This window comes from Anabrus simplex, chromosome 5 (assembly GCF_040414725.1).
Source record: "Anabrus simplex isolate iqAnaSimp1 chromosome 5, ASM4041472v1, whole genome shotgun sequence".
NCBI classification, from domain to species: domain Eukaryota; kingdom Metazoa; phylum Arthropoda; class Insecta; order Orthoptera; family Tettigoniidae; genus Anabrus; species Anabrus simplex.
Window position 1 is genome coordinate 346,382,296 of NC_090269.1, and position 72,089 is coordinate 346,454,384.

The window sequence follows — 72,089 nt, forward strand, 5'->3', positions numbered from 1 at the left end:
CCGCGTGCCTTTCGGGGTCCCTACGGGAGCAGCTGTGCTCACTAGGCTACTAGATAAGGTCTTCTCCGACATCAAATTCGAGTACTTATATCACTATTTAGATGATGTCGTCGTATTTTCAGAGACTTTTGAAGAACATCTAGATCATTTGCGAGAAGTTCTCGATCGCCTTCGTAAGGCTGGGTTAACTGTTAAGTTGTCCAAGGTTGCCTTTGCTAAGCCCTCTATGTCATTCCTAGGGCATATTGTGTCACCCGATGGTGTAGCAGTCGATCATTCTAGAACACAGGCCATCCGTGATTTTAAACCTCCCAAGGACATTAAAGGTATCGCCAGGTTCATTGGTATGGTGAATTTCTTCAGGAAGTTTATTCCTAACTTTGCTAATAGAGCGGCGCCCTTAAACCTTCTTCGTAGGAAAGGCATCAAATTCGAGTGGGGACCTTCTCAACAAGCCGCTTTTGAAGACCTTAAATTAGCACTTTGTAATGCCCCTGTACTTGCTATGCCTGATTTCTCGAAGAAATTCATCGTCCAAACCGACGCGTCGTCGTCAGCAGTAGCTGCAGTCCTTCTTCAAGAGACTGAACTAGGGAGGCGACCTATCGCCTATGCCTCTAGGACCTTGTCGGCTCAAGAAGCCAAGTATTCCATCTATGAGCTCGAAGGTTTGGCAGTCTTATTCGCCTTAGAAAAGTTCCGTCTCTATCTGGAACACGTCAAATTCGACCTGGAGACAGATAATCAAGCATTAAGCTGGGTCTTAGGTAGGCCGCGTCGTACTGGTCGTATAGCCCGCTGGGCTATTCGTATTTCCGCCTTCCAGTTTGATGTTAGACATATCAGAGGTACCGAAAATGTTGTTGCTGATGGACTCAGCCGTATGTTTCATAACGACGTCGAGACCCACGAACCGGTCGACAGTTCATCACCTCCCGAGTCCATACTATCTGGTGTTAATGCCATCTTAACAGATGCTCCCATGCTTTTTAGGGATATTGAGAAATACCAACGTGAAGATCCGACGCTGGCTCCGATAATGGAAACCCTTTCTTCTGGGGAACATGTTGTCCCTTATGTTCTGAGGAATGGTGTTCTATGTTGCCCATCGAGGCATGATAGGATGATGAAAGTTGTCGTTCCAGCTGTTCTTGTACCTATGATCTTCAAGTATTATCATGAGACCCCATTAGGAGGGCATCTGGGTATCTTTAAAACTCGTGAGAAGATTCGTGAAATGTTCATTTGGAAAGGTATGGACGGTGAAATCCGGGAACTTGTAAAAGCTTGTAAATCTTGTTTGCTCAGTAAACCCACCATGTCCACCAAGGTAGGCCTTTTGTCTTCGCATCAAGCGTCGCGCCCCATGGAACGTCTGTATATCGATTATGTAGGACCCTTCCCCCAGTCAAAGGGTAATGCTAACAAGTTCATCTTTGTGTGCGTAGATGGTTTTACCAGATTTTCTTGGTTATTTCCGACTAAGCTGGCTACCGCTCAGTCTACCATTACCTGCTTAAATTCTATTTTTGCTTCTTTTGGTCCGTGTCAATATATTGTATCTGATAATGCTAAGGCTTTTACATCTAATTTATTTCGTAAATTCTGTTTTGACTTATCAATCTCTCATGTAACTACTTCTGCTTATTACCCTCAACCATCTCTGGCTGAACGGGTTAACCGTAATCTCAGGTCCGCACTTATTGCCTATCATCATGAAGATCATTCCAGGTGGGACACGTCCCTGCATTGGATAGCTTTTGCTTTGAATTCGGCGGTTCATGAATCTCACAAATTTACTCCAGCTTCTTTGATGTTCAAGTTTGTTCCCAACTCGCCGCTCTCTAACCTCTGGTCTCTGAATGACATTCTACCCGAGACAATAGATCCGGATAACATTAAAGATCTTTGGAAGAAGGCTAAAGCTAATCTTAAAGTGTCTCATGAAAAGGTTAGGGAAAGGTATGATCGTGGACGGAGACCCACCACTTTGAAGGTAGGTGACCAGGTGATGGTCAAGAATTTTGTTCCCGCGGGCAAGCTTGCCCCCAGATTTCATGGGCCTTGTATAATTCTCGATTTCCTCACACCGGTTACATTGTTAGTAAGCAATCCAGCCACCGAGAGGATATTTAGGGTTCACCTGTCACAGGTGAAACCAGTGTAAATTTTGTGTCAACTTGCTTCATATAATTTGAAAGGAATATGAAGGTTATATTTTTTTTTGAGTTCCACTCTTAAGGCATTCTGCTCCTTCTATTTTATTTTATATGTAAGCATTTCTTGTAAACCTCCCCGATTGTTAAACTGCCTTCCTGTCCTTACCTCGGCCATTACCACGCTCCCGTCTCCTGCGTCAATACACACAGTGGCTTGACTTATGCCATGGATATTTGCACGCCGCTGGCCCCTCAACCTCTCCACAAGCCTGTACCCTCAAAAAAGATGATGGTCCAACACAATTCTGCCGCCAAGCTTTAATGTTTCAGTGCCCCCGCAGCCGCGCGGCGCCGTGCAGCTACTGGAGCAGAGGACGGGCCCCCTCGGCCCCAGCGAGGACGACGTGTGCACGGCGAGCCGGAGCTCTCCTCCCGGCCAAGGCTGATGTGCGGCGCACGACCTGCTACTTGCCCGCAGCCTGTATATGTTCACCGCGGGCGCGGCGTGCTTCAACACCTCTGCTCCCCTCATAGTGCGGGCGAGCGGTATCTCAGGGTACTTGAGGGGTCCGAGCGGCCTCCTTTGGACGCAAGCCGCAACGGCCGGTCTTGCAATCCCACTTCATCACCATCTACTACATGAACAGATACCATAAGTAATGACTACACTTGGGAATTCAACTGCAATATTTGGTGGACTTTGAAATTTTTTTTCTTCACTTTCAAGTATAAAAAGTTATCTTCAGAAATTCAACTTCTACAAATATAAAGACTTTACTTCATCTGCAACAACAAATTTTGAAACCAAATCAACCCCAAATTAACAAAATCTTATAAATTTTTTGGCAATCAATCTTCATACCCACAGCATAACTTGGACCTTGTTTCAAACTGATTTCATGTGTCATACCTGGAGGAACTTTTGGGGGGGGGGGGAGGTCTGTACCGGGCGGTACACCTCGACTCCGCTAATTTAAAATGTGCGCCTGTTGAAACTCCTCTGCTGGAGGAAGTCTGAACTTTATTGACTGTATTAATTTTCTACCGTCTCAGAAGATGTCACCACGTGGAAAATTTTGAGTTTTTGAACTGTGTCATTTTTGATGTGTTTTTGTTTCGCTTGAAGGAAGAAGTGTGAACTTTCTCTTCTAGAGGACACTACTGAAGATCTACAATAGTGCAACCTAGTGCGGAGTCAAAGAACTATTTTTTTGGAGAAAATTTAATTTCAAGAGTTTGTTCTTTGTTAAATTTCTTTTTATCATTGTTTAAGTTGGCAATATTTACCCCTTTCTTCCCCTTGTGTTGAACCTAACCAATCCCGAATTTCTTAAATTAATTTCTATCCAATCAGATGTATCTTCCCCCAACTTTAATCTGTTGCGGGGTCCTATCCAATAAAGAGTTTGTGGGAGGGTGTTTTCTTTCCCCTAACGCCTAGAAACTTCCGCGAGAGTATTTAAACTGCTGATTTTTGGGTCTCTAGGCCACTTCTGTTCCATCTTTCAGTGTGTTAAGTACATAGCAGGGGGCGGGAAGCGCCTCTTTCTTCTCCAGCCGTTCAACACAAGGTAATGGCCGATTAATAACTTCTTTCTTTGCTAGCTCAGCAGTTTAACTTTCGGGGCGGGTTCTAAGCGTTCAGCCATGTAACCGTTTCCTAAAATGTAACTACTCCTTTCATATATTCTCTTTTAAAACGACATATTGGGATAGAGAGTGCTAACCCTCTCGAGCTCCCACTCACATTGTCTTGAGGTGAACTTATTTTCTCAACCTATTTTTCGTTAATGTAAAACAAATTGTTCTTTTCTTAAGTCACCTCTTTAGCATGGGATTAGCCCTTGTATTAACGGCCTAGTGCCAAGTAGGTCTTAATCAAAGTGTATTAGGAGTGCAAGTTCGCCTCCTCTCAAATTGTTATTTTAGAGGTCATTTAATTAACCTGCTTTTCTTTTAATAGACCTCAGTAGATTGGGTATTTTACCCCTGTGTTTATGTCCGTTGAGGACAACTTGAAGGTGGAGTTTGGTGTGGCCTGGGAGAGGCTTAAATTTTGAGAGCGAGTGGCTCTTTTGAAAATTCTGGGTTGTATGCCTCATGGAGGTTTTTCAGTGTAATTTGGAGCAAGGGCTCCTAGGTATGAATGGGGTTTTCTCCCCCTCTGTTAAAACTTGTGTTTGAGGTAAAACTGAGCGGATTGCCCAAGCATTGTGAAGTCAGGGCGCGAAGCCCAAATTCTGTAAATATTGTAACTAACCCCTTTTGAATTGCTACTTTGTACCTGCCATGCTTGTTATTTCTTTGTTTTCGAAAAGAAAATATAACCTTGTTAACTTTTAAATTAATTTTACATTGCACTATAATTTCGTAGCTTGAAACCCATTCACACCCGCACCTTCTTTCACCTCTACCTACCACGGAAAAGTCCGTAACAATTATTATTATTATTATTATTATTATTATTATTATTATTATTATTATTATTATTATTATTATTATTATTACTTCCCCTCCTTTCCGTGAAGCACAGCAGCTTTGCGCTCTGTCACAGCAAATACAGTGATTCCTTCGAACTGAATCACGCGGTTGCAAGTAACAAAGCAACTTCATGGGAAAGGAATGATTTAGATTTACCATACGTTAGATTGAAACAGGCACAGGATAAGTACGGTATAGGTAAAGTGGAATTAAAATATTTAATAATCTACCAACCCAATGAGAGGATATCATCTAAGGTAACCTTTCAAAATATCATTAAAAATGGCTATATAAAACATTTTCCTTCTGACTATCTGAAATTGAATAAAATGTATGCTACTGTCCAGAGGCCAGTGTGAAATTCAGCACGTTCCTTGGTAACACTGGCAGTTGTGATTAGCTCCGCCGTTATTATTATATAGAAAATAGTTCAAAAGTCATGATTAGGTTTTGTTTTACTATTATACTGTACATAATCATTTTGTGTCCCTTTTAATGCCGTTTAGGCGTATATATTATACTGTAATTCAAGTAATGCATCTGACTTTGTTCATTGCAACTGTATTTTGCAATATTATTAGTATTATTAATATTATTGGCTTTACGTCCCACTAACTATATTTTCGGTTTTCGGAGAAGCCGAGGTGCCGGAATTATGCCCCGGAGGATTTCCTTTACGTGCCAGTAAATCTACCGACAACCAGGCGAGTTGGCCGTGCGGTTAGGGGCGCGCAGCTGTGAGCTCGCATCCGGGAGATTGTGGGTTCAAACCCCACTATCGGCAGCCCTGAAAATGGTTTTCCGTGGTTTCCTATTTTCACACCAGGCAAATGCTGGGGCTGTACATTAAGGCCACGGCCGCTTCCTTCCCAGTCGTATCGCTTTCCTGTCCCATCGTCGCCATATCTGTGTCGGTGCGACGTTAAGCAAATAGCAATAGCAAATAGCTGGCAATCAAAAGAGATGAGCGTAAAAAGTGACCCTTATTTTTCGGATTACGCTTGATATCTTTTCAGTGTGGGTGTATGTTTCTAAGTTGCTCCAAAGTCTGTAAACACCATCTTTGAGATTGCGACCAAGATTATTTTGAATAATCCTCCTTTCCTTAATTGCCGGATTTTCCAGTAGGCTATGTGTTCGAAGTTTTAAACGTTGTACTCCATATATTGCTTCAGGTCTAATTACAGTTTGATAATGTCGATTTTTTAATTTCGAGAGATGGACTTTCGTTATATATGTTTTGAGTGAGTCAGAAGTTTGTTTCAAACTACTTGCCACGTGTTAATACGGCGAACTTCTCAGAAGTATTGGATACAAGCCATTCACCAAGGTAGTTGAATCTTTCCACTTTCAATGTTCTACCGTGGGTAGTCAGAAGACGTGGTGGAGCATGTAATATATTAGAAATGAAGTGGATAAAATTTATTGTTATTGTTTATTATATATTACATATTTAATGTAATTTTAAAATAATTTATTAATTATATTATTTTTTTATTTTTTTACAGAACGTTTGAGACTCACGTTAGTCTCAAGGCACTTCCGTGCGTAGATTTACAAGTCGTACATGGAAGATATTTCCGCAGTCGTAGCTCAGGTAGCCCTCGGAGGTACGCAAAAATGGGAAATTATTATTCATTATATCTTTTCAAATTCACTTCATTCATTCATTCATTCATTCATTCATTCCTGTTTCACTCCTTTCTTCCTCTCCTTGTTTGGAGGTTACTCTTATGCCATCTGCATTACCCTTCTTTTATCGTGTTTTGAGGTCTTCTCTTAAATTGCTAGCCTAGAATTTCGTATTCCATAATGTTTTCTTAATGCTGACTTAAAATTCGTATATTTGCTCCTTTGATTTGTGACCATCACACTTCTTTGCTCTTTATATTTTTAAACCCTAATAAGAATAATGTGAATCCTTTTCAGTGCAGCTAGTTTTAGGTTGTCTTCCCCACATTCATATTTCCATTACTTCAAAATATTCTGGACTTCCCTTTTACTTCATTACAATAATAAGTGTGGAGCAAGATTTGTTTTGCAATTTTATTTACGTCACACTGACAGGGATAAATCGTATGGTGACGACGGGTAGAGCCCCCCGCATCCGCTTCGCAACCGCACTTCCTTCATCCGCATCCACCAATGGTTTATCAGCGGATATTGCAACTTCGAATATTTAGCTATATTACACCCAAGGTATTAATACAATTACACAATAGTCCAGGAATTTTTATTTCTTCCTTCCTTTAGCGACAACTACCGACGTATTGAGCGGTTCTCTTTCGGAATTTTTATTTCTTCCTTCCGCTAATTGCGAGCAGCACACAGTTAGGTTTCGGTCAGATTTACGGCTTTATGGTCTCAAGGCTATTAATATATCACCATTCTCCCATGCCAGTGTCAAGTGTCACCTAATCACAAGGAAGAATTAGAGTTTACTTGAGTGAAAACCAATAAACTTCATTATTTAGGAATTATCAGAAAAAAATATTTCCACGGCCATAAAGTTTGCACCCGCCAAGACAATAAATTCACGGATATCCGCGGATATCCACCCGTGCTCGACTCTAATGATGGGACAGGAAAGGGCTAGGAATGGGAATGAAGCGGCCATGGACTTAAGGTACAGCCCCATCATCTGCCTGGTAGGAATATGGGAAACCACGGAAAAGCAACTTCAGGGATGCCGACAGTGGGATTCGAGCCCGATATCTCCCGAATGGAAGCTCATAGTTCCGCGACCCTAACCGTGCGGTCAACTCGTACGGCAACAAGATTTGTAACAAACTGCTTCATTTTATTCATTTTGAAAGTTTTACATTTTAAAATCTGCCTTTTTCTGAAGTATTTAGTCAGTACAATCATCTTTCTAACTTTAGAGTATATTTTAATGTTCGTGATTGAAAGGCTATGAAAATAGATGATGTAAATTACTTGTGTTGTATTATTCCCTTTCTTGACATTTAAGGCTGTCTTCTGACTTGATTGAATAAAATATTAAGTTTAGGTTTTAATGGAAACTTTTCCTGATCAATCATTCACTCTAGAACCTATGCCATTTGTATTGACTTCCGGTGCTTTTGGCACAATTAATTAATTTTCGCTTTTTCCAGAAAGCGGCTAACCCATGAAATTTACTACGGTAAATTATATTTTTAATTTCTAGTGAAAACGTATGGAGGACTTAGTGGGAAGCTAATGTAATAACAAAAAGTGACCATCTTGTGATTCTTCGATAGTCGTTACTGCTGTCTACTGTACATTCGTACTTCTAGTTGGTGATAGAAGATCGTCACTTTTGGAAAGGTCGTATAAAATACATTTCGTAACTAAAAACCTTACTGTATATTTTATGTGTAATAAACGCAACGCGTGAGGAGTCCTGTTGTGAAAGAAGCCAAATATTTTAATGTGAAATCAACGTATGTTCCCAGTATTATATGTCAATTAAAAACTGAATCAAGGGAAGTGGGCATGTGTAGTGACAGCAATGAAGCTAATAAAGTCGTATTCCTTTTTTTTTTGCTAGGGGCTTTACGTCGCACCGACACAGATAGGTCTTATGGCGACGATGGGATAGGAAAGGCCTAGGAGTTGGAAGGAAGCGGCCGTGGCCTTAATTAAGGTACAGCCCCAGCATTTGCCTGGTGTGAAAATGGGAAACCACGGAAAACCATCTTCAGGGCTGCCGATAGTGGGATTCGAACCTACTATCTCCCGGATGCAAGCCTCACAGCCGCGCGCCTCTACGCGCACGGCCAACTCGCCCGGTGTATTCCTTTTTAAAGGCAAACAAAACTTAATGTAACTTCATATTCTTTCCTTCGGTTTGTAATGTGATATGTCATTCAGGTAATTAATCACTTTACGTTTCAATATAATTTTGAATATAATTAATAAAAATAATATCCCTTATAATATATTACCAGGTGTATGCGTAAGTCTTTTCCGGTTTCGCTATGAGATAGCGCCAGCGAACAGTACGCAACGTATGAATTTGACACATACGTCAGTTTGCTCGTCTGACATTAACCTATCAACAAACACAAGTTGAGTCCGCCAAACACTAGCGTCTGTGTTGTATCGTTCAGTGATCATGTCAACGTTTGTGCCCGAAAAAGAACATTTGGGTCACGCATTGCTTTTCTTATGTAATCAAAAGAAAAAGGCTGTGGAAAGTCATCGTTTGCTGGTAGAAACATATGGCGAACACGCTCCGTCGATAAGAACATGTGAGACATGGTTTCGAAAAATCGAAGATTGTAATTTGTGTCAGGTGGGATCAGAGCGGTATTGTGTATTATGAACTCTTGAAGCCCGACGAAGCCGCTAATGCACAACGTTATCGCCACCAAATGATTAATTTAAATCACGCATTGATCGAAAGACGACCAGATGGGCCAGAAGATATGGCAATGTGATTTTGTTACACGAAAATGCGCTGCCTCACACAGCAAAACCAGTGCAAGGCACCTTGTAATCGCTTGAATGGGATATCCTTATGCATGCGCCGTATTCCCCGACCTGGCGCCATCTATCACCTTTTCACATCAATGGAATAGTGCGCTCGAAGCGTCGCGCTTTTCTTCGTGAACATCCCCTGCTTCGGAGGCCTCAGTTCTAACCGCAGGGGAAATTATCAATCGATGAGTCGAGCCTGTTGGAAGGGCTATTGTATCCATCTACTTAGGGCATCCAATGAGAGCAAGTCTATGTACTTTTTAGTAACCTATACTTCGCATTGACGTTCCTACAGGGCTTCATTGACTACAGATCAATTAAGGTGATTGTGGGTATTTCTAAGGACTTCGTACTTTAATGCTTGTTGTTTAAAGGGTCCTAAGCTTCATATTTCCACGCATCGTTGATGTTATAGATTAATACCTGGATTGTTGTTCTTTGTTATGTTTATTTTGTAGATTAGCCTATTCTTGAAGCTATACACTGTATGAACGAAGTGTTACCATCAAGGATAATATAAATTAACAAGTTAATATTTTGTGAATACTATAGTCTTGTTATAATTGTGTACATCATCATCATCATCATCATCACCATTTTCCATTTTCAATATTTGCATTTCTTTCTTTCTTGATCTGTTTACCGTCCAGGGTTAGTTTTTTCCCTCGGACACAAAGAGAGATCCCACCTCCACCGCCTTCAAGGGCAGTGTCCTCGAGCGTGATAGTATGGGCCGCGGGATAGAAGGACCAGTACCTCGCCCAGGTATTCTCAACTGTTATGTTGAACAAGGGTCTTGTGCGGAATGGAAGGATGGAAGGGATAGACAAGGAAGAGGGAAGGAAGAGGCCGTGGCCTTAATTCAGGTACTATCCCGGCATTTGGGAAACCACGGAAAACCACTTCGCGGATGGCTGAGGTGGGAATCAAACCCCCCTCTACTCAGTTGACCTCCTAAGGCTGTAAGATGTTTCATTTGTAGTGTATTTATTTTAATCCTGCATATATATATACACTGTATTTTTCTAGTTAAATCTAAGAGAGGGTCTAATGGCCTAATGGCCTTAATCCCTTTCCTTCTACGTGTTTAACGAAGCATTAGCACATCACATTTCGTGGGAAAGGGAGCGGCCGTGGTCTTAAGGTACTGTCCCAGTATTTGCCTCGTGTGGAAAAGAGAAATCACGGAAAACCATCTTCACGGATGCCGACTGTGGGATTCGAACCCACTATCACCCAAACGCAAGCTTACAGCTGCCGCCCCTAACCGCATGACCAACTCGCTCGGTGGCCTTAATCTTGCCAGCAAATACAATACATTTCGCTTTATTTTACTATGGCAATGACGGCAGAGATTTCTGTCCTCGCGTTGGCCTGGAAGTGTCATTTTAAGGACAGTATTATTTATGTAGAAACAAGGCATTAATTGCCGTAAAAAAAAATTCCTTCTCATAGTATGTTCGCTAAATCATCTCGTTTCCATAATCCATTGTAGCTACTTTTTAATTTTTGTTTTAATCATAGTAATTTCATCTCCTTGTAAACTGATTCCTTTTTTTTCGGAGCATTTCACATAATTATACGGACTACTTGTTTATCATCACCATAGCTCCTTATTGCAAACAAAATTTCAATGTTTGTAATACTTCAAGTTATCCTCTATGTTTAAGTATGTTCTATAGATTTCAAACTTCGCATTTTAATTTAATTTTCTCCGTTTCTTCTTCTGTAATAATTGTTCTGTGTATTGTTTAAATGTAGATGCTGCATACAAGGGCTCATTGGCCTCAGTGGCAAATTGTAACCAACACATTCATTCAAAGGAACATAAAAGGAAAAAATAGAGTGTGTACGCGAGGATAACTAAGTTCTTATTTCGTTTTCTTTCTTAAGCCATTTACCCTTCAGGGTTGGTTATTCCCCCGGAGTCAGTGAGGGATCCTGCTTCTAACAGCTCAAGGGTAGTGTACTGTAGCGTGATACTTTTGGGTTGGGATCCAACTGAGAAGGAGGACAAGTACCTCGCCCAGGCGGCTTCATCTGCTACGTTGAAAATGGGCCTCGTTTGGGGATGCGACTATTGAAAGGAATAGACAAGGAAGAAGGATGGAAACGGCCGTGGCCTTAAGTTAGGCACCATCTCGGCATTTGCCTGGAGTTGAAGTGGAGAACCACGGAAAGCTACTTCGAGGATGGCTGAAGTGGGAATTGAACCCCCTCAGTAGACCTCTCAAGACTGAGTGGACCCCGTTCCAGTCCTCGTATCGCGTTTCAAATTTCCTGGCCGAGCCGGAAATCGAACCAGTGTCTCCGGGGATTGCAGCAAATCACACTCACTGCTGCACCACAGAGGACTACGTTATTTGATGGTATAAAATCTCTAGTAGGATGTTATGATGTTGCCCACCTGTTGAGTCGTTGAATAAATTACGAATTCCATACATAGCAGTGATAAACTAGCACATTCCTGGGAAAAATTGTATCAAAACGTCTTAATTGACATGAGTAAAAATGTTTTTACCAACCGAGATCTTGACATAATTTTAAAAACATGATTAAAGCACTGTCTGCAAGAGAGAGCACTGCGGCTCTAGTAAGATAAGTATGGTGCAGAGAGCGTCCTTATCTTTAATACGTTTACCTTGGAAGGAAATATTCCAGGACGATGGAATGGAATCACCGGTATTAAAAACAATTATCAAAGAATGCAAAACAATGATGTGTATATAACCGCAAACAATTCATGGAAACCTAATGCGATAAATACATGAAAAACGAAAGCATAAGAAAAGTAGTTTTGAAGTATTTAAAAGAGTCTGAAAAAATATTAGAAGCGTAAATCTGAGATATTGGAATATAAGATTCGTAGAACATTTCTTTAAATAACAACAGTTCCACCTCTGATCAATAATTGATATATTACGAACAAGGGCAATTTGCAAAAGAATAAAAGATCGCTGTCAAAGGTGTACTGAGTGGCTGACAAATTGCAGATCTTCCTTTAGTTTGCAGGGGCACATAACGACTTCAAAGGATGAGTCATCTGGATCCTTGTAAAGAGAAAAGCGTCTGGCAAAGAGCCTAGTCCTCTTGTCTGGTTCGAGCACACCACAATGGTCCATTACTCGTGGCTAATGCATTAATACATCTCTCACTAGTGACAGTCTGTGATGATTTAGTGTTCGTTTGAATGTTTTAAAGGTACCCACAGTTTGGCAACAAGATAAGGTTCCACTACCTGGAGTTAAAACAATACTAGTTTTGAAGTAACATTCTATGAGTACCATATGGATACACTAAAAGTATCTACCACTACCAGCTATTTTATATTTAACTTTTCATGATTATCTACAGTCAAGTTCAAGAAAAATGTTGGTATTAAATTATATTAAATTATAGTAGTTGAGTTCACGTTTATGTTTATTTTTAATACAGAGTACAGTGCAAAAAGTAAATGTACACAGCAGTGTCCATAGCATTTCTGTGGAAAAAAGAGAATGTAAAGCAAAACCAATTTAAAATTCTACTTTCGCTTAAGTGCGGCCAGTATCCAGTATTCGGGAGGTAGTGGGTTCGAACCCCACTGTCGGCAGCCCTGAAGATGGTTTTACGTGGTTTCCCATTTTCACACCAGGCACTGCTTCCTTTCCTGTCCTATCGTCGCCATAAGACCTCTCTGTGCCGGTGCGACGTAAAGCAGCTTGCAAAAAAAAAAAAAAGGAAATTCTACTTTGTCTAATGACCTGTTATTTATACATTTTGACGATCTAAGGTGCAACGCTGTATCATGGGGAAGGAAAACTATCATGAGTCAAACACTGGCAATTTCCATATTTATTTATTCTTTACAGAAGATACTTTCCTCTTTATTTTGTTAAAACTATTTTATTGTCTTCCATACTTATTAATATATATATTTAAATATCACTTACAACGTTGTACTTGATCATGCGGTAGATGATACTGTTTTGTAATTTAAATGAAAATGAAAACCTACAACCTGTTGTCCAGTCATTGACCGGGTCAGGGATGTAATGAATGAAACATATATAGGCTGTTATTACAATGTGGTCGCCACTCCCAAGGTGATTTCTTAATGAGTGACAAATTGTATGAAATGAGAATGGAGAGTGTTGCTGGAATGAAACATGACAGGGAAAACCGAAGTAGCCGGAGAAAAACCTGTCCCGCCTCCGCTTTGTCCAGCACAAATCTCACATGGAGTCACCGGGATTTGAACCACGGTATCCAGAGATGACAGGCCGACGCCCTGCCGTCTGAGCCACGAAGGCTCTTTTGTAACTTTCATATTTGAACATAAGTTTCACCTGTAAGTTATTTAATACTAAACTAACAGGGTGTGGGGTAATAAGCTTACTTTTGACAACATACCATATAAGTTCTGGGAAAAGGAGGTTGGCGTTCGGTTTCCCCATTTAAATTTGTGGTTATCTAATTCTGTCATTGAAATAATACTATAAATTCATTTGATAGAACAAAATATGCTATTTAAATATAAAACATAGTGAGTCTTGTTGCGGTAAAACAGATGAGAATATGAAATTATGACATTGCAACTGAAAGAAACTAGGCATGAATTTGAATTCTTCTTGATCGGACATTTAACAATTTATACAAAATATATCCCTCACTGTTTCACTTGTCTGTACCTTCAACACTGAGTGTAATTACGACGTATTCCTTAAATCTGGTGTTTACTGTAGATGTGTCACGCCTAGTTTGGTGATGTATCCATGTGACTGCTTCTTCTCCATATCATATGACTTCTTTGTAAGTCTGGATGGTATTACTTCACTGCAAGTGGTATCCTTCGATGACTCCATGGTAAGGCTTTGCGTCCGTATCTTCAACTAGGTGACCGACCAACTTTGGCCTCACTCTCTCAATGACCAAATAATAATGGGTCACTGAGTCTTCTCCATCTCGTTCACACAATGGCCAACTGTGGCCTCTCCTTCCAGTGTAATAATGACTGTCCACTTATCCACTTGACTTCTTCACTGTTCAGCTTCCGTTTAACTAATGACTGACGCTACAATATGCAGCCACCTTTTATAGAAGTTGCATGGCACACTTACGTAATCTCCAGAAATAACAATAACCTACCCCCACAACGTGACAGATATTACATGTAATGGTGAAATCCCCTGGGGCCCCCTAAGAAAATCAAAGGAACAGAGCTCAGTGCTAAGTGAGCACGATAACGTAGCCATGACGTGGCGATGACTTGAAAAAAATGTCAGCAATATTGCACAATATAGCAATGTCATATCCAACATCTGATATATAACAATTCTCACTGTACATGTCTTGAGTGTTATTCTACACATACGTATATATGCATACATCTAAGTACAATCCTGCAAGCGACAAGCATTGAAAAATTGAATTGAATAAGAATGATAATTACAATAATAGTAATAATATCACAGATAAAATAATAACAATAATACGGACATAATAATGATAATAATAATAATAATAATAATAATAATACAGATAGAATAATAAAATAATAAAAATACAGATATCATCTTGTAACGGGATTTGAACCGTTACACACCATAGTTGAAAACAATTGATATTTAAAGCAAGAAAATTTGCGTTGTCGAGATTTTTGTTATACAAACAGAACGCTTAAAGCTATTTTCACTAACACAAATAGTGTTTGTTTTCAAAATTAATTGTAGTGTAACATTTAGGAAAAGATTATATGACAGGTTACGTTTAAGAAAGATATTTCCGGAGGGATTTTTTTTTTGAGCTTGTGAGAGTTTTTCATGTACATTTTCAAATAATTTCAGAAGAAACGTTAAGAAAATATTCAAACGATCTGTAGTATTTCTTGTGCATAAACCTACTAGGTCCAAAAATTAATATGAAAATGTGATGAAATTTTTCCTGATATTTAAAAATCATTTAAAAACCTGAAAATTATTTACTGCATGGCGAAGAATGTCTGTTAAGATTCGAAATTTCATTTAAGTAGGACTTGTCGTAGCAGTATCAGAATACGAATCTTAAATTCAAAATTGGCGAAGTCTCCGTTGTGATCGCTTAGAGCAATTTGGAAATATCCGGATTTTATTTCGTGTTTTTAAAATGCAATTTGCTTCATATGGCACCGACACAGATAGGTCTTATGACGACGATGGGATAAGAAAAGAGGCTATGAGTAGGAAAAGCGCGATCATGAGCTTAATTAAGGTGCAGCCTCAGTATTTGCCTGGCGTGAAAATAGGCAACCACGGAAAACTATTTTCAGGGCTGCCGATAGTGGGGTTTCGAACCCACTATAACACGAATGCAAGCTCACGAGAACAAAATAAACCGCTAAGAGCGTTTAGGAATGTAAGTTTGGATACTTTCCTGCGAATATATAATGTTTCTCAAGTTTCGACAATTAGACACTCTGGCACTATGAGATTTGAAATATTTAAACAGGTTCCTCCTCTAAGGTAATGAAAGTTTACTCCGAAAATTGAAATATTTATTCCTCCGAAGATGTTTGACGTATGAAGCAGGGGTTTTACATTACGGTTGCTTTGTGTACTTGATGTAAAATAAATTAAAATATTACACTTCTCATGGGTACGTAGGTTAGTTCCAAAACAAACATACCCATTCGTATGAAGAAGTTTGACGTATGAAGTTGAAATGTATTATGACGACTAATCTTTTGTGCACCAAATGTTAAATAGGAAAGTTTAAAACATTCTATCCATAAGTGGTCTACATAGGGTTTGGCTCCGAAATATAATTTGGCGCACGAACTTGAAATTTGGTCCATGGTGTGGGTTACTGTAGTCACATCCTAGTCCGTGAACCATGGACAACGGCTGGGTGGCCTAGTAAGTGGCCCGGAGAGTCGGGATACCAGTTGGTATGGAATGGGAGTGGGCATCTAGGACATATTCTGAGTCATGACCCTCCTTGTGCTCAGGCGGCTAGGACTATACAATTCACCGGTGGTCCATAACCCGTTAGAGGAGAGATCCTCACTTGGACTATGTGCAAGTAGGGTGGAATCCTGCTTAATGAATTTACCGAGCTCAGAACATTTTAAGCAAGCCTCAGACCTATGGGAGTAACGGAGTCCCACTCCCATTTGACTGGCGAGGGACTCCTTGGAAACAACTTGGCGAACAAAATGGAATTCGATGGGGAGCTATCAATATTAATGGGGTTTAAGGAAGAAAGAAGGTAGAACTGGCTGATTCAGTAAAGAGGATGCATCTGGATGTGCTAGGAGTAACTGATATTAGGGTAAGGGGGGATAACGAGGAAGAGAGAGGAGATTATAAAATGTACTTGACGAGTGTTAGGAAGGGAAGGGCAGAGTCTGGGGTAGGGCTCTTTGTCAGAAATACCATTGCACGCAACATAGTTTCTGTTAGGCACGTAAATGAGCGAATGATGTGGGTAGATTTGTCAGTTGGAGGAATTAGTACTAGAATTGTATACGTGTATTCACCATGTGAGGGTGCAGATGAGGATGAAGTTGACAAGTTTTATGAAGCATTGAGCAACATCGTGGTCAGGGTCAACGGCAAGGATAGAATAGTGCTAATGGGCAACTTCAATGCGAGAATTGGGAATAGAACTGAAGGATACGAAAGGGTGATTGGTAAATGTGGGGAAGATATGGAAGCTAATGGGAATGGGAAGCGTTTGCTGGACTCCTGTGCTAGTATGGGTTTAGCTGTTACGAATACATTCTTCAAGAATTAGGCTATTCACCGCTACATATGGGAGGCTAGGGGTACCAGATCCATAATAGACTATATCTTAACCGACTTCGAATTCAGGAAATCTGTTAGGAATATACGAGTTTTCCGGGGATTTTTCGATGATACAGGCCACTATCTGATCTGTAGTGAACTAGGTATCTCTATGCCTAGTGTAGAGAAAATGAAATCTGTCTGCAAACGAATAAGGGTAGAAAATCTCCAGGACGAGGAAATTAGACAGAAGTACATGGATATGATTAGTGGGAAGTTTCGAACAGTAGACAGTAAGCAGGTTCAGGATATAGAAAGAGAACGGGTGGCACACAGGGATGCTGTAGTAGAAAGAGCAAGGAAATGCCTAGGAACAACTGTGTGTAAAGATGGGAATAGGTGAACATCTTGGTGGAATGATGAAGTGAGAGCAGCTTGTAAACATAAAAAGAAGGCTTATCAGAAATGGGTCCAAACAAGGGCCGAGGCAGACAGGTATTTTTAGGTAGATGAAGGAAACAGAGCGAAACAAATAGTTGTTGAATCCAAACAAAATCATGGGAAGATTTTGGTAACAACCTGGAAAGGCTAGGTCAAGCAGCAGGGAAACCTTTCTGAACAGTAATAAAGAATCTTAGGAAGGGAGGGAAAAAGGAAATGAACAGTGTTTTGAGTAATTCAGGTGAACTCGTAGTAGATCCCAGGGAATCCCTGGAGGGGTGGAGGGAATATTTTGAACATCTTCTCAATGTAAAAGGAAATCATCCTGATGGTGTTGTGAACAGCCAAGGTCATGGAGAGGAGGAAAATAATGTTGGTGAAATTATGCTTGAGGAAGTGGAAAGGATGGTAAATAAACTCCATTGTCATAAGGCAGCAGGAATAGATGAAATTAGACCTGAAATGGTGAAGTATAGTGGGAAGGCAGGGATGAAATGGCTTCATAGAGTAGTAAAATTATCTTGGAGTGTTGGTAAGGTACCTTCAGATTGGGCAAAAGCAGTAATTGCAGCTATCTATAAGCAAGGGAACAGGAAGGATTGCAACAACTATCGAGGTATCTCATTGATTAGTATACTAGGGAAAGTATTCACTGGCATCTTGGAAGGGAGGGTGCAATCAGTCGTTGAGAGGACGTTGGATGAAAACCAGTGTGGTTTCAGACCACAGAGAGACTGTCAGTATCAGATTTTCAGTGTGCGCCAGGTAATTGAAAAATGCTACGAGAGGAATAGGCAGTTGTGTTTATGTTTCGTAGATCTAGAGAAAGCATATGACAGGGTACCGCTATACTGGGGGACTATGGAATTATAATTAGATAACTAAAATAAATCAAAGGCATTTATGTTGACAGTTGGGCTTCAGTGAGAATAGATTGTAGAATGAGTTCTTGATTCAAGTTACTTACAGGGGTTAGACAAGGCTTTAATCTTTCACCTTTGCTGATCGTAGTATACATGGATCATCTGCTGTAAGGTATACAATGGCAGGGAGGGATTCATTTAGGTGGAAATTTAGTAACCAGTCTGGCCTATGCTGACGACTTGGTCTTAATGGCAGTGTAATATCTTGGAACTTGAAAATAGGTGCAATGAGTTTGGTATGAAAATTAGCCTCTCGAAAACTAAATTGATGTCAGTAGGTAAGAAATTCAACAGAATTGAATGTCAGATTGGTGATGAAATGAAATGTCGTATGGCTTTTAGTGCCAGGATATCCCAGGAAGGGTTCGGCTCGCCAGGTGCAGGTCTTTCTATTTGACTCCCGTAGGCGACCTGCGCACCGTGATGAGGATGAAATGATGATGATGAAGACAACATATACACCCAGCCCCCGTGCCATTGGAATTAACCAATTAAGGTTAAAATCTTCGACCCGGCCGGGAATCGAACCCGGGACCCTCTGAACCGATGACCAGTATGCTGACCGTTCAGCCAACGAGTCGGACAGATTGATGATACAAAGAAAGAATAGGTCGATAATTTCAAGTATTTAGGTTGTGTGTTCTCCCGGGATGGTAATGTAGTAAGTGAGATTGAATCAAGGTGTCGTAAAGCGAATGCAGTGAGCTCGCAGTTGCGATCAACAGTATTCTGTAAGAAGGAAGTCAGCTCCCAGACGAAACTATCTTTACGTCGGTCTGTTTTCAGACCGACTTTGTTTTACGGGAGCGACAGCTGGGTGGACTCAGGCTATCTTATTCATAACTTAGAAGTAATAGACATGAAAGTAGCAAGAATGATTGCTGGTACAAGCAGGTGGGAAGAATGGCAGGAGGGTACTCTGAATGAGGAGATAAAGGCTAATTTAGGAATGAACTCGATGGATTAATCTTTACGCTTAAACGGGCTTCGGTGGAGGGTCATATAAGGCGAATGGAGGAGGATAGGTTACCTAGGAGAATAATGGACACTGTTATGGAGGGCAAGAGAAGTAGAGGTAGACCAAGAGGACGATGGTTAGTCTCGGTTTCTTAATGATAAGAGGTATAGAACTAAGTGAGGCCACAACACTAGTTGCAAATCGAGGAGTGTGGCGACGCTTAGTAAATTCACAGAGGCTTGCAGACTGAACGCTGAAAGGCATAACAGTCTATAATGTTAATGCATGTATGTACTTGAAATTTCATGAGAGACTCAGTCTTACATATCCTAAGAAATGAAAGAATTAACGGTCTTTAAACATTCCACCTCTAGTGGATTTACTTTCTTCAGAGCCAGTATTCACTTCCACACAGCATGGCAGGTTTTAACATATTTAGTGTATATAGCATGTGTACCGCACATACCATGACACTCTAATGTCACACGGGAATCCACAAAAACTGCATCACTTACATCATCTGTGAGTTATGTCAGGAGTGACTAAATCATCAGGTATATAACAATGTAATTAATTGTATGCATTTAACCGAGGTATTTTTGGTAAATACATTCTGAAATGAGTATTTGAAATATGTTACTAAGTATAGTAGTCGTTTATGGAACAACAGCTTAAAATATTGATTTGTAACGACAATCTGGTAAAGAATATGATTAATTAAATGATTGATGAAATATTCGATTCACTGAGTAAACTGATGTTGTTGAATGTATAGACGTAGAAGGTTGTATACTATCGTACATCTGATTAATTAATGATTCATCTTGAATTCCATGCAGAGTATTCAATGTCGGGTGAACTCCAATATTAGATGCATTTCGCTCGCAGTCGATGACAGGAAGAAAAGGGAAGGTGACAGCAGGAGAATCACGGTGAGGAATCACTACTCGGCATTCTGTAACTGGAGTATTCAGTGTGGAATAATGAACTTTGCATAGTCAATTCTACACATCGAGTTGACACCTATGACAGTATCAGAGAACTGGAACAGCCAAGGAGAGGTTGACTGATACTGGAAGTCAACTGAAATGTCATCGTTTCTTTACTAATAAAAGATACAGAACTGGAAGCAAACAAAGGACTACCGAGAATGAAATTTGTCGAAAATATTTATGAATAGATAATTTCAAGATCATTTAGATGAAATTATGACGATAACAAATGAAAAAACACATTAAAACTGACTTTTCATAATAAGAATCTATGATACTCATGAGCTGCGAAGATACCTGCTCTAGATTTGGTCGTCAGATATCCGAGTGTGACATGGTCGCAGTCCGCCTCTGTGGTGTAGTGGTTAGTGTGATTAGCTGTCACCCCCGGAGGCCCAGGTTCGGTTCCCGGCTCTGCCACGAAATTTGAAAAGTGGTACGAGGGCTGGAACGGGGTCCACTCAGCCTTGGGAGGTCAGCTGAGTAGAGGTGGTTTTCTGTGGTTTCCCACTTCTCCTCCAGGCAAATGTCGGGATGCTACCTAACTTGAGGCCACGGCCGCTTCCTTCCTGCTCCCTTCTCTATCCCTTCTAATCTTTCCATCTCCCCATAAGGCCCCTGGTCAGCATAGCAAGTGAGGCCGCCTGGGTGAGGTACTGCTCATCCTCCCTAGTTGTATCCCCCGACCCAGAGTCTGAAGCTCCAGGACATTGCCCTGGTGCCGGTAGATATGGGATCCCTCGCTGAGTCCGAGGGAAAAACCGATCCTGTAGGATAAACAGAAGTTGAAAAAAGAAGAAGAAGGAGACGTGGTCACAACGACGACAACCTCAGTCATAGTGCCATTTTTACTACGCTTCTGAAATAAATCTGTCCCTCCCTCTAAACCGTGGTAATATAACGAGACGTGTGTTTACGAGCTAGAATATAGCACGAATCGTGAGCCTCACTATTAATTCATTATGGGTACCTCGAATGGACCCGTAAATGAGCACAGATACGAAAAACACGTACCTAACGACAGGAGGTGCACACACACACAGACCAGGAGCAGGTATTGTATAGGCTTGAAACTGCGCGATGCATGTCAAGCCTCGCAATAGCTCACTTGGCAGGGACGCAGTGGGAATTGTGATAATGGGAGGTGCTCGAAGGTTCAAATCCCACGCAAGTACTTTTTATATTACTTTTATTTATACACCAATAGCATTGGATGTTTTAAGGTTGAATACCTGATTGATTCCAGGGACATATTTATTTTACCCGGTAATGTACCGTATGTATCGTGCCATATGGTATTGAGTGTGCCCTATTGGACCGATACATAAATAATGACGTATAGCCTCCGAAGTTGCCTGGTGCAGTTCTTTCGAGTTGACGCCATATAGGCGACCGGCGCATCTGTGAGGTTTGGGCCCTACCTAATGACGAGGTGGCACACACACCCAGCCGCCGAGCCATCCGAATTAACTAATCAAGGTTAAAATCCCCAACACGACCGAGAATCTAACACGGAACCCGCTCGACCGAAGACCAGCATGCTAACCTTTTAACGGTGGAGCCGGATATTGTGACGATAACATGCAATGACAGGTATAGTACAAAACAAAGCCTATTCACTGCCTCGTGATGTATTCCAGTGACGGGTAGGTAGATATGTTTCTCATCTATGGAGAAACTAGGCAGATACATACCAGGTACAATGCTTGTATCAGAACGCTATCGGGATAGACGCAACCGACAGGCTTGACATTTTGGAGTGTGGAAAGATTCTGCGGGCTTTGCATCCACACATATGGTCTGTTCGAGATCATACAGTAATGACCTGCTCGCAATGAAGAGATTGTATTGTACGCTGTGCGGCATAACCCACACACTAGAACACGAGCCATTGCACAGGAGACGAACATCAGCCGGGCGTCTTATGCGGATAATGCATGCCAACCGGTTTCACCCGTACCATCTGCTCTTACACTAGGAGCTCCGTGGTCACGATATCGAAGTACGGGTGGCGTTCTGCAAAATGACCCTACAGCATGTGGACACATATGCTGATTTTCCAGCGACCATCTTATTTACGGACGACAATGGAAACGTTAATCGCCATAATATGCACGACTGGAGTGTGAATAATCCCCACTGGGTACGACGGGCAGCATTTCAGGTACAGTGGGGTGAGAAGGTATGGTGTGGCATCGTGCGTGATCACCTCATTGGTCCCTATTGCTTTGAAGGTACTCTGACGGGAAAAGACTATCTGCGGTTTCTCCAAGACGACTTACCACTTTTCTTGGAGCATGTGCCACACCTTGACCGCTGCAGGATGTGGTTTGCACATCACGCAACTCCACCGCACGCGGCGATGGTCGTCCAGAACCATCCCCATGCCATGCATCCTGATAAAGGAATAGGAAAGGGAGGACCAGTTCCCTGGCCTGTTAGATCGCCTGGTATTTTTCTGTGGGGCCATGTAAAACAACTGATATATGCACAGGAGCCGAGCGGTCCCGGTCACCTTAGATAGCTCATCACCAAAGCATACCGATCCGTTACACCGGAGATGTTGCAACGTTCCAGACGGTCCTTCTTACAGCATAGTTCGCAGCTTTGTATCGACCATGGAGGTCCTCAGTTCGAACATGTTCTGCGTTAAAAGCGTAGTTAACTGAAATCTCGTCACATATTTCCTACTCTCTTCCATCTCAGCTCCATACCATATGCCACCACACCAATGGTCCTCTTCAGGGCGAAATAAATCATTCTTTGGAAACTATTAAGTATGCAACCTTCCCACATCCCATTCAAATGGCTGTTAAATAAACACTTGCTTTGGTTTCGAACCTTCGAGCACCGTTCATTATCACAACTCCCACCGCACCCCTTTCAAATAAGCTATTGCGAGGCGCAGCGCGCAGTTTCCAGTCTATACAATACCTCTTCCTGAACTGTATGTGTGCCTCCTGTTGTAAGGTATATATTCGTCGTACCTGTGCTAGTTTCACGGGTTGATTCGAGGTATTTCAACTAATTCATGGTGGTGCTCGCGATTTCTGCTGGGTTTTAGCCCGTAACCACACACCTCGATATATTATCACGGCTTAGGGAAAAGGTCCGATGTACTGTATTTCAGAATTTTAGTAAACGTGGTTTCTTGCATAAAACTAAATCACAAGGGTGGGTGAACCTCCCGGTATAGGAACAGTTTCTTCCCTTTAATGTGGTCTTTATTTTCATAACAAATACATTTTGCCTCACACATTGTCTCACGCATGCTCTGTTTATTAGCTTATAGTGTGACGAATATCAATAAAATTTGAAAAACTGTTCATTTGATCTCACTCTTTTGAATGTCAGGAAGTTTGTAGTATATATATGAGGGTTTGGACATGGCAACTATTATTTTTCCTCGTAGTTGTAAGGTGCTACCATATAATGGTCATATGTCCTGCAAAGCACTACTCTTACAGTACACGGACACAGCACGAGATGGAGGTGCTTTGGATTGGTACCACGCACTGGGCGAAGAGACTGGAGTAGTGAGCCAGGCTTCATGCGGAAATGATGTTACAAGGCAAAAAGCAGCGTGCATATCTCAAGCTGGCCGTTCAATGGGGTAGCATTGAGAACTTGTGTAAACTGTGAGGAATAATGCCCTTCTATACTGTTGCCAGGTAGGCAGCAGCATTTCTTCACGGACGTGTAAAAAGCAACTGCTTGCAACGCTTCGGAAGATCTATTAGTGTCCGGACTGATGTGTCACGTGCTATAATTACACAGTGCATGCACGTGATAGAAGATGGATGCTAATTGAATTACAAGCGAAAACAGGCATCCTTCTCCATGACAACGCCAGATCTCTTGCAGGAAAAGACGTACGGTGGCAACTTCAGCATTGAGGGTGGGAAGTACTGGAACAGCCACTATATTCACCGGACCTCTCTCCGTGTGATTTTGGCCTCATTCCAAATGATGAAGAACCATCGGTTTGGAGACAGTTTGGAACACGGGAGTACATTGACAAAGGTGTGAAATATCAGACAGCAAAATTTACACATCATGAGGCGACTGGCAACCGACGTCTCCCATATCGTTGGCAACGTGTTGTGGACATTCTAGGGGACTACTTCGAGGATTTACCATAAATGTTACTATACTCCCTCAGAATAAATATTTTGTACCACAAGGATTTCAACGGTGACTGTTTCCTTACTTTATGTCCCACACCTGGTAAACCACCTCAGCATTATTTATACGTTTCACAGCACCTTACGTTCACCACTCCCACCCGTATATTCCTAGCAGATCCCATATTCGTGCGAAAACAAGCAGCTACCATGACGTATGTCGCAAATCTCGTATTTATCCTATTGATCACTGAGTTATAAAGAGTGACTACTATGTTCTCAGTCACTGTGAATTCAGAATTTTGACGTATTGGTAAACCGTACGTTGTACTAGACTAAGGCCTAATCCTCAACAAAAGCACCTAAATTTGCACCACCCTTATCACTGGCCTTACCAGAGAACCACGCATGCAAGTCCTTCACTGTGATGTGGCCCCAATGAAACATCATCTTTAGCCTACACGTGAAACCCCAGTTTCATGCCAGTTTGGTATTTTGAAGAGAGCATTTTAATAGAGTAGTTCGTTCGTTCGTAATCTGTTTTCCCTCCAGGGTCGGTTTTTCCCTCGGACTCAGGGAGGGATCCCACCTCTACCGCCTCAAGGGCAGTGTCCTGGAGCTTCAGACTCTGGGTCGCGGGATACAACTGGGGAGGATGACCAGTACCTCGCCCAGGCGGCCTCACCTGCTATGCTGAACAGGGGCCTTGTCGGGGGATGGGAAGTTTGGAAGGGATGGACAAGGAAGAGTGAAGGAAGCAGCCGTGGTCTTAAGTTAGGTACCATCCCAGCATTTGCCTGGAGAGAAGTGAGAAACCACGGAAAACCACTTCCAGGATGGCTGAGGAGGGAATCGAACCCCCCTCTACTCAGTTGACCTCCCGAGGCTGAGTGGACTCCGTTCCAGCCCTCGTACCACTTTTCAAATTTCGCGGCAGAGCCGGAAATCGAACCCGGGCCTCTGGGTGTGGCAGCTAATCACACTAACCACTACACCACAGAGGCGGACCTTTAATAGAGTAGTATTTGAAAAATTATGTCAGTGTCTGAATTGGAGATTTCATTACCGAATCTTATTAGGTAAAATGCTTATATAGTATTTGGTGTAAAGATGTTTATCAGTAATAACTACTATATCCGTAATTTATTCAACGTATCAAAAGTTCGGTGCACTTAGTCTACTCTGCTGCGTATTCCCCAGTTTAAGCAACACAATTTAAATTCTTGATTTCGCGTAAGCCTATAACGTGTTTCGAAATGTATGTATATGTATGTTTCATTGACAAACATACTTGGAAATCGGTGTCAAAACGCATTAAGATACGTAATTATATTTGTTGGCCTTGAAGTTATTTCATGTTATGCGTATGGCGACCTACTGAACTCTTGGTAGTGCGTATAATTGACGTTGGATGCTAAAGATCATTGGGTTTCTTTTGGGCTGCACTGTGGTGCTATCTGGCCGCATGCGTGCTACTCCTTGTGTCGTCATTTGTCGAGTTCAGTGTGAAATGACAATAATTTGACAGTCTTTTGTTCTGCTTGGATCGTCGAACGAGAAACGACGGGCGGTATTGCTGGAGGAAATTTTAAGAAAAATTACGTGAAAGAACGGAGAAGAGATGGCGAAGATATTTGAACCTGGATGATTCAAACGCCAGCCGACGTAAAGCAAATAATAATAATAATAATAATAATAATAATAATAATAATAATAATAATAATAATAATAATAATAATAATATAAAATTAACCCCTGTTTCATCCCCGTAGAGGTGCAATTTTCACATGCCCTTTCTAAGCGATCATCTTGCACAAATGCAGCCATTGTGTGAAATGTTGTATTGCTACATAGAGGGTTTTGGGGATGCAGAGGTCAATCAGAAGTTCAGTGGGTTTTACTGTATACGAACGGTGTTCCCAAATATTTTGTGAGTAATCGGTGGGTGGATAGTACACCCCATAACATAAAAATTCACTAGAAACAGATGCACTAAGATTGATTGTTTACGAGTTAAGACTTTATTTATTACGTTAAAAATTGGGAGATTTCGTATTTAGGATTAACTCTAGAGTCGGCATGCCGTTAAGGACATTGCAGTGCCGGTACTTCGTCAACTTGTTGAGTAAGTTTGCCTTCTAACACGTTCAATGCCTGAAGTGTTCCAACGTATACGACAATCAGTGAGACGGCGTGTTCATGCGCGCTCTGAGGTACGTTGCAAATATTCACGACTTGTTATATAAGACTACAGTATACAGTATACCTGCTGATGCAGCAACATGTTGACGGCTACTCGGTATAAGAAGGGGCTGCTTGGCCGAGGCGGTAAAGGCGCGCTCGGTTCGAATCCCCGTCAGGAAGTAGTAAAATTTAAGAAACGAGATTTCCACTTCCGGAGGTGCATATGGCCCTGAGGTTCACTCAGCCTACACCAAAAATGAGTACCAGGTTAATTCCTGGGGACAAAGGCGGCCGGGCGTAGAGCTAACCACTCTACCCCATCATGTGCCGAGGTTAACAACGGTGGAAGCCTTTACCTTCCACTCTTCCAAGGGCTTTCATGGCCTGTACTGAGGTGACTTTGCTTTGCTTTTTTACTCGATATACGATGTGTCAAGTAAGGATACTACCAATACTTAGTGTACAAAGAGTGGAAGTCTGTAGCTCGTAATGGAACGACCGTGGGGCAAATATTGATAGGGGATGTCTCTGTTCTTGGGGTTGTACTAGCCCCCCACCCCAAACCCGATTACTTGTGTTTGGGGATATTCTGTGTAGGTGTAGATATACTTTATATGTTATTATAAATGGAAGAAAGATCTAGCTCACATAGTGACCATGATCATTGAGACGTGAAGTGTATACGGTCTGACGCAGTGGATAGCCGGTTCGAGTCCCATCGGTGGAAAAATTTCACTATCAGAATGTTGGCCGGCAGTGTTGGGAAGGTGGTAGTATACAATTTATAATCACTAGATTGCGTGCCAAAAGGCTGGATTAAATTCCAAATCTCTCCGCAGTGCTCATATGGATTGAGAACCTACGATGCTGTTGATGGTGATTCGTCCGTCGGATGGCGACGTAAAGCCTTGAGAAGACACCTTGGTGCCGGAATCGGGATCGGGTTTCACCCTTTCACTTTCTCGTATCATATACCACGTGATTCATGTCTTCTCATTTACTCGTCTGATGAGGTTGGCGCCAAGTAAGAGCATCCAGTCGTAAAATATCGCTGTGAACTTCATCTCGCTGCATACCCGTAGAGAAATGGGACTATGGTTGGACATACAAACAATGTACTGAAGAAATATCTTAGCGTATCTTTTAGAATTTATTGGAAACATATATCGTATTTTTAAACACAAATTTAAATGACAACATTTCCGTCCCAGTAGCTACATTTTTTGGTTTTCGGAGACTTCGAGGTGCCGGAATTTTGCCTCGCAGGAGTTGCTTTACGTGCTAGTAAATTTACCGAAAATTTAAAAATACTTTCCAAATATTCTAAAACACACGAATTTTCTCAAACGGGATATGGTGACCTTCCTCGTAGCGCAGGACGGAAAATCAACCAACGAGAAATAATAGGCGTGTGCTTTTGTGTAGTCTTATCGGTCATTGCGAGAGTGAGTCCATTGTCTGCGGCGTTTGGCTGACAGAGAGTGTCAACAGGCATGTCACCTTCCACTGAATAAACTGCTCGTTGTGCTAACGACAAGGAAATAAATCAGATACTGTCGCAGTAACGGATGTAGCCGAGTCTATGACCTGCTACACTTCAAATCTGACCTTTTCAATAAGAAAATGTTTCGTACTATCAAAACATTGCATTGATATCAGTAAACATTGATTTGCATTCAGGGCAGTCACCCAGGTGGCACATTCCGCATTTGTTCTTTTCCTAGCTTTTTCTTAAATGATTGCAAAGAATTTGGAAATGTATTGAACATCTCCGTTGGTAATTTATTCCAATCCCTAACTCCCCTACCTATAAACGAATATTTGTCCCTATTTGTTCTCTTTAATTCCAAATTTATCTTCATATTGTCATCTTTCTTACTTTTAAAAACACCATTGAAACTTATTCGTCTACTAATGTCATTCCACGCCATCTCTCCATTAGCAGCTCGGAGCCTACCACTTGGTTAAGCAACTCGTCTACTTTCTCCCAAATCTTCCCAGCCCAAACTTTGCAAAATTTTCGTAACGTTACTCTTTTGTCGGAAATCACCCAGAACAAATCGAATCGAATCAATTAATCCTGGTGAGGGTCCCATACACTGGAAGCATACTCTAGTTGGAGTCTTACCAGAGACATATATGCCCTCTCCTTTAAATCCTTACTACAACCCCTAAATACCCTCATAATCATGTGCAGAGATCTGTACCCTTCATTTACAGTCCCTATACTATGCCATCCATTCATTCATTTTCATGGTCTACTTCAGCCTTAGTCGTGATATCAATTCAATTTCTGATATCATTCTTCTTATCCGTACGCAATAAACTGTGAAATTCTGAATGTGACTTCCTGGATTTACGATACATCCCCAAAACTACTGGAATGATTTGATGCAGATTTGAGAGGTTAATATCGAGTAAATTACCCGTATGTGATAATCGAGCAAAGTTTAAGACTAACATATTCATGCACCGTTCATGATGTGTACAAACACTTCTGCTGAATTTCAGTTGTGTGTTTGCTGAGGCATGAGAGGTACGATCTCTTCAAAATGCTAATGTCTTTGCATGCTGATAAGGAATAGCACTCCCTGGTTCCGTGAGAAAAGCATTGGGAAATAACTTCTCTCATTATTTCCCCACTAGGACTCTTATTACTTGGCATATTATGACAGCGTATAACGGGAGTATAGGAGATTTAACCAAACGTCGGGCTGAAGGCCCAACATATACAAACACACAAATGACCTTCAGCATTCAGTCTGAATGCATTCTAATCACATTAAATTATCCACTTGTTCCAGTTTCCAATTCCCTACCTGGCATTCAATCCTCTTAGTCTTTTTCCAATGTAGCATACAACATTACTTCAGTTTTGTAAATGTACCCAGAAATGTAATAATAATAATAATAATAATAATAATAATAATAATAATAATAATAATACAGCCTCCGTGGCTTAGGCGGCAGCGCGCCGGCCTCTCACTGCTGGATTCCGTGGTACAAATCCCGGTCACTCTGTGAGATTTGTGCTGGACAAAGCGGAGGCGGACAGGTTTTTCACCGGGTACTCCCGGTTTTCCCTGCCATATATCATTCCAGCAACACTCTCCAATATCACTTCATTTCATCTGTCATTCATTAATCATTGCCCCAGAGGAATGCGACAGGCTTCGGTAGCCGGCACAATTCCTATCCTCGCCGCTAGATGGGGCTTCATTCATTCCATTCCTGATCCGGTCGAATGACTGGAAACAGGCTGTGGATTTTCAATAATAATAATAATAATAATAATAATAATAATAATAATAATAATAATAACAGCATTACGTCCCACTAACTACTTTCGGTTTTCGGAGACGCCGAATTGTCAGAATTTAATCCTGCAGGAGTTCTTTTACGTACAATTAAATCTACCGACACGAGGCTGACGTATTTGAGCACCTTCAGATACTACCGAACGGAGACAGGATAGAACCGCCCAAGGTGGGGTAAGAAGGCCAGTGCCTCAACCGTCTGAGACACTCAGCATGGCTCCAGGTATTTCATTGATCATTATGCCATACAAGATGTTCACAGGCATTTTGGGAAGCTTGGTGAATGCACGATAGTTTAGTAGTTTAGTTTAGTAATGTTTTATTTTACCTGGCAAGATTAAGGCCTTCAGGCCTTCTCTTCCATCTAACCAGGAACTGAAATATACATATGTTGCATTGTATTACAATAACTACGTCTAATACAAATTAAATTAATAATAATACAAGAATGGTGAGATTACATTAAGATGAAATGAATTAAGATTAAATTAATAAATTAAGATTAAGTTAAGATTAAATTAAGATTAAATAAATCAGACATAAAAAGGGATAAATTCTTAAAACTAATATCCTACATGTAAAAAAAAAAAAGGCAGTACATAACATTTGATTTTAAAGACAAATCGGATAAAAATTTTAGACTCTCTACCAGGACATCCATAACAATAGAATGGTTGTAAGTAGCAGCATCAAGTTTACAGTTGATCCTTACTGGTGCATAAAATGTCTCCAAAGTGCTTCCTTGAAAGTGTGAATAGCGCTTAACCCCCTGATATTTTCGGGAAGGAGGTTCCACTCACGGCAGGCAATTACTGTGAATGATTTATCATAGATGGCAGTTCTGTGGGTAGGTAAAGCAAGGATGGAATTATTAGTGGATCTGGTGTTAAGACTGTGATAAGAGGATAAGTATTTGAAATATGAAGTAAGGTAAAATGGTTGTGAAGAATGAAGGATTTTATGGAGATGGCATACGGAGGTATTGAGCGAGATTGCAGTGCGATTAGGGTAGCCTAGCTGTGAGCTTGCATTCGGGAGAAAGAGGATTTGAACCCCACTGCACTGTTGGCAGCCGTGAAGATTGTTTCCGTGGTTTCCCATTTTCACACCAGAGAAATGCAGAGGCTGCACGTTAATTGAGGCCACGGAAGGTTCCTTCCCACTCCTAGCCATTTCCTGCCTCATCGTTGCCATATGATCTCTCTGTGTTGATCCGACGTAAAGCAACTTAAAAAAAAATTGGAAGTGATTCGTTTTCGTATCATGCTGACTGCGCCTCTTTACATGCGCCAAATATTAGACTGCTGGCGTACAGCACGGTTGTTCCGCAAATACTTGGGGTCAGACACAATATGTGGATTGGGTCCAGGTTTTCGGTTTATGCTTTTCCTGACACCAAACCAAATGGGGAGAAGAAATGTATTCACCATTACCTGATTTCGTGGTGGTTTGTAGCGTGACTGACGAGGTTGCGTCTGAGAAACTGCACGTTAATGTGGTGGCAGATAGCATTGTGTAAAGTGTGGGTGTTGGTGGAATGTCGGGAACAGTACAAACACCCAGTCCCTGGGCCAAGGGAAATGGCTTGTTTTGAAGATTACAATTACTAAACCCCATTGGGAGTCCAACCCCAGATATAGATCCGGAACGATGATGAATCATTCCCTTTGAGTTAATTCTTGCATAATTGTTGTTGTTGTTGTTGTTGTTGTTTGGGTCACCAATCCATGGAGTGGTTTTGATGCAGCTCTGCATGCCACCCTATCCTGTGCTAATCTTTTCATTTCTACGTAACTACTTCATCATACATCTACTCTAATCTGTTTGCCACATTCATACATTGGTCTAATCCTGCCGTTTTGACCACCTACACTTTCTTCAAAACCTAACTGAATAAATATTGGGTGTCTTAAGATGTATCATACCATTTTATCTCTTCTTCGGTCCGACTCGTTGGCTGAACGATCAGCGTACTGGCTTTCGGTTCAGAGGGTCCCGGGTTCGATTCCCGGCCGGGTCGGGGATTTTAACCTTAATTGGTTAATTCCAATGGCACGGGGGCTGGGTGTATGTGTTGTCTTCATCATTTCATCCTCATCACGACGCGCAGGTCGCCTACGGACGTCAAATAGAAAGATCTGCACCTGGCGAGCCGGACCCGTCCTGGGATATCCCGGCACTAAAAGCCATACGCCATTTCATTCTCTTCTTCTCGTCAAATTTCACTGAATTGTGATTCCCTCACAAATTCGACTCGGTATATCTTTATTCCTGATTCCATCTACCCGTCTCATCTTCAGCATTCTTCTATAACACCACATTTCAAAAACTTATGTTCTCTTTATTATTGAGCTAGTTATCGTCCATATTTCCCTTTTATACTATGTCATGCTCCAGACGAAAGACTTCAAAACATCTCATTTTTCTATCAATGTTCGAAGTGAGCACATTTCTTTGCTTGTCCTAGTCTTATGTCGTCGTTACATCTGTCATCATTACTTATTTTACCATACTGCTCCCTTTAAGACTTCATTTCCTAATCTAATATCTCCCGCATCCTCTGCCTTCAGTCGACTGCACTAAATTTTGTTTTGGATTTAATTAATTTTCATAAAAAATACTCACTATTCCTTGTGTAAGAGTGCTGTAGTTTACAGGTATGTAATAGTGTAATATTTCTATTGAACGTGTGTGTTTGAAAGTCTAAAAATCTTTGAAGTTACATTTAACTCAGTCGACACTGGAATGTATGGCTTCCTTCTTAACAAATATGTTCATATTGTACTCGTTCTCTAAGACTGCAATAAATGAAAGTTTATTAAACACACCTCATAGAATGGGTATACGATACGTAGACCACACAAAGTTTTCATCGACTGCATAGAACATTAATGGGTTCATCCTATCTTAGCATCTAAGTATACTAGTTACTAATTTGAGGATAAATTTAATCTTAATCTGTCGTGAACTGGATCTATGGAAATAAAACTTAAACCCATCGTGAGGTTAAAACTCTACGAGTAAGAAAGAAATTGTTAGTTCACCTTGGCGATAATCTTTACCGCATATTAAATTAAATTATTGAAGGAAGAAGATTATGTAAAATGGATTAGGATAGAGGAATTACATTTAAATAAAGAACTTGAACGAGTGGGACACGGTAAAAATACATATCGCCCGTGCTGCGACTCGGTAAAGCCGGTCTAATTGCGGCTGTGATTCAGATCAAGCGGTGCCATGCATAATTCAAACCTCTCACTCGCTGGTTTTTGTGATTCAGAGACTACTAACGAACAAGAAGGAATAGGAGCCTGGAAACAAAGCACAAGCATACACCGCTAGCACTTCAAAGAAAGATGACGGATGAAAGAAAATCGAAGTGTTCTTACAGAAGTCTTGAGAGTCTGATTTAATTGTATGAATACTGATCTAGGAAAATGTATGCGAGACGTATCCAATAGCCTGTAAATCACTGCAGGAAGGAAGGTAAATAAAATTATACTGCATGATTCAAAATATTGCGCAGAATTTGTAGTAGCCCATAAATGGGTCGATTTATTTTACTCCCCAAAAATGCCTTACATCTCCCCGCCCCCACGCCAGAAAAGTCACTGAGTGTTTAATATACCGATGTGAGCATGAATTGAACATGATGGATAACAGTGCTAATAGCTCTTGTTAGAAACATTCAGTTTCCAATATGTAACTTCTCTGCATGCACAAACTACTATGACTTCATTGTCAGTTCTGAATTATTTAGGAATGAACATATTTTCCTAAAAATAAATAAAATGTCAATTATATCAACGTATTCAAGCACTTTAGGCCTTTTCAGTCCTGAAATCACCAGCGATTCACCCTAGTGAGACAGTGAGCTCGCCAATTGGATTGCCACACCTGCTGGTGGCGAGGGCACAGCGGAGACACCACTACAAGCTTCCTTTTGTAGAACAATGCACTAGGGGATATATCTTGCTTGTAAAAACTCCTGCCTTTGGCTTTCATATGAAAGATATTAGGGTACTGAGATGTTCTCCGCCATTTTAATGTGCGGGCTTGGGAGGAACTAACTAACCTACCTCCAACGGTGGGCGATATCACCGAGTTATGGTCCCGCCTCTCATCACTGCAGGTAACTAGTCAGAAAAAGGACAGGTGCGCATTGGATAGCATATCTGCTATCACTATCGTCATCACTCCGTGGCTTCCTGCGGCATAAGAAACAGCCAGAAAGGTGCAACCAGAACATACGATTTCCAAAGCGCTCCAGGGATTGCTAATCATCTGAAGTATATGGAAGGCGCGGCCTCCCTATTTAAGGCAGGCCGACGAGAGCGAGACGGTTCAATCCGGGCTCAGTTCGTCCAGTATTTCAGTCAGCGAGACAGTGTTGTGAAGCGTGTGTACTGCTGAGGAATACTGAATCAGTGTGCTACAGTCTCGTCGGAGTGCTGTTTGTGAGCTGTCGGCAAAAGTGGAACAGTGCTGCTGAGAGTCTTGGAACAATGAGTGAAGACTGCCGTATTAAGCAAAACCTTCTACCACGTACATACTTGTGAAACTGGTTGCACGCGTGTAAACGTAAGTGTGCGGCCGCAAATATTGTACAGTTGGTGATCTGCCCAAGGGACAGATGCAGGAGTGGGTGTAGTGTAATTGTTTATGCTCGTAAATGGCAGACTGAATAACTGGTGCAACTGGACAGTGGGAATAGAGAGGGAGAGAGCAAGCACAAACTAGTAGGTTGTATGCACGTGTAGTTTGTATTGTAATTAGTGTTAGTCAATAAACCTTATAGTAAACGTGTTACCAGTTGTGTATATATGTACCTACCCGCCAACGCGTTTACAGTATTAAAGCTTTTAGGCTGTAGACCGCCCCTAGTGGACTTTGACTGAACTAAAAAACCGTAGATAACTTTTCTTTGCCAAGAGAGAAAAGCAGCAGAAAAAAGTAAAGAGGGAGTGAGCTGTTTTTGTATATTTGTGTAACGATAATTGTGGTGTAAAATGAAAGTGCAGTTAAAGCGGATTCAGTGTGTTGTGTACTTCACTACATAATTGGTTACCCCGACGTGATTCAGTGACAGAAGTGCGCAATAAACATCGCGAAGTGCATAAGTGTAGTGTAAGCGTGAAGAACAATGGATGAAAACAACACAACGGGTACGCCAACGGCAAACGAATCTCATTACAAGGTAAGCATCAAGATTCCTCCTTTCTGGATAGAAAAACCTGAAATATGGTTCTTTCAAGTGGAAGCTCAGTTTTCTATCTCAAGAATTACCCAAGAGTACACTAAATTTAACTACCTCGTGTCTCAGCTCGAACCTAAATATCTCGAGAACATTTGGGACATTATCAAAAGTTTGGAAGTGAATAAATATTCCGCGGCTAAAGAACTCCTTCTAAATATCTTCAAGTAAAAGCGAATATAAACAAATAAAACGGTGGGTAACAGGCCTAGAATTAGGCGATCTGAAACCTGGTCAGCGTTTAAGGAAAATGCAGTCCTTAGCAGGCGTGAATGTTTCCGAAAAAGTGCTTCGTACCTTGTGGCTTGAGAAATTACCGGACTCTATCAAACATGTTCTAATCGTCTCTGACGAAAACTTGGAAAAAATCGCAATTATGGCCGGCAAAATCATTTAAATGAATCCCTGCAATAAACTTTACAGTGTGGAAAATAGCGGTACTGATGCGCCCGTAAGTAACGACGCTATCACGAAACTCTCTGCACAGATAGCCGCCTAGAGCAACAGATAGCTTCAATGCGCACTTTTAGGCCCCGCAGTCGAAGTTCGAGCCGAAACCGAAGCAAAAAGAAGTACGATCCAGACGGAAAGTACTGTTACTACCACTTCAGATTTGGTAATAAGTGCTTCCCTGACAAATGCAAGCCTCCATGCTCGTGGAAAAATTTGGAAAACACCAAACAGTAGTATAGTTCGCAGTAAGCTCCACTACTGAAAGTAGTAAGGATTGCTGTAAACCCCGCTTATTTGTACGTGACGAAAACACGGGTTTGTTATTCCTAGTGGATAGTGGAGCCGATGTTTCAATAATCCATGTAACTTCCGGTAACAGAAGCTGTGACCCAGATTTTAAAATTATTTGCAGCTAATGGCACAGAAATCCCAGTTTATGGACTTAGAACACTGAATATTGGTTTGGGACTCCGTCGACAATTCCAATGGCCTTTCATAGTAGCTAAAATTGGAAAAGGAATATTAGGTGCTGATTTTCTGAAGAACTTCAACTTACTAATGGACCTAAATAAAAAGCAGTTAATTGATGGCGAGACTAAACTCTCTGTCATGAGTGAAGTAACAGCCATCGCAGATGATAATGTTGTTAGCACAATGTCAAATGCACAAAAATTTGCCGATCTCTTATCCAGTTACCCAGATTTAACAAAACCAAATTTATTACTTACTCAAATCAAACACGACATTCAACACTTCATCCCAACTGAAGGCCAACCAGTATATTGCAAGCCCATGCAGCTGGATCCTCGGAAGCTACACATCGCTAAGCAGGAATTCCACTTCATACAAAACAGTGGAATTATTCGACCACCAAAGTCGCAATAGGCTAGTCCTCTCCAACTGGTCCTCAATAAGGATGGATGTGGCGATTACAGACGACTGAACGCATAAACTATACCAGTCCGATATCCGATTCCTCGTACTGAAGATTTGCAACATATTTTGAGGGGTAAGAAAATATTTAGCAAGCTTGACCCCTTCAAGGCATATTTTCAAATCCCTGTAGCAGAGGAAGACAAACCTAAAACCGCTATTATCACTCCTTTTGGGTTATATGAATTTAATGTGATGCCGTTTGGACTCCGTAATGCACCAAGCAGCTTCCAACGTTTCATTAATGAGGTATTTAGATGCCTAGGCTTTACTTTTTCATACCTTGATGACTGCCTAATTGCCTCAGAATCAGTAGAGGAGCATCGTGAGCATCTTAAGATTTTGTTTGAGAAGCTACATGAAAATGGCCTCCGAATTAATGTCTCCAAGTCTGTACTTGGTGTAGAGCTAGTGGAATTCTTGGGACACTTAATCACCACTGAAGGCTCCAGACCCTTACCAGATAAAGTGAAAGTGGTTGTTGACTACAAACTACCACAGACAGTTCATGACCTTCGTGTATTCTTAGGTACCGGTACCGTTAATTTCTACAGACGTTACCTCAAGGATGCAGCAGAAACGCAGTCTCAAAGGTGCTAAGAAGAAAGATAAGCGACAAATTCACTGGACACCAGAAGCTATCACAAAATTTGAAAAATGTAAGCAGGACTTAGCAAATGCAGCACTGCTTACATTTCCAGACCCAACATACCAGCTGCCCCTGGCAGTAGATTTAAGTGACTTTGCAGTAGGAAGTGTCCTGCAACAGTATGAAGAAAAAGGATGGAAACCTACTGGATTCTTTTAGAAGAAGTTAAGCGATAGACGGAGAGCGTATAGCACCTATGACCGTGAACTGTTAGGAATCTACCTCTCTGTCAAGGAGTTCAAACATTTTCTCCAAGGAAGAGACTTCATAATATATACACCGACCAAAACCACTCACTTTAAATTTAATTAGAAAAATGAGAAGGCATCTCCACGGCAGCTGCGACATCTTCAGTATATCTCCCAGTTTACAACAAACATCTAACACATTAGTGGAAAGGACAATATTGTTGTGGATAACCTCCCACGGATTGAATCTATGACTGTCATCGATTACGACACAGTCGCTGAAAGCCAACGTCAAGACAGTTAACTTAAACAACTTCCAGAGGAACGTCAGTCACTGTGTTCAAGAGCTACCTACTGCCTTCTGGAAAGTTACTCTGGTGTGATACCTCCACAAACAACATAAGGCCATACATTCTAAAAGAATTTCGCAAAAAATTCTTTCTTCAGATCCACAACATGGCGTATCCAGGGAAAAATACTACTGTTAGGTTGATTACTTCCAAATTTATCTGGCCTGGTATCAAGAATGACGTCAGAAATTGGACGCAAGCTAGCATGGGATGTCAAAAAAACAAAATAACAAGACATACCAAATCGCCCGTCAGCCATTTTCAAGAAACTGGTGAGCGGTTCAGCACTGTTCACATAGATATTGTTGGCCCTCTTTCACCTTATGATGGCTATCTCTACTGCCTCACCTGTATAGATAGCTTCACCAACTGGATGGAAGCAATACCATTGCAAAATATAACAGCAGAGACTGTAGCAAAATCATTTTATGATCATTGGGTGACGCGGTTTGGAGTCCCAGCAAATCTAGATACTGACGAAGGCCGATAGTTCGAAAGTCAGCTCTTTAAGAATCTTTCTGAATTGTGTGGTGTGAAGCTTAAACGTACGACACCCTATCATCCGCAGAGCAATAGTAAAGTAGAACGTCTGCATCGAACAATAAAAACTGCTATCAAAGCTCACAACTCTATAAAGTGGACGGACACCCTTCCGAGTGTGTTGCTAGGTCTACGCGCATCACTCCGGGAGGACTCGAACAGTTCAGTTGCACAAATGGTGTATGGTACGCATATTCGGCTTCCAGGTGAATTCTTTGATAACCCTCTATCTCATACCGAACCAGAAACTTTCGTCTCCAAACTTCAGCAGCACATGCAGCAACTCAGGCCTGTGGAAGTTAAGCACAAAACTTCCCGAACTGTGTTCATCCATAAAGACTTGAGTAAATATACTCATGTATTTCTGAGAATTGATAGAGTCAAAAAATCTTTGCAAGCCCCATATGAAGGTCCTTTCCTGGTAACTGCCAAAACTGATAAATATTTCGCGGTTACTATAAAAAATAAATCTGTGAATGTCTCCATTGATCGCCTGAAACCAGCCTACTTCATAGCAGCAGATGATAAAACTTCTAAAGCTCGTCATGAAGAACGACCAGGTGTCTTGCAAGGACTCTTCCCCCCTGATGAATCAACCGCGGATTCCCAGGACAAACCCAGAAAGGAGAAAGTGGTTTCAAAATTACGTAGTGAAAGGACTGTCAGGTTTCCCACTCGCTATTTAGATGATGTTGTATATATTTAATATTCTTGTAATTATGGTATATTTTGTTTATGTTTATATTGTCTTTGTATCGTAACTTGGTTACTGGAGGGGGAGCGGTGTAGGCCGACCCCAGTGGAATTTGAGTGAACTAAAAACCGTAGATAACTTTTCTTTGCCGAGAGAGAAAAGCAGCAGAAGAAAGTAAAAATGGAGTGAGCTCTTTTTGTATACTTGTGTAACGATAATTGTGGTGTAAAATAAAAGTGTAGCTAAAGCGGATTCAGTGTGTTGTGAACTTCACTACAAGGCCATTTTAAGCCCACTGACAAACTGGGCAGAAATGCTGGTAAATTCATGATTCTTATTCTTTATGTGCCATGTCCTCGCAGAACGTTGGTGATCAGTGGCATGATCTGTTGTTTGTTAATAACATTTCTGAACAGAGTACGCCTCGCCGCCTCGAACAACTGGCACAAGATGGCAAGCCATGAAGTCCTACTTCGCCCCGGACCACGTTTCCCGCTAATTTTACCTTTCAGTATCACTTGTAAAAAGTGGTATTTTCAGTTCCGCATAATATGACCAAAATAGACTAGCGTCCTTGGAACCTCCGTGGCTCAGGCGGCAGCGTGCCGGCCTCTCAACAATGGGTTCCGTGGTTCAAATCCCGATCACGCCATGTGAGCTTTGTGCTGGACAATGTAGAGTTGGGACAGGGTTTTTCCGCGTACTCCGGTTTTCCCTGTCATCTATCATTCCATATCATTCCAACAACACTCCCCAATATCATTTCATCTGTCAGTCATTAATCATTGCCCCAGAGGAGTGCGACAGACTTCGGCAGTCGGCACAATTCCTATCCTCGCCGCTAGATGGGGCTTCAATCAATTCCTGACCCGGCCGAATGACTGGAAACAGGCAGTGGATTTTCATTTCATTATAGCCTCCTCCTCCTGATGGTAGTGAGAATTCCTCGTTCCTTGGTCTTACTGTGTGAAACTTCTATGTTGGTCATTTTAGCTCTCAAATGTATCTTCAGCATCCTTCGGTACTTCTAAATTTCAAACGCTTTTAATCTCGTGCACATGGTCTCAATTAGTGTTCATACTTCAACGACGTGTAGTAGGATATTGAAAATGTAGCACGAGAGTAGTCTTGTCCGTAGTGTAATGGAAAGGTCGCGGCTTGTCAAAAGCTTTCTAAGTTTCTGGGAAGAAGTTCTGGCCTGAGCAATTCTGGATAGGATCTCATGATCAAGGTCCCAAAAATCAATGTGACATCCTAGGTGTTTAAAAGTTTCCACTCTCACGATCTGGTCCATTTCAGCTTTGAGACTACCCCGAATGACGTCTTCTTTAGTACTTACCATCCATTTAGTCTTCATTATATTCAGCCTTACGCCTATGGCGTTTCTGGCTTCAATGGAAACATTAATTAGTTCATACAGGTTCTGGACGTTGGTTGCAAGTACGATTAAAGAGGACTAAGGTGTTTGAATAATATAATATTCACATTCGATGATATAAGATGATTCCCTTCGGGGAGCTTTATTTTTGATTCCCATTACTTAGTTCCTGATATTCTAAGGCTTACTGTTCGGAAGTATTTGTAATTCGAGCCTCATAGGCTTCTTAAGTTTCTGGGCATCACCTGGTACTTAAGGAAAAGCTTTGCAGAACTGGTGTGTCCCTTCTCACCCTAGTCTGATTTTTAACGCGCTTCGCGAGTCTGTTTTATGTGAGGAAATTGCAACGAAGTAACAACGTTATAGTTAACGATATTATGATGCTTCAGTCCTGTGAATTTAACGGCATCGGAACATTAGGCCACAGGAGCTTTAGAACAAGATCGTTTTGAATGACATGGAGGTGCATTATTTTAACATGTTGATCAAATTAAATGTCAGCAAATAGTATTATTACATTTAATTCTAGTTTTAAGGATTCTTAAAAATACTGCCATCGTTAGATGTCAGTTACTAGGTTCATGTTCGATCACCGACCCTATTTAAAGCGGATGGTTGCCCAGTTGTATTTCCTCTTAAAACAACAATCAACACCAAAATCAGCGATTTTCTGAAGAACCATGGGTCAGTGAAGGGCAAAAGTATTCAATATGATTCAGATATACCGCAATACAGGATAGGTCAAGGAAGGGTAGCCGTAAGACCTAGGCAGCCTCGTGTAAGAAATGGCGATACATTCGTGTACCAGGGAAATAATATTTTATCTGAGTCGTGGCCCTCCTTGTGCTCAGGTGGCTAGGACTATACAATTCACCGATGGTCCATAACCCGTTAGAGTAGGGATGCTCACTTGGACTATGTGCAAGTACGGTAGCATCCTGCTTCATGAATATACCGAGCTCAGAACACCTTAAGCAAGCCTCTGGCCTATGGGAGTAACGGGGTCCCACTCCCATTTGACAGGCGAGGGACTCCTTGGAAACAACTTGGCGAACGAAATGGAATTCGATGGGGAGCTATCAATATTAATGGGGCTTATGGAAGAAGGAAAGTTGAACTGGCTGAGTCAGCTAAGGGGATGCATCTGGATGTGCTAAGAGTAAGTGATATTCGGGTAAGGGGAGATAACGAGGAAGAGGAAGAACACTTGACGAGTGTTAGATAGGGAAGGGCAGAGTCTGGGGTAGGACTGTTTATCAGGAATACCATTGCACGCAACATAGTTTCTGTTAGGCATGTAAATGAGCGAATGATGTGGGTAGATTTGTCGGTTGGAGGAATTAGGACAAGAATTGTCTCCGTGTATTCACCATGTGAGGGTGCAGATGAGGTTGAAGTTGACAAGTTTTATGAAGCATTGAATGACATCGTGGTCAGGGTCAACAGCAAGGATAGAATAGTGCTAATGGGCAATTTCAATGCGAGAGTTGAGAATAGAACTGAAGGATACGAAAGGGTGATTGTAAATGTGGGGAAGATGTGGAAGCTAATGGGAATGGGAAGCGTTTGCTGGACATCTGGGCTAGTATGGGTTTAGCCCTTACGAATACATTCGTCAAGCATAAGGCTATTCACCGCTACACATGAGAGGCTAGAGGTACTAGATCCATAATAGACTACCATCTTAACTGACTTCGAATTCAGGAAATCTGTTAGGAATGTACGAGTTTTCCGGGGATTTTTCGATGATACAGACTACTATCTGATCTGCAGTGAACTAAGTATCTCTAGGCCTAGGGTAGAGAAAGTGAAATCTGTCTGCAAAGGAATAAGGGTTGAAAATCTCCAGGACGAGGAAATTAGACAGACGTACATGGATATGATTATTGAGAAGTTTCGAACAGCGGACAGTAAGCAGGTTCAGGATATAGAAAGAGAATGGGTGGCATACAGGGATGCTGTAGTAGAAACAGCAAGGAAGTGCCTAGGAACGACTGTGTGTAATGATGGGAAAAGGCGAACATCTTGGTGGAAAGATGAAGCGAGAGCAGCTTGTAAACGTAAAAAGAAGGCTTATCAGAAGTGGCTCCAAACAAGGGCCGAGGCAGACAGGGATCTGTATGTAGATGAAAGAAACAGAGCGAAACAAATATTTGTTGAATCCAAAAAGAAGTCTTGGGAAGATTTTGGTAATAACCTGGAAAGGCTAGGTCAAGCAGCATTGAAACCTTTCTGGACAGTAATAAATAATCTTAGGAAGGGAGGGAAAAAGGAAATGAACAGTGTTTTGAGTAATTCATTTGAACTCATAATAGAACGCAGCGAATCACTGGAGAGGTGGAGGGAATGTTTTGAACATCATCTCAATGTAAAAGGAAATCATCCTGATGGTGTTGCGAACAGCCAAGCTCATGGGGAGGAGGAAAATAATGTTGGTGAAATTACGCTTGAGGAAGTGGAAAGGATGGTAAATAAACTCCATTGTCATAAAGCAGTAGGAGTAGATGGAATTCAACCTGAAATGGTGAAGTATAGTGGGAAGGCAGGGATCAAATGGCTTCGTAGACTAGTACGATTAGCATGGAGTGTTGGTAAGTTACCTTCAGATTGGACAAAAGCAGTAATTGCACCTATCTATAAGCAAGGAAACAGGAAGGATTGCAACAATTATCGAGGTATCTCATTGATTTGTATACCAGGCAAAGTATTCACTGGCATCTTGGAAGGGAGGGTGCGATCAGTCAGACCAGAGAGAGGCTGTCAGGATCAGATTTTCAGTATGCGCCAGGTAATTGAAAAATGCTACGACAGGAATAGGCAGTTGTGTTTATGTTTCGTAGATCTAGAGAAAGCATATGGCAGGGTACTGTGGGAAAATATGTTCGCTATACTGGGGGACTATGGAATTAAAGGTAGAATATTAAAATCAATCAAAGGCATTTATGTTGACAATTGGGCTTCAGTGAGAGTTGATGGTAGAATGAGTTCTTGGTTCAGGGTACTTACAGGGGTTAGACAAGGCTGTAATCTTTCACCTTTGCTGTTCGTAGTTTACATGGATCATCTGCCGAAAGTTATAAAATGGCAGGGAGGGATTCAGTTGTGTGGAAATGTAGTAAGCAGTCTGGCCTATGCTGATGAATTGGTCTTACTGGCAGATTGTGCCGAAAGCCTACGGTCTAATATCTTAGAACTTGAAAATAGGTGCAATGAGAATGGTATGAAAATTAGCCTCTCGAAGACTAAATTGATGTCGGTAGGTATGAAATTCAACAGGAGTGAATGTCAGATTGGGGATACAAAGCTAGAACAGGTCGATAATTTCAAGTATTTAGGTTGTGTGTTCTCCCAGGATGGTAATATAGTAAGTGAGATTGAATTAAGGTGTCGTAAAGCTAATGCAGTGAGCTCGCAGTTGCGATCAGCGGTATTCTGTAAGAAGGAAGCCAGCTCCCAGACAAAACTATCTTTACATCGGTCTGTTTTCAGACCAACTTTGTTTTACGGGAGCGAAAGCTGGGTGGACTCAGGATATCTTATTCATAAGTTCGAAGTAACAGACATGAAAGTAGCAAGAATGATTGCTGGTACAAACAGGTGGGAACAATGGCAGGAGGGCACTCGGAATGAGGAGATAAAGGCTAATTTAGGGTGCTTTAGCGGTGTGCAGAACATCCTCAGTTTGAGATCTGAAAATAACATAACCCTTTATCCATGTTTTCTTCCGTGATCATCTAAAGACTGATTAATATTTGGTCGAAGGCCATGTGTTTACTGTTCGCAGAACAGAAAGAACATGTCTCCGATGGCATAGGGAACAGCAGTGGTCCATGAAATTTAACTCGAGGGAGGTGGTTGCACACTCAATCTCAGATGTTTCATGTTGTTAAAGAACTGTTATCCGACAAAGCCAAAGAAATTACAGAATACTCAGAGTCGAAATTAGAACTGCGGAATGCTAGTTTTAAACGTGACTTTCCAGGATCATGAAGGTAACTAAGAATAAGATTTGTGCAAACTTGAATTCAGTACGTGTCGCAACAGGTGGTGATGAGGTTAACTGCTCAGCGTGTTGGTTTAACATGGCTATTGTGGTGGTATGAGTATTACTCACGAACTTTCAGTGATACTTCTTTGTACGGGATTGAGAAGGAGGGAGTTGCCAACTGAATGGAAATGAAATATGAATTGAATCCATAGTATGATCGATCGATAGGAATTTTCTAAACCTTCATCATCTTAAGCCAACAACTGTGTCACACACACGTTATATAACATTCCTCGATACGAATCTTGTTCCATATTTTGGCTTTGCTGTGTAAACAACAACAGTAATAGTACGTAAAGTGTACGCCTGTTGACTCATGGCGATTCATAGTTTGTGTTCAGAGGTTGCCAATACGAATCTCTAGGATTGCCGAGATCTCCCGATTCAGCACTAGGGAGTCCGGGAATCGCTAACAGATTCGCGAGTAATAGATCTACCAACGCTCGTGGAATTTTGCGCAGCATCTACGAAGGGAAATTTATGTCTTTATCACCAGTGCAATGAATGAAATGAAATGTCGTATGGCTTTTAGTGTCGGGATATCCCAGGACATGTTCGGCTCGCCAGGAGCAGGTCTTTCTATTTGACACCCGTAGGCGACCTGCGCGTCGTGATGTGGATGAAATGATGATGAATACAACGCATACACCCAGCCCCGTGCCATGGGAATTAACCAATTAAGATTAAAATCCCCGACCCGGCTGGAATCGAACCCGGGACCCTCCGAACCGAAGGCCAGTACGCTGACCGTTCAGCCAACGAGTCGGACACCAGTGCAATGGTCTGCATTTTCGAAACAAGAACAACAATTTTCAAATGAAAAATCCCGTACGATCGCAAGAAGGGATCTGTTCGCATCGGAATTGCGAGCGAAGTTTGCCGCCAAAGCCTTTACTTACTTAAACCGCAGTGTACGGTGTTGATTACCCACTCTGTTGTAGTCTTGCGGGCTAGATCTGCAACACTACGTCGTGCCAGGAATTTCAAACTTTGAAACTTTTCTAGAAGTTTGGAGTTATTGGAGAGGAGTGGATTACTATAATTATTTTTTATTTTTATTTTTTGCTAGTTGCTTTACGTCGCACCGACACAGATAGGTCTTATGGCGACGATGGGATAGGAAATGGCTAGGATTGGGAAGGAAGCGGCCGTGGCCTTAACCAAGGTACAGCCCCATTTTTCCTGGTGTGAAAATGGGAAACCACGGAAAACCATGTAAAGGGCTGCCGACAGTGGGGTTAGAACCCACTATCTCCCGAACTAGATACTGGCCGCACTTAAGCGGCTGCAGCTATCGAGCTCGGTGGTGAATTTAGCATGTGCTTTTTTGCTACTGGCTTTACGTCTCACCGACACAGATAGGTCTTACGGCGACGATGGGACAGGAAGGGGCTAGGACTGGGAAGGAAGCGGCCGTGGCCTTAATTAAGGTACAGCTCCAGCATTTGCCTGGTGTGAAAATGGGAAATCACGGAAAACCATTTTCAGGGCTGCCGACAGTGGGGTTCGAACCTACTATCTCCCGAATACTGGATACTGAGGGCACTTAAGCGACTGCAGCTATCGAGCTCGGTAGAGCCGAGTGCAGAGGAGTGCCTGAAATGGAACACCCTGACTGACAACCGTGCCTAGACAGTATCTGAAAATCCCGGTCGTGAAAGTAAGACGCATTACACGTTCACTCAACGTGCGCAAGAGATCTGCAATAAGTACGTGTTCGATATCATAGCGAATCCGTGTGTTGTGTCAGAAGAAGTGTTTTTGTTCGCCGGAGTGCACTTTTTAAGTTACTTAATAAAAAACGTTTTTAAAGTGTGAAGTTAAGAGTCAGTATGTCAAGTAGGCGCATATCCATTAAAATGGAGGAAATAAATCCCAATGGGGATAGCCAGCTGGACTGACGACCATGGAGGCGAGGCGTTGCATCGGAAGATAATGATGAAAGGTAAATGTACAAGAATGGACAACGCCCATTACCATAGGGAAGAAGTTGAAAAAACGCCTACACCGAAATCCAAAGAGCGAGTTGTTAGACCACTTGACTAAACACGGCGTGCTCTCTTGAAGGAAAGTAATCTTCACTAAGAACGTAGTAAGGCGATTCGTGTTTTATCCTAGTATGGACTCGAGTCAAAAGTTGGTCGTTTTCGATGATTTCTTCATGTCACATCCTCCCAATCCCCCAAGCGTAGTGGTGCAAAGGGTGCCTTAGTCCCGCAGTATTTCTGTCCACATAGTATTAAGTCATATACGAAGAAAGGAAATATGACATTGATAAATAACGTATTTGCTAGTTATAGATACACTGTCATGAGATTACCACCCGACATGTGGGACTTGACTGCAATTATTGAAATAACTTGGCATAAATTAAATATTATGTAGGGTCGCACAATACGACGGGTCAAACGTTAGTGCATGAAGGAATAGCGACCGTTACAAAAGACAACGGGGCTTCGTTCTTTTACAAAGTGCAATAACTGGGGGAAAATACGGCATCATGGAAGATGTAGATGATAACTTTAATTAATCTTAGTGACAATGAAGGCAGTGATAACAGTGGTTCAAGCGATTGTAGTAGCGATGGTTATAATACTGACAGTGCTGGTGATGATCCTGACAATGAAGACATGGAAAAATACTGCTTTGCATTTGCCCCTCTGCGCTCTATGTTGAATCGGTTATCCGGTATGACAACACACAATGATAGCTTCGCACTCATTCATCCGCGAGACCAGCTCTAGCGCAATTAAATGCGTGGTGTAGCTCTATCTCCGCTCTAAATGTGCTGACTGCAGTTGTACACTAATGTTCATTAAAATATCGTGGCCAGAAATTCCATTTCAGGCAAGGAAATCAGTACAGCCCAGCAGTCTCGACCATGACCTTATTGTCAAATGGCATCGTGCCTGACCATTGTAAGAAAAAATGACTCTTATTTTCGTCAACGTACTCCCTATCAAATTACTCTACAATAATAACATTGCAAGCACGGTCAAAAAAAGATTTAATATTTTTTGCACTAAAATATGCGCGGGTATCAAATTTGGACTCAAGAAATTATGATGAAGGAAGGTAATTTTCACTAAGAACGTAGTAAGGCGATTCGTGTTTTATTCTAGTATGGACTCGGGTCAAATGTGGATCGTTTTCGATGATTTCTGCATGTCACTTTCTCCCAAACCCCAAGCGTAGTGGTGCAAAGGGTGCCTTAGCCCTGCAGTATATCTGTCCAGATTGTATTAAGTCATATATGTACCAATTTTTGTTAAAATTACAGCTTTGTCTATAGACGACTGTAATTTTTAATCGCTTATGTACAGATATTGCTACACAACTTTGTAGAACCCGTTAAGTACATGATATACTGCGGGTTAGAGCACGCCTTGACCAACAAGTAACCGAGTGGTCATTTAGTGATTTGATTTTTTTTTTTTTTTTTTGCTATTGATTTTACGTCGCACCGACACAGATAGGTCTTATGGCGACGATGGGATGGGAAAGGCCTAGGAGTTGGAAGGAAGCGGCCGTGGCCTTAATTAAGGTACAGCCCCAGCATTTGCCTGGTGTGAAAATGGGAAACCACGGAAAACCATCTTCAGGGCTGCCGATAGTGGGATTCGAACCTACTATCTTCCGGATGCAAGCTCACAGCCGCGCACCTCTACGCGCACGGCCAACTCGCCCGGTGATTTGATTTTATAATTACCCAAAGGTGACTAAACTTAGATACATATCAGTCCTTGGTGATTCATCGGCAGGTAATTCCCGTAAGAATAAACAAGGAATGAAGCAGATCGGTCCAGTAGAACGGCCGGACGGACTGTTTTAATGAACTTTTGCAATTGGATATTTTAATTCATGGGTTTATTTAATTCTGTTGCAGGTAAATATTTTGATTTGCCTGTCGAACGGAACACGCTCCCGGCCAGTGCAAGCGCGACAGGGGGAAGTGTGAGGCTGAGTTCCGGTGGTATCTACAGTATGTTCCTCGTTTTGTACTCCTGACGCCCCCCGCTGCAGTTAGGAGAGCAGAAGTTGACTAGTGGCAGAATACAGCACCGGTCAAAAGTTTAGGACCACATTAAAATCATGGAGTTCCATCTAGAACTTAAAATTGTGCTCCTAGACCTCTGTACTGTTTCTCTTGATCTCTAGCATCTACGTCGACTGATTTGAGCGATTTAAGTCAAGTATTTTATAAGTTATACATTTTTAAATGTTGGAAGGTCACATCAGAAAGTCAACATTTTTAAATACTATATTATGTACTATATACTCTAATTGGTTTCAAGTATCACCACCAAGATTCTTTTATAGACTTGGGGGTCATTTTAGTATAAGTATAAAAATTCCGAAAAAATGCGGCACCAGTTTTTGTGTGTTTATTTTTTTCAAACCAGCGCCAAAATGGTCAATTTTTCCTTGTTCTTGTCATAGGTCTCAGTGTGAGCTATCGGCATCCGAAATGTGTTCTTGGATGCCATCCGCAGAGTGCTAATGAAACCTTCAGTGCTGATAAGTTTGACACCGATAGCTCGTCCTAAGACCTTAGGCCATTCATGACAAGAGCAAAGAAAAATCAACCATTTAGGCACTGGTTCTAAAAAAATAAAACACGCAAAAAAGCGGTGCCACATTATTTTCGGAATTTTTATATTTATACCAAAATGGCTCCCATCTATTGCTAGGTCTACAAAAATCTTTGTGGTGATACTTGCAACCAATTTGAGTATACAGTACCTTATATTACCAAAATTTTTGATTTTTTGGTGTGCTCTTCCAAGAGTTAAAAATTCACAGCATCTGCAGTATTAGGACTAACTCAAGGCGACATACATCATATTAGATGTTATAGCTCAGAAAGAAAATTATAGAGGTCTAGTGGCACAAATTTGCGTTCCAGATGACATTTCGTTACTCCATTATGTGGTCCTAAACTTTTGACCGGTACTGTAATCCCGAGTTTCCTCAGAAAATGAAACGAATGCATTTTAAAACTATTTTATGAGTGGTGACAGAAGTAACATAGCACACATGACTTTACAATAGCCAGTCTGTGTAATGTTGCTGTTGATCGTCTTTATTGACTTGGGGCCGATAGCAGAAAGGGTATTTAGGCCTAGACTATATTTACGGTTAAGTAATATCTCAGTATGGTTGTTATATTACAAAGACGTGCGACAAGTAAAGAGTTACATGGAAAGTACTGGTTTTTTTGTAGTTGCTTTACGTCGTACCGACACAGATAGACCTTATGGCGACGATGGGATAGGAAAAGCCTAGGAGTTGGAAGGAAGCGGTTGTGGCCTTAATTGTGGTACAACCCCAGCCTTTATCTAGTGTGAAAATGGCAAACCATTGAAAACCATTTTCAGGACTGCCGACAGTGGGATTCGAACCCACTATTTCCCGGATGAAAGCTCACAGCCGCGCGTCCTAACCACACGACCAACTCACCCGGTGAAAATACTTCTATTTCCATTTTGGAACCATTATTGAAGTTAAATGACGTCTAGGTAACCACCGGTTGAACATTGTTTATATAATGGAACATCATGCGTAACTTAGACGTTGTTTACACAGATGTTGCCTTAGGCTTAAAACTAGTCATCGTTTCTGCAATCGACCCTTGGTGTATACGGGTTTCCTATGATGATCTGTGAGCAGTAGCGTAGGCAGGATCGACCGATTATGGGGATAGGTGTTATACGTAGTTACTAAATGATGATAGAACTTTAAGACGGTGCTTGTGCGTGTGTGGTGCGCACATATATGAATGTCCTCATACAGACATTAATACAAGCGTATGTTGATTTTCTGATTGGAGTACACTATAAAATCTTACATTAGAATACAGGGCAAGAACAATACGATCAAGGTCAACAGTTTTACAGCGAATCTTATGTTCAGTTTACAATCTAATGTGCAACTTTCGAGACCTTAGAGAACAGGTTCAAGAGGTTTCACGAACTATGTCTCTGTGAATCTTCAAAAGAGCCAATCTTTTGAGTAGACTTTCCCTTGTTTGTCAAGTTCTGTTTATTTTATTTTGTAAAATTCCATGGGCGGAGAGGCTGTGTTTTGACTCCCAGTAACCCCCACATCCACCCCTTGGCTACGCCCCTGTCAGCCACTCGGAAGGAAACTTTATGCCTTGAACAGACCCCTTTGGACAGGAGTAAGATATGTCCGTAAACAGGTTTCACACTCTCCCTTTCTATTTATCATATATAACGTCATTCATTTAATCTCATTGACTCCTCTCATGAAGTTGACGTCTGTTGGTCATTTTGAGTACTTTATTTTGGTGTCAATAAACCCCCATGTCATGCCAATCATCTCTATACTTCCAATATTCCGTAAACAATTGCCTCGTCAAATGTTTACGGACTTTGGGGTCACCTGTACTTATGAAACTGAACCAATATGGTTGATGAGTACTCTGCTTATTATGATAGATTAACACATTTTTTTGTCACAGCTGACTCAAGAATTTCAGATTATATGACTCGATAATATACTAAAGTAAGTTCGTATATTCAGGAAGGTGCAGCCCTTTTCGGGCACACTCCACATACCAACCGAACAGGAAATTTTAAATCAATGGGATCACCGAAAACTAAACCCGGGGCTCAGGAGACGAAAATGAATAGCATTAACTATGGAGGTGGATAATACATTCACTAACTTATATATTTAAATGACTTTAAAAGCAATAATAAAACAATGTACAAAATGTAATAGGGCAGTGGATTTTAACAGGATCAGACCTGAGCATTACCTTCTCAGTCTTAGCCTCTTTCAGTCCCAGCATCACCAAAAGCTTCTCAAGTAAGTGCGACTTTAGACAGGTAGCAACCAAAGGAACAGAAATAATAAAGACAAATCTGATGCTTACACGCAAATGAAATCTATAAAGATAAATGCCTACCTTATTAATAAGCAAAAGTAAAGAAACACAATAATATTGTACAAGTTAGAACGGTCGTCATAACGGGCCTAAATAAGCTAAAGTGGTTTCTTCCCAGCACGCTGAAATATGTGGCGCCTGTTCTAATTTTGTACTTTCGATCGAAGTGAAGGCTGAGGAAACACATAACTTTGATAATCTTAAATAATCCTAGCACTCAAGTCAGTTAACAAATATTTACGAAAAGTCGTCATAAGGAAAACAGAAGAGGATAGCGAGTTAGCTACTCGCAGCTGTGGCTTCTATGTGAGTATTGTAATTCACACATCTTGGTCATAAGTTTCATCTTCCTTTCATTTTTCTTTCTTTCTTTCTTTCTTTCCACATCAAAACCAAGCATCGTGGAAGTGATGAAGTAAGTGAGCCAATTTTCTGTTGTACAGGACTGCTACACTTGTGGTCATAAAGAAGTGACGTTTTGTTTTACGTTGAATACGATGCATGGTTTTCCAGTTCGAACGATTCCACAAGTCCTGGCTGAAATTCAAACTGTGCCTACCTGGGAGGAAACTACTAGTTATCATGATGAGCTCTCATTCCTCCTTGATAAACAAAGTGGATTTTCCGTATGTGTAGAAGCATATGGACATAGTAGTTCGCTAATTATTAAAAGTGTAGTAATGTACTATGAACTTCGCTTCTCGGGAGAGGCTTAGAATGTAATATTCTTAAGTTATATTTGACATCACGAAAAGAGGGAGATTGATTGGTGCTACAAACAAGTAAGGTAAATGGCAGTAGGGATAAGTTAGGAATGAACCCTTTAAATTAGTTTGCGCGTATAAATCGGGTTCGATTGTGAGTTCATGTGAGGCAAATGAAGGAGGATAGTTTGCCTGGGAGAATGATGCACTCGGCTATGAAGGATAAGAGACAAGGAAGGAGACGATGGTGAGACTCTCTAAGATTTAATGATAAGATGATTAGAAATGCACAAGGCTACAGCTAGTTACAAACACTAGTTTGTGGCACTTTCTTTATTCACATAGGCTATCGGATTCAACTTTGAAAGGAACCTTCTTCTTCTGCATCTAGTAATCTGTTTTCAGTGGTTGTAGCTCTTCTTATCCACTCTTGCCTGTCTTAGGCCTGCCTCTTCGGCTCCAGAAACGAGGAGCTGGATAGGTCTCTGATGATCTGGTCGATGTACTGAAGTCGCGGGTGAGCCTCTCGCAGTGGAGTCGTCGACGGCGTAACTTGCTATAATGAAGATGTACAGTGGCGCTCATAAGAACGTTTCTCAAAATAACTTTATTCACATCATTGTTTTGTCTCCTGTTCAATACACATATAATATAAAATGAACAACGAAAACATTAATCAAAACAAACTAATTTTTTGGGATTAGAATATTCTTTGAAATAAAATTAAATTTTGAAATGCAAAGCTGCTAAGTGTTTTGACAAAAAACTTTCGGCAAATAAATCAAAGAACTATTCATTTCCTGACCGTGCCAACTGACATCCAGTTGGATAGCCTTTCGCTTGGCTGGAAGCAATATATGATCTAATTTTGCCTTTAGGTATTTTTTCCATTATTTCAAACTGTTAAAGAACACCGCTTTATTCGTTTCTTTTTTTGCCATTTGCTTTATGTCGCACCGACACAGATAGGTCTTATGGCGACGATGGGACAGAAACGGCCTAGGAATAGGAAGGAAGTGGCCATGGCCTTAATTAAGGTATAGCCCCAGCATTTGCCTGGCGTGAAAATGGGAAACCACGGAAAACCATCTTCAGGGCTGCCGACAGTGGGACACTATCTCCCGGATGCGAGCTCACAGCTGTGCGCTCCTAACCGCACGGCCAACTCGCCCGGTCGCTTTATTTGTATGTGATTTTGTCCTTACGCGTATATCTACATAACTACTACGATGGAAGCATCTTTTTATAGCTCTAAAAGTATCAAGCAGAGTCAGAGGATTTGAATCGCTGTGTAAAGACAGCTCGTATATTTTGTAAGTACAGTACTTCTCATGTTGCTTATGTATACATATTTTTCGCAGATTATAGCATATTGTTAGTTTTGACATCTCTGTTTCCATCACGTAAGTGAGAACGTCCTTGCTTGCGACAAATTGTAGGTGTTGCATAATTTTGTTGTAATTGATATTTGCCATTCCAAATAATTCATCCGCTTTCAAAATACTTCATGGCAAACCTGAACACTTCTGTATTCGTTCGTAAATGTATGGCTGACTAAATGAAGTAAACAGAAATTTAAGTTTATACATAACTACTACTGCCTCTGTGGATCTGTGGCAGAGTGTCGGCCTCCGGATCCCAAGATACCGGGTTCAAACCCGGCAGAGTTAGTCGGATTTTTGAAGGGCGGAAAAAAGTCAATTCGATACTCCATGTTTTACGATGTCGGCATGTAAAAGATCTCTGGTGATACATTTGGTGTTTACCGACACAATTCATTAAATCTCAGCCATAGACGCCCAAGAGAGATCCGGTTTACTCTGTCTGCCATCTAGTGGGCCTAGAGTAAAACGGAACGTCGAAATTGACGAGCAGACAGCCAGATGCCGTCAAATCGAAATGTCTGCACACGGTAGCTGAGGCCATACGATTATTATTATTATTATTATTATTATTATTATTTACGATAGAACACATTGTTGCAAGGTAATTTTCTCAGAGGAAATTTGTATTATATCATTTCCCCTCGGAAATTGCCATTGATCTACAACGTTTATTTGTTGCACGGAATTATAGATTCAACCTATTAGCGAAAATCCTATTAATATTACAAAATCCCTGTATATTGTCGAACAAATATCCCAAGATAACTTTTCTGGCATATTAAAAATTACCTGATACCACGTAGTAATACTGTAAACAGCAATATAGAGCTGCTATGCTGGCGTAATTGGAAGCAGAATATAATAGAAACATTTTAATACTTACTAGCAAATGTACCCGTGCTTCGCTACGGTATTCTACATTGTACGTATACTGATTTCTCCGGTTTACAGACAGTGAGTATATTAAATTCCATGTCCCTTAGCCCTATCAGAGAAACGAAACAGGGAGGACGCCATACATTGTTTCCGGTGTAAGCTAGGCATTGGGAAAGTTCTGACAATAATGGCTGGCTACATTCCCTACTGCCATCACAACCGAGTTCGGGAGTTCCTACTATAACGGCAGGCTCACTTCGCAACCTCAATTCACAGTAGAGATGGAGTTTTCATTATAAGGACAGTCCCCTTTTCTAATGCCAGTCACAATCGAGTTGGAGATATTTGTTTGTAATGGAGAAATGCAGCGCTATCTAACTTATCAACAATCGAAACTCGACAATAAATGATAGGATCATAGCTGTAGATCTCTCCAAATGGAACTGCAATTGTACTAACAGTTTTGTAATACGACTTACGTTTAGAAAAATACTGCCTAGAAAGGAAGGTCTGCACCGTCATTAAAATTGCATCCGTATTTCGATACATTCCGGGGCCAAAAGTTATACACTTGAACAGCTTGGAATTTTTCCTCAAAGAACAGAGTGTCCACATTTTGGGATTAGCAATTGCATACATACGGATAAATTAAGGAAGAAAGTAATACATTTATGGAAATTGAAATTAATAGGAGTTGGGATTGTAACTGAGGACAGTCGGATAGGACAAATACGTAAATACTAGGCTATGTGGATGTATTTGAAAATAAAATACCCCTCAATAAACTGTGATGGTATGAGTTACGGATATAAGAAGGCAGCAACGGGGGAGAAATTTTGGTGCATGGATTCTTAGATAAACAGATAAAAGGGTGACTTTCGCATAACGAGGCAATAACGCTTCATCCTAGGATGTTTGACCTGGGTGTCTGGATGTGTGATGATGATGAGGTATGGAGTGGGTGAAACCGGGTGTCGACACGCAGCGTACTCGTGTTGACTTACACCAAGGGGTCAACTCAAACTTTACGTCCACAACCGACGGACGAATCACCACGAACAGCTCCCATATGCCTTCACTCTATATGAACATTGTGGAGAGGTTAGAAATTGAATCCGGGTTTTTAAAAGCAACTGGTGATGCATACCACCATCCCTCCCACTCTGCTGGCCAACATTCTGATGGTGAAGACTCTTTTGACCAAAGAGACTCGAGCGCAAGAGGAAGAAAAACTATGCCATCTACATTTACAAGGTGTTTAAACAGGTTCATCCTGATACTGGCATCTCCAGCAAGGCGATCAGCATCATGAACAGCTTTGTCAACGACATCTTCGCGCGCATCACCGCTGAGGCTTCCCGTCTCGCCCACTACAACAAGCGCTCCACCATCATCAGTCGGGAGATCCAGACTGCCGTCCGCCTCCTGTTGCCCGGTGAACTGGCCAAGCACGCAGTCAGTGAGGGCACCAAGGCAGTTAAACATATACCAAAGAGGCAAACGAATATTGTACCCAAATGGATCGATTGCGAAATTTGATCCAAATGATGTTAAGTAAACATCAGAGAGAAATAGACCGGAGAGACCAAACGTAGCCTACGTATCGTATGTTCAAGACACCAGTGAGAAAATAAGTCACATTGCTGTGCAGGGTAACTGAAAATCTGCGTACAGACTCCTCTTGATTTGTTACGTACTACCAAGTTCAGACTTCCCCTCCTTCTGAACAAAGAATACACGTAATCTCTATCTGTGGTTTTGTGTACGTGGAAGAAACCAAAACACTGGCGGGGAAAAGAACCATCGAACACAATAGTAACGAGAAAAACGTAGAAAAAGAAAAGTCTAACGTAGCTGTACACGAAACATGTCATAATAGACCAAAACAGAATCAGAAGCAGTATAATCATTACTTCAACCACGGTTGCTACTGCCGTCCATATTGTCTCACCTCGACAAGCAAAGCAAAAGAACTGGAAGTTGCTTGACGTCACAGATTATAATATCCTACTACTTCTCAACGTCTTAAAAAAAACCAGTCCCGTCCTTTACTCCTACGACAATATATATATTGCTAGTGGCTTTACGTCGTACCGACACAGATAGGTCTTATGGCGACGACGGGATAGGAAAGGCCTAGTAGTTGGAAGGAAGCGGTCATGGCCTTAATTAAGGTACAGCCCCAGTATTTGCCTGGTGTGAAAGTGGGAAATCACAGAAAAACCATATCCACGGCTGCCGACAGTGGGATTCGAACCCACTATCTCCCGGATGCAAGCTCACAGCCACGCGCCTCTAACCGCGCGGCAAACTTGCCCGGTCCTACGGCTATAAACTATTCTTCAGCGTTGTATATAACTTCAGTGCGAGCAAACCGTCTTGCAGTATAAAAATTGATCAAATATCACATCATGAAGAATCATTTGCACACTCTCAAAGGTTTTTAAATCAACAGAATAGATTTTCAGCATGACAGAAGACAGATCTGCTCTGAGAAATAAGAGCTTAATGCGTGGTTTTATGGAGATCAATGCAGAACGTTACTAGTAAAGGAAGCGCAGAATTTCCTGGTTTGTGTTCTTAAATCTTCGAATAATAAAATAAAAATTGCTGTCATAACCACCAACCTTATCTGCGTTGCATAACGTAACTATTTCATGCAGTTACTGCCGTGGGAACACACTGCTTGTATGGCAGAATTTAGTTTTGTATTTACCCGTTCTATGGCATGTATTTTGCTCTCCCAGTGAAAAGAAATTGAGTCTGTTATAGCAGTGCTGGTTATTGCCGTAATATGACAGCTTTATGGTCTGAGGTTACAGTAAAGCGTCGTACTCTATGAGATACCGCAAATGACAGTGTAAGTTGTAATATAGAGCTCGTCCCATGCCACGGATGATTGCTCACTAATTAAAAGTGACTATATATACTGCTTTTCATTTCAACTTCCTGTTGAGTCATAACCACACAAATATTAGCAGCTTGATTGTTCCATTAGATAAAGTCTGACAAGGAATCTTCCTAAGTAATGATTATGAAGGTAAATCTGCGTGTATACTTTGTTGTCACAGTTTGACGTTTTTTGAAAAAAATCCCTGTACTTGAAAAAACATTTACAGTGAAACTTGGGACGATAAATAAATAAATAAATATAGAAATCGCATACAAACGTTATGCAATACAGTCTAATAAATTCAGGTGAAGCAGGAAGTATTAGTTAAGAAATTCTTAAAGAGAGTAGATGAATATTTTTTCTTGAGTATTAAAATAACTAACGATGGCAGAGAGTGTTTGTAACATCAAGTTATACAACCCGTTCGTGTGGTTATTGTGATTCGCTCTACTAATCTGACCTCCATCCAGTTTGGTCTGTTTGTCACAACAGATCGCTTGCCCTTTCGGCTGGAGTGACTCACAACATACGGAAGAAAGCCAGAGTACTGCGGCGCGTGATCTTACCTATTGTTAGTTATTTAATTAGTATCTTTTTTTACTTTATCTCGCAAGATTAAGGCCCTCAGTCCTTCTCTTCCATCTAACCATACATACATGTATTGTATTACATTGCACTAATTAGGTAATATACAAATTAAATTAAAAATAATTATAATACATGGCGCAACAGCCCCGAAGGGCCATGGACTACCAAGCGACCGCTGCCCAGCCCGAAGTCTTACAGATTATGAGGTGTCGTGTTGTTAGCACGACGGATCCTCTCGGCCGTTATTCTTGGCTTTCTAGACCGGGGCCACCATCTCACCGTCAGGTATCTCCTCAATTGTAATCACGTTGGCTGAGTAGATCTCTAACCAGCCCTCAGATGCAGGTAAATATCCCTGACCTGGCCGGGAATTGAACCCGGGGCCTCCGTGTAAGAGGCAGGCACGCTACCCCTACACTGCGGGGCTGGCAAAAATGATGAGTGATGAAATTAAATTCATGATTATAACTAATATCCTAAATGTTAAAAAAAAAAAACAGATAGTGTATGAAATTTTATAACATTTGAAAATTAAAATGATTAAGAATTTCAAACTAATTTTCTATCACAATAGAATGGTTGTGAGTAACAGCATCAAGTTTACATTTGTCGCTGCACCGGGAAAACCTCGTGTCCCACAGTGCCCTTCATACCCATTATTATCCATACGACTGGTCGCGCCTCTCAGCCACATATGGATATGGAGTCTCTCTCTTTCTCTATCTGTTTACCCTCCAGGGTCGGTTTTTCCCTCGGACTCGGCGAGTGATCCCACCTCTACCGCCTCAAGGGCAGTGTCCTGGAGCTTCAGACTCTGGGTCTGGAGATACAACTGGGAAGGGTGGCCAGTACCTCACCCAGGCGGCCTCACCTGCTATGCTGAACAGGGGCCTCGTGGGGGGATGGGAAGATTGGAAGGGATAGACAAGGAAGACGGAAAGAAAGCGGTCGTGGCCTTAAGTTAGGTACTAGCCCGGCCTTTGCCTGGAGGAGACGTAGGAAACAGCGGAAAACCACTTCAAGGATGGCTGAGGTGGGAATCGAACACACCTCTTTTCAGTTGAACCTCCCGAGGCTGAGTGGGCCCCGTTTCAGCCCTCGTACCACTTTTTAAATTTCGTGGCAAAGCCGGGAATCGAACCTGGGCCTCCGGGGATGGCAGCTAATCACACTAACCACTACACCACAGAGGATGTGCAGTCTATTATAATATATTTCGTTGTGTTCATTTTCGTATGTCGAAGTATAAAGGAAATTGAACCTTACTGTACCGCGCTGTAGGAATATATGTTTGCATCGCGTATATACGCACTCCTTAAAGTTCATTTTCGTTTACTCGTCAGCATAGGAAAACGAACACAACGAAAATTGTTATGATGGACTGCATATCCATGTGCGGCTGGGAGGCGCGACCAGATTTAAGGAGAATAATGGGTGGGAAGAGCACTGTGGGATACGAGGTTTTCCCGGTGCAGGGACGATATGTCCCTTATTGGTGAATAGAATGTCTCCAAAGTGCTTTTTTGAAAGAGCGAATAGCGCTTAATCCCCCCGATACTTTTGGGAAGAAGGTTCCACTCCCGGCAGGCAATTACTGTGAATGAATGATCGAAAATGGCATTTGTATTACCGTATATAAATGTACTGTGTTTTTCAACGTGAAGCCACCGTTGTTCAGGCAGAGCGCCGGACTCTCACCACTGGATACCGTGGTTCAAATCCCGGTCAATCCATGTGAAATTTTTGCTGGACAACGCGGAGACAGGACAGTTTTTTTTTCCTGTCATGTTTCGACTAGCAACAATCTCCATTAACATTTCATTTCATCTATCAGTCATTTATCATTGCCCCAGAGGAGTGCGACAGCCGGCACATTTCCTACCATCGCCGCTAGATCGGGGCTTCATTCATTCACTTCCTGACCCGGTCGAATGCCTAAACAGGCTGTAGATTTTCACTGTGTTTAACAACATACCATCACAGTAAATACAGTGTATGTATGTCCAACCCTTGTGTCCTTTCTCTATGTGTTCGGCTATGTAGAAAGATGAATCTTCGTAGCCAATTTTCTTTCTTTTTTTTTTTTTTTTTTTTTTTTGCTACTTGCTTTACGTCGAGCCGACACAGATAGGTCTTATGGCGACGATGGGATAGGAAAGGGCTAGGAGTTGGAAGGAAGCGGCCGTGGCCTTAATTAAGGTACAGCCCCAGCATTTTCCTGGTGTGAAAATGGGAAACCACGGAAAGTAGCCAATTTTTACGACCTGGATGTCCTTCCTGACGTTAACCTAATAGAGGAGTAATGAGATGAAATGACTGATGTGATATATGATAGTAGGAAGGAAGAGGATGAAAACCGATGCCGGCACATAGCCTACTCCTGTCGAATCACCATCAACAATTTAATATGCCCTCACTCCATATGAGTACTGCGGAGATGTCTCGAATACGTTTGGCACGCAATATAGTGATTATAAATGCTATAACACCACCTCCCTCAACATGCCAGCCAACATTACTATGGCAAGAAATGTTCGCCAATTGGACTCGAACCGGATATATATTATGCTATCTGCTTTACGTCGCACCGACACAGATAGATCTTATGGCGATGGTGGGACAGGAAAGGGCTAGGAGTGGGAAGGAAGCGGCCGTGGCCTTAATTAAGGTACAGCCCCAGCATTTGCCTGGTGTGAAAATGGGAAACCACGGAAAACCATTTTCAGGGCTGCCGACAGTGGGGTTCGAACCCAATATCTCCCGAATACTGGATACTGGCAGCACTTAAGCGACTGCAGCTATCGAGCTCGGTTCGAACCGGATAATGAGGGTGGCAGATTATACAGACTTGACGCTTTAATGATCAAGGCTACCAGGTGGGCTAAAGTAGCATCACAGTAACTACAGTATGTAAAGCAAAATCACCTCCGTACAGGCCTTGAAGGCCCTTGGAGGAGTGGAAGATAAAGGCTTCCACAATTGTTAACCTAGGCACGTGATGGGGTAGAGTGGTTAGCTTTACTCCTGGCCGCCTTTGCCCCCAGGAAGTAACCTGGTACTCATTTTTGTGTAGGCTGAGTGAACCTCAGGGCCATATGCACCTCCGAAAGTGGAAATCCCGTTTCTTAAATTTTACGACTTCCTGACGGGGATTCGATCCCACGTCCGTCCGGGATAACCGAGCATGCCTTTACTGCCTCGGCCAGGCAGCCCCTAACTACAGTATGTCCAAGAAGTAAAAATGGTTTTCATGGGAATATCCTTCTCTACTATCCTGTATGGTCCCTTTCACCCTATGTCCATTATACACAAGTGTCCAAAAGTTAAGCATAAGTTACGAGTAAGCAGGAAGACAGGAAATAGACCGCAAATCGCACGACATATGCACCTAACAACCTTACATGTTCGCCCTGTATAGAAAAGAAGTGTTCCCTGCTTTGACAAGCGGCGTAACCGCAAGGTAAACACAGCCAGTGCCAGCGCCCCATATTCCCTCAGTCATGTTGCCATGTTATAGTGTGCGGAGTGTAGTCTCGTGGTGAGCGTGACAACATAATGGCACAACGACGGCATTTGGACCCCATTTTGCAGGGTAGAATACTCGGCCGCCTGGAAGCAGGCCAGACACAGACCAAAGTCGTTATATCCATCCAAAGCGAGGGAGGAGGTAAAGCCATCCCCAGCTAACCAGTCAATTTCACTATCGTTTAGTGAATTACACTTAATCATTCCACTTTTCAGATTTGCTCAATTTGGCTGTGTTTGAAGTGAGTATAGATATAGCTATTGAAAGAAGCTTGGTGGAGGTTATACAGGGTCGTTCAAACATATTTAAGTGGAAACTTACAATTCGCTGAGTGTTGAACATAATTTTTCGCTGATGTTCGAAATTGTTGGAATAATTTATGGTAAATATAGATTCTCAGAAGTCTACCAAGTGATCAATTTAAGTTATATTGCCACTAGATTTGTAGATCATAACTATGTCCTTTTCATGATAAGATAGGACTTCATTTAAAATATCAGATTCGAGAATTCCGTAACTGTTACTATGATTGTTTATTGGTATATAAGTGATTAGACGATACTGTCGGGGATCATTCAGATAAATAGGAATAGATTATGATGTGAAATAAGTATGTTCTTCATGATGTGATGACTTTACAATAATGCTCATCTTGGTTTACCGAGGAAGTTAACGGTATTCATAAGGTTAGCTTGCAATCGAGGGATGGTTGATTCGAATCATTTCCTCGGCATCCCTGAAGATAGTCTTCCATATTTTCTCATTCTCACAACAGGAAAATGCTGAGGCTGTACCTTATATAAGGCCAAGGGCAGTACTTTCCATATACAGTACTATCCTTACGTCTCTGAAAATATTTGAGGTGTTAGTGGTACGTTGAACAAATAGAAAAATTGCAAAAAGATCGAATTTCGGAACGCATATACTCAAGAGAATAATTGAAGTGTTGTCATGCCGATACTGAATATGCGACGACTCTCATATTAAAATGAAATATGTTTCGCGTCGAATTGGTAATATTCGTATGTCTTCGAAATGAATCATGAATAAGAATATGTTATTTTTGTCACAGCGTGAAATGTCATCTCCAATACGTTAACGGCTATAAGGACAAACATTGAAGTATAAAGCGCTAGAATAGCAGAGAATGTAGGATCTTCGTAAGTATTACCACTCAGATGTAAAGCTTCCACGGTCTGTTGAGTTGTTTAGTTCTACTTCCGGGCTGAACCGTGTTGATGCTTCCTCTACATTCCGTACAGTTTGTCGATGTTCCGAATACATTGCAGTATTCTTTGTCAAGGTGGCTGAAATAACCTTACGCCATTCGAGGTAATTAGGTACCTGGGAGACTGATTACCTCGAATCGAGAAGGGCTATTTCAGTCACCTTGACAAAGAATACTTCTGTTTATTCGAAACGTCGACAAACTGTACGGATAATACAGAAAACAACAACATGGTTCAATCCGGAAGAAGAACTAATTAAGCATTATCACTATTGAGTATCGAGTTCTTTTTCTGGGAGTGTTAGTTCTCGTTGGGGAATTGTGTTGTGTCCTATATTTGTTACGTGCAAGTTCAAGGTTCATTGACGTTGTGTACAATCAGTGCTATTTATCCAATCCCAGTTTAGTTATGAATGTATATTTTATGGTAATATCTACGTTCTCGTGGAAATTTAATTTTATGTAACAGGAAAACGACACGTTTGTATGCCAACAATCATTAATTTTAACACGTATGTATGAGAATGGGTGGTGAAGTCATCTAACATCAACGTAATGACACAGTTAGGCTGATGTTTATGATATAATGTTAATCGTTTGAGTTATAATTTTTCTTCGACCATAAGATGAATTTAGAGATGGGGCAAGTAAATGTAATGTACATTCTGAATTCTGACTCCCGTTGTGTATTGTAGTCACTGTTAATCTTAGAGCCTTTCTTCTTAAATTTGTGTGTGAATATGATGTACACTGTATATTTCATTTTAGTTCGTTAGACGTCGGATTAGTGTTTATCAATGCGATATATTTTAGGAGGAGGAGATCAACGTTGGAGTATTCGACCTTCAAACGTGTCTGCTATTGTTGTTTCTTTGAAGTAATCAGAAGGTTGCAACATGTTTGATTTTAAGGTATTCTCCGCTGAAGACACATAAATTGTTAGTTATTGAGAGCAAATCTGAAGTTGTTTTACTTTCATTAAAATAGTAAGGTCGTGAAACAAAAATATGTATTACGACAAAATAATTACATACCAAGGAATCGTACCGAATTCCACAACAGCGTAACATCAGTGTTCTGAAACAAATTGCCTTCATGCTTGGTAGCAGTGCACCCATTAACCCATTCAATAACCTAAATGTCATTTATCTGATGGAGTTGAGCCAAGACGCTTCCAAATTTGAGAGACTCCGGATTATCATCAAAGGAATTGACAGAGTGGGGCGTAACTGACATATGAAAACAAGCCTTTTAATTTAGTGCAGGTAATGAAGTAGGTACTATCAGTTAACTTCAGAAACCTACTAGAAAATTCACTGTTATAAAAAATTGTGTTCCATCGCTTTAGCAGATCTCTTGGTTGAGTTTAGAAAAACATTTCCTCTCACAAATTTGACATTCTTCCTTCATTCCTATGTAATAACAGAATTCATAAGTTTCTACTTCTTTCTTTATTTCTTTCTTTCTTTATTTCTTTCTTTCTGTACCAATTATTATAATGTTTCCCTTCCACGGAATGTCACTACAGTTCACCAAAATCCTCCAGGGGCATGTTTCTAACATGCGTTTTCCTAGTGACTTTACGTCGCACCGACGAAGATAGGTCTTATGGCGACGATGGGATAGAAAAGACGTAGGTTGGAAGGAAGTGGCCCTGCCCTTAATTAAGGTACAGCACCAGCATTTGCCTGGTGTGAAAATGGGAACCAACGAGAAACCATATTCAGGGCTGCCGACAATGGGATTTGAACCCACTATCTCCCGGATGCAAGCTCACAGCTGCGCGCCCCTAACCGCACGGCCAACTCGCCCGGTATGTTTCTAATATGGACATCTATAATAGAATGAACAAATTTTCTTCTAAAGTAAGATCTTCAATTCTTTCTTTCCATCCTTCCTTCAAAACTACCCCCCCTCATAACGATAATTATAGCAATAAAAATGAAGAAATCTAACACTTCAAAGATCGCAAGTATCAGCTAAAGTGCAGGAAAGTTGAGAAAAAAAATCCTAAAACCGGGAGAATGCCTAGTTCGCATAAACATACCTTGGGGAGAGAACAAGAACTTTCCAGATGGAGTTGGATGGTATAAATTATAGTGAGGGGCGTAGAGGGAATAATTGGATATGATGTTAGATTGTGTTAGGAGCACTGTCGTCGCAAATTCATGTTCCAGATTTCAGAATCTCTGGATCATTGACAGAGTGGGGATTATTGTTAAATATACAAACATGCCCTTTAATGTAGTGGAGCTAATAAAACTAATTTCAACAGATTATGCAGGAAATATACTACAAAGAAACATGTAAAATTTGTAAATGCGATTACTTTCATATCAAATAGTACCTCCCACTTAAGTATTTCAAATACCTTAACACCATTATCTCTCGGATGTGCAGTATAGTAACCCAACGGACGCAGTCATATTTAGGCAATACTGACGAACTTACGCAGCAGGTATTAGTACAATAATATAGGAAATATAGTATTTTGAGATGCACCCTGTACTTCCGTAATTGTGCTAATTGCGCTCAGCACACTCGAGCTGCTGAACAGCCGTAACTAATATACATGACTCTCTCCGTTTCGAGCGCTTGCGTATTGTGTATCACCGAACGCATCAAATATTCCTACGTGAGACTATTTGCATCTATATCACTACGAACAGGATCCACTACTGTACAGCAGAGTGGCAGATTACGGATTTGTTGTATTTCGAGGTCCGAGGTTCAAATCATAACCCTTATTGAACATGTATGAGCTCCAGGTCCAGAGATCTAGCGCTCAAACCTTGGAAAAGTTGTTGGATTTTTGGTAGGGCGAAATGAACTGTGAATTCGGCACAAAATATATTCTAAAAGTTCTCTGGTGAAACATTCGGAGTTTGCTCGAATATTTATGTATTAATTTTCCAGGTATTTATTTGATCCGTTTACCCTTCAGGGTTAGTTTATCCCCCGGAATTAGCAAGGAATCCCACCCCTACCACCTCAAGCTGGAGCGTGAGACATTTGTTCGAAACGATACAAGTGTGGAGGAGGACCAGAGCCTCGCCCAGATGGCCTCACCTGCTATGTCGAGCAGGGGCCTTGTAGGGCGATGGGAAAAATGGAAAGGATGGGAAAGGAGCCGGGAAGTAAGTAGCCTTAAGTTAGGTACCATCCGGGTATTTAACTGGAGGAGTAGTGCAAACCACGGAAAACCACTTCGAGATTGCTGAGGAGTGAATTGACCCCTCCCCCGTCCTCTACTCAGTTGACCACCCGAGGCCGAGTTGACCCGTTCTAGCCCTCTTACCACTTTTGAAATTTCGTGGTAGAGCCAGGAATCTAACCCGGACCTCCGGGGGTGGCAGCTAATCACACCACACCACAGAAGCGGGGGTCGATTTACTCCTCAGCCATCCTCGAAGTGGTTTTCTGTGGTTTCCCCCTGATCCTCCAGTTAAACACCGGGGTGGTACCTAACTTTAATGCCAAGACCTCCGTAGCGTAACAGTTAGTGTAATTAGCTGCCGTCCTCGGGGACCCGGATTCGATTCCCAGTACTGCCAGGAATTTAAGAATGGCAGGAGGGTTGGTATGTGGTAGAAATAGTATATGCAGCTCACCTCCATTGCGGGGTGTGCCTGAAAAGAGCTGCACCACCTCGGTATGAGGACACGAGTTTGCATTTGAATCAATATGTCACCCCAGTAATTTTACCGATTTCTTCTATCTAGAAGAGTAAAGTGGAACGTCATATATCGCACTAGTTCATATAAATTGCGTCATCTCTCCTAGAGTATGTCCCGCTGCACCGGGTCCGCTGTCCAACTCGTTGGCTGAATGGTCAGCGTAATAGCCTTCAGTTCAGAGGGTTCCAGATTCGATTCCGGTCCGGTAGGGGATTGTAACCTTCATTGATTAATTCCAGTGGCTTGGGGGCTGGGTGTTTGTGCTGTCACCAACATCCCTGCAAATCACACACCACATATAACACTATTCTCCACCACAATAACACGCAGTTACCTACACATGGCAGATGCCACCCATCCTCATTGGGGGGTCTGCCTTACAAGGTCTTCAGCCGGCTGCATATAGCCACACGAAATTACTACATCGAGTCCGCTTATCTTGCTGTCTACGCCTTGTCGATTTTACTGTATCTTGTACATCTTCTGGGCTGAGATCTGCAACCCGCACGTCTTCTGTGATGGAGTCAATCCACCGCACCGTTCCATTGGTAAAGAGGAGTCGAAGTCACCTTAATACTGATGGCGAGCTTAGTGAGGACGCCAAGTCCACTGAGCACCAGGACTACTCACCATCCTCCAAACCCAGTCTTGAAGTAGCTGGATTACAGGAACGTGCCACGATTCCCAGCCCGATCCTTGAGCAGGTAGCCCAAACACATTCGTCACGTCACTCGGGCGAAAGAGCGCGCATCACTTCCGTGGAACGCCCTAGCATGATAACAATGCCGATAAGACATAGCCATTGAAACGACGAAAAATTACCTCAAGCGACGTGCTGCTTCCCCTGTCATTCAGGTAATATAAAATATAAATTACGTCAAGTCATTCTTCTTATTGTACTTTTTTTTTACAATTTGCTTCATGTCACACGGATACAGACATGTATTATGGCGTCGATTGGACAGGAAAGGACTAGAAGTTGGAAGAAATGGACCATGGCCTATATTAAGTTGTTTATTATTATTATTATTATTATTATTATTATTATTATTATTATTATTATTATTATTATTATTATTATTATTATTTTTGCTAGGGGCTTTACGTAGCACCGACACAGATAGGTCTTATGGCGACGATGGGATAGGAAAGGCCTGGGAGTTGGAAGGAATCGGCCGTGGCCTTAATTAAGGTACAGCCCCAGCATCTGCCTGGTGTGAAAATGGGAAACCACGGAAAACCATCTTCAGGGCTGCCGATAGTGGGATTCGAACCTACTATCTCCCGGATGCAAGCTCACAGCCGCACGCCTCTACGCGCACGGCCAACTCGCCCGGTATTATTATTATTATTATTATTATTATTATTATTATTATTATTATTATTATTATTATTGTTGTTAAGGAGTTATCTGTGGAATGCAGAGGTGAAAGAAGGTGCGGGCTGGAATGGGTCTAACTACAAGTCCGAAAGATGAATTAAAATTTCAATAAAGGTTATATTTCCAATAGACAACAAGATTTAACAAAGTTTCACTAGATAAAATAACAATAAAAACACAGGTACACTGATAACTTTACAAACGAAAGCACAAGTTTCGGGGTCTTTACAAGTTCTGGCTTCGCGCCTCAGTTACACAACCCTTGAGCTACTAGCCCAACATTACCAAGGTACAATCATTTATTCAAAGGGCAGAAAACCCCTTCATTCAAGGAGCACTTGCTCCCAACTTTTAACCTCAAGCCTCCCCGAGGCACTTTTCAAACACAAGAAAGAGCTGACCCGCTCTCAATTTTTCAAGCCTATTAAAGGCAATACCAGACTTTACAAGAACTTGCCATCGAGGCACAACTTATAAGAATTAAACAGGGGTATCTCGTACCCAGTCTACAGGGCCTTAAAAGAAAAATAATAGGTTAATTAAATGGCCCAAAATACCAAGATGACTGGAGGCGTTGCTTGCACTCCTACATGAAACCTTATAAAACCTAAGGGAAACTAGGCCGGTGATACAGGGGCTATTCCCAAACTAGGGAGGTGACTCGTATAAGAGAATTTTAATACATTAAGAGTAGAAAATCGGTTATGAAAACGTAGTCACCTCAACTCAAAATGAAGGGGAGCTCGAGAGCGTAAACCACTCTCTATCCCCGATTTACAGTTAAATAATAAGAAACTTTTACATAAGCCGGCACTAAGTTACATTTTCCGAAAGGTAGGTTATATTGAAAAAAGTTTCGGACCTTCCTCGAGGGCTAAACTGCTGAGCTAGCAAGAAATAAAGATGTTAAAAGGCCATTACCTTGCAGAAGAGCTGCTGCCGGATCAAAGAGGCACTTCCCGCCTCCTGCTATTCTTCCATACACTAAGCTAGATGTTGTACGAGTGGCGGAGAGCCAGGAAAATCAGCAGTTTTTATACTCTCGGGGAAGATTCGAGACCTTTCATGGATGATTAAGACACACCCACAGTCGTTTATTGGGTAGCTTACAGTTACACATCAACATTGGGGAAGAAAGACGCCATTGGCTGAAAATTAATGACAGAAATTTACGATTGGCTAATTTCAACACTGGCGGAAAGAAAGATTAATATTGCCAACCCACAAATGAAGGAACAACATTTAGTAAAGAACAAACTTATGAATACAAAATATCTTCAAGAAAAGTTCCTTCACTTCGCACCAGGGTGCATGATCATAGTTTTTGGGTAGAGACATCTGTGACAGAATGTCCACACTTCTTGATAATAGTAAACAAAAACAATTCGAAATTAACACAGTGACCTCTTCTGATAAACGGTTGAATTAATTCAGTTTCCAAGTTCAGAGTTTCAGATGTAGAGGAGTACTTTAAGGCGGAAAATTCAAATGTGCGGCGTATAGGTGTACCAACCGGTACAATAATAATAATAATAATAATAATAATAATAATAATAATAATAATAATAATAATAATAATAATAATAATAATAATAATAATAATAATAATATATTAATATAATATATAATATTATTATAATATTATTATATATTATTATTATTATTATTATTATTATTATTATTATTATTATTATTATTATTATTCTAACTAACTATGGCCTAAGTAAGAAACTTTTTTTAAAAATTTGATTTACTCTCATCGACACAGATAGGTCTTATGGCGACGATGGGATAGGAAAGGGCTAGTAGTTGGAATGAAGTGCCGCGGCCTTAATTAAGGTACAGCTCCAGCATTTGCCTGGTGTAAAAATGAGAAACCACGGAAAACCATCTTCAGGCTGCCGACAGTGGGGTTCGAACTCACTCCCTCCCGAATGAAAGCTCGTAGCTGCGCGCCTCTAACTGCACATCCAACTCGCTTGGTTCTAACTTATTTTCAGCTCATCCTTTTCTTAAACGCTATTTGTAGGATTTTCCTTGTATCACGACTTGGAAAGTTTTGCCATAACGTATTAGTGTTTCATGGATGTTGAAAGTTTCAAAGTCTTATTTGAACTGTTCATGTCAAAGTGATGTTGATTTCTACGGCCTCAGCTACCATGTGAACGGATTTTAATTTTACGCCCTTTAAACTAGGGGCTGCCTGGCCGAGGCGGTAAAGGCGTGCTCGGTTCGCCCGGAAGGACGTGGGTTCGAATCCACGTCAGGAAGTCGTAAAATTTAAGAATCGAGATTTCCACTTCCGGAGGTGCATATGGCCCTGAGGTTCACTCAGCCTACAGCCAAAATGAGTACCAGGTTAATTCCAGGGGGAATGGCGACCGGGCATAGAGCTAACCACTTTACCCCGTCACGTGCCGAGGTTAACAATGGTGGAAGCCTTTACCTTCCACTTCTCCAAGGGCCTTCATGGCCTGTACGGAGGTGACTTTGCTTTGCTTTGCCCTTCCTGAGTTTATGTTTTACCATACCAGGGGGAAGAAAAGGCAAAATTCTATTGGACGATCTAATACTGATTTTTAATTCATTCTCGGGGAAACACCAAATGATTTATCAGAGATATTGTCCATGTCGACAAATTCTAATTATTTAAAATGACCTATGGTATGTTCCCCAAATATCCGGCTACGTCCTCCGGTTCTGCACTCACGATCTTGAGGTACAAAAGATGACACACTCCCACTGATCCACGGAGGGAGCTATATTGTGAACAACTATTTAGTGATAACAGCTGGTTGTCTTAATCTAGGTCAATAAACGATTTATTGCAGCCATTTGGTGTTGATTACAATCTTCTTTATTGAATAAAGCTGCAATTTATGGTGATATATCGGACTGCCTGTACGTCATTGTGGGTTATGTTATTACCATACAGCGCGGCATAAAAAGGGAGTCCAATACTGATATTACAGAGGAAGTATAGTATGTTCAACCATTCTGCATCGGCTCATTGCTGCAGGCTTCTAGCAAGTGAGTATTCATTTGAATATCATTCTATAGACAGCGACCAGAGGGCTGGTTCTCTTTACTATTAATGTCAATATACTTTCATTCTCAATACGAGTCTCTGTATGTTGTAAGTCTCCCCCACCTACCCCCTTCCATTTAAGGTTCAGGTCCGATTCTATCGGCCAGTCTGTAACTGAATTTTATAAACATTGGGGAAAATATTCAGGAGGCAAGTTTAAAGTAGTTCGGGCATCTAATGAGGATAGAGAATGACTATGCCGGAAGAGACAATTCACTGGTGGATCCTTGATTATTGACACTTGATATATAGACCTCCAGTCAATAGACTCGCCTTCACACAAACAGATGACAAATCTTAATTTCCCAGTGTTGTCACTGATGATTTGTCCAACTTTCCCCATGTACTGCACAAAATTATACAAACAATATATACTACGGACAACTTTCCAGATTCTTAATTTACACAGAATAGACACAATGCAATAATAAACGTAATTCGATGGTGTGATGCCTATACTCTCACTGTTATACATATCTTGCTGAATGTATTTTACCTGTTAACCTGAATAACACAATGAACCGGACTTAACTGTTTATTTGTTGTGTACCGGTACCACAATCTATTCAATCAGTAATATGCATGTATAATGCAAATGTTTCTTAAAATCCATTGCGATTTGTACTTGTATTGACGCGGACGACAACTCCTAATATAATCTAATGTTTAAACCTCTCCACCGCCGCCTCTTTCACACACCATCATCCTTCATCTTATGTCCCTCCGTGTCACGATACTCATTTCACTTCTTGTCTTTTACGATTTGTCATCTGAAGGGAAGAGAAGAAAGGAGGAGAAATTTTCACCAGAATTATATTTCCTACAATGCGGGTTAACCAAAGACCAACATAGTTAATTTCAAACTCACGTAGTACACTAGTTAAGCTTCTCTAGTGGGTACTGGTCGAATATCCGTGGATTCGATAAGCAGATGGGCTTCAGTACGACGGTAAACATACTTTGGAACAATTTTCGCTTTGAACTGGTGGTAATTGGTAGGACGGTACGCATCTCAACAAAATTATCATTTTCTTTCACTATAAATACTTATTTCGAATAATGTACGAATGGAGATACTAGATGAAATATCAGAGTGGCGTAAGTTCAGACCAAAATTTTGGCTTATAAGGACATTAATGAGGGAAGCTTCAGTGAAATCACATCGCAGCTTGCGTAAAATCTCGATGACAGAATGGGCATCGTGTAAGAAAGTCCTACACCAATAATAAGCTGCGAGTTCTAACTGGAAGGTCCTGGGTTTAGAAATATATTGTGACACCGCTACTTGTCAGCTGCAATTGACATTCCTATCAGCTCGGTGATTGAAGACAGCGCGGAGGTAGGGAGTGTTAGCAGACAACTGAAGTCTGCTGTTCACTGTCCATTGCTTTTCCGGCGCTGAGAGGTAGAGCTAACGAATACGGAGATTCACGAAACTTGTCTGCCGTGTGCTTACGATCTAATTCACTCCTTCCGGCCCTTGCAGGGGGCTGCCCAAACCAACTGATACAACTGATACTTCTTGCACTGCGTTTTTCCACATTTTCACATTTCAATT